This window comes from Leiobunum rupestre, chromosome 11 (genome assembly GCF_980474605.1).
Source record: "Leiobunum rupestre chromosome 11, qqLeiRupe1.1.hap1, whole genome shotgun sequence".
Taxonomy (NCBI): Eukaryota; Metazoa; Arthropoda; class Arachnida; order Opiliones; family Sclerosomatidae; genus Leiobunum; species Leiobunum rupestre.
In genome coordinates, this window is record NC_143394.1 from 16597579 (window position 1) to 16669667 (window position 72089).

Here is a 72089-nt window from a genome sequence, read left to right on the forward strand (position 1 = left end):
TTAACTATTTATAAATTATATTAATCTTATATTTAATTAAATATTTATAAATTATATTAATCTTATATTTAATTAAATATTTATAAATTATATTAATCTTATATTTAATTAAATATTTATAAATTTTATTAATCTTATATTTAATTAAATATTTATAAATTTTATTAATCTTATATTTAATTAAATATTTATAAATTTTATTAATCTTATATTTAATTAAATATTTATAAATTTAATTAATCTTATATTTAATTAAATATTTATAAATTTAATTAATCTTATATTTAATTAAATATTAATCAATTATATTAATCTTATATTTAATTAAATATTTATAAATTATATTAATCTTATATTTAATTAAATATTTATAAATTATATTAATCTTATATTTAATTGAATATTTATCAATTATATTAATCTTATATTTAATTAAATATTTATAAATTATATTAATCTTATATTTAATTAAATATTTATCAATTATATTAATCTTATATTTAATTAAATATTTATAAATTATATTAATCTTATATTTAATTAAATATTTATAAATTATTTTAATCTTATATTTAATTAAATATTTATAAATTATATTAATCTTATATTTAATTAAATATTTATAAATTATATTAATCTTATATTTAATTAAATATTTATAAATTATATTAATCTTATATTTAATTAAATATTTATAAATTATATTAATCTTATATTTAATTAAATATTTATATATTATATTAATCTTATATTTATTTAACTATTTATAAATTATATTAATCTTATATTTAATTAAATATTTATAAATTATATTAATCTTATATTTAATTAAATATTTATAAATTATATTAATCTTATATTTAATTAAATATTTATAAATTTTATTAATCTTATATTTAATTAAATATTTATAAATTTTATTAATCTTATATTTAATTAAATATTTATAAATTTTATTAATCTTATATTTAATTAAATATTTATAAATTTAATTAATCTTATATTTAATTAAATATTTATAAATTTAATTAATCTTATATTTAATTAAATATTAATCAATTATATTAATCTTATATTTAATTAAATATTTATAAATTATATTAATCTTATATTTAATTAAATATTTATAAATTATATTAATCTTATATTTAATTGAATATTTATAAATTATATTAATCTTATATTTAATTAAATATTTATAAATTATATTAATCTTATATTTAATTAAATATTTATAAATTATATTAATCTTATATTTAATTAAATATTTATAAATTATATTAATCTTATATTTAATTAAATATTTATAAATTTTATTAATCTTATATTTAATTAAATATTTATAAATTATATTAATCTTATATTTAATTAAATATTTATCAATTATATTAATCTTATATTTAATTAAATATTTATAAATTATATTAATCTTATATTTAATTAAATATTTATAAATTATATTAATCTTATATTTAATTAAATATTTATAAATTATATTAATCTTATATTTAATTAAATATTTATAAATTATATTAATCTTATATTTAATTAAATATTTATAAATTATATTAATCTTATATTTATTTAAATATTTATCAATTATATTAATCTTATATTTAATTAAATATTTATAAATTATATTAATCTTATATTTAATTAAATATTTATAAATTATATTAATCTTATATTTAATTAAATATTTATAAATTATATTAATCTTATATTTAATTAAATATTTATAAATTATATTAATCTTATATTTAATTAAATATTTATAAATTATATTAATCTTATATTTAATTAAATATTTATAAATTATTTTAATCTTATATTTAATTAAATATTTATAAATTATATTAATCTTATATTTAATTAAATATTTATAAATTATATTAATCTTATATTTAATTAAATATTTATCAATTATATTAATCTTATATTTAATTAAATATTTATCAATTATATTAATCTTATATTTAATTAAATATTTATAAATTATTTTAATCTTATATTTAATTAAATATTTATAAATTATATTAATCTTATATTTAATTAAATATTTATAAATTATATTAATCTTATATTTAATTAAATATTTATAAATTATATTAATCTTATATTTAATTAAATATTTATAAATTATATTAATCTTATATTTAATTAAATATTTATAAATTATATTAATCTTATATTTAATTAAATATTTATAAATTATATTAATCTTATATTTAATTAAATATTTATAAATTATATTAATCTTATATTTAATTAAATATTTATAAGTTATATTAAACTTATATTTAATTAAATATTTATAAATTATATTAATCTTATATTTAATTAAATATTTATCAATTATAGTAATCTTATATTTAATTAAATATTTATCAATTATATTAATCTTATATTTAATTAAATATTTATAAATTTTATTAATCTTATATTTAATTAAATATTTATAAATTATATTAATCTTATATTTAATTAAATGTTTATCAATTATATTAATCTTATATTTAATTAAATATTTATCAATTATATTAATCTTATATTTAATTAAATATTTATCAATTATATTAATCTTATATTTAATTAAATATTTATAAATTATATTAATCTTATATTTAATTAAATATTTATAAATTATATTAATCTTATATTTAATTAAATATTTATCAATTATATTAATCTTATATTTAATTAAATATTTATCAATTATATTAATCTTATATTTAATTAAATATTTATCAATTATATTAATCTTATATTTAATTAAATATTTATAAATTTTATTAATCTTATATTTATGTAAATATTTATAAATTTTATTAATCTTATATTTATGTAAATATTTATAAATTTTATTAATCTTATATTTAATTAAATATTTATAAATTTTATTAATCTTATATTTAATTAAATATTTATAAATTTTATTAATCTTATATTTAATTAAATATTTATAAATTTTATTAATCTTATATTTAATTAAATATTTATAAATTTTATTAATCTTATATTTAATTAAATATTTTTAAATTTTATTAATCTTATATTTAATTAAATATTTATAAATTTTATTAATCTTATATTTAATTAAATATTTATAAATTTTATTAATCTTATATTTAATTAAATATTTATAAATTTTATTAATCTTATATTTAATTAAATATTTATAAATTTTATTAATCTTATATTTAATTAAATATTTATAAATTTTATTAATCTTATATTTAATTAAATATTTATAAATTTTATTAATCTTATATTTAATTAAATATTTATAAATTTTATTAATCTTATATTTAATTAAATATTTATAAATTTTATTAATCTTATATTTAATTAAATATTTATAAATTTTATTAATCTTATATTTAATTAAATATTTATAAATTTTATTAATCTTATATTTAATTAAATATTTATAAATTTTATTAATCTTATATTTAATTAAATATTTATAAATTTTATTAATCTTATATTTAATTAAATATTTATAAATTTTATTAATCTTATATTTAATTAAATATTTATAAATTTTATTAATCTTATATTTAATTAAATATTTATAAATTTTATTAATCTTATATTTAATTAAATATTTATAAATTTTATTAATCTTATATTTAATTAAATATTTATAAATTTTATTAATCTTATATTTAATTAAATATTTATAAATTTTATTAATCTTATATTTAATTAAATATTTATAAATTTTATTAATCTTATATTTAATTAAATATTTATAAATTTTATTAATCTTATATTTAATTAAATATTTATAAATTTTATTAATCTTATATTTAATTAAATATTTATAAATTATATTAATCTTATATTTATTTAACTATTTATAAATTATATTAATCTTATATTTAATTAAATATTTATAAATTATATTAATCTTATATTTAATTAAATATTTATAAATTATATTAATCTTATATTTAATTAAATATTTATAAATTTTATTAATCTTATATTTAATTAAATATTTATAAATTTTATTAATCTTATATTTAATTAAATATTTATAAATTTAATTAATCTTATATTTAATTAAATATTTATAAATTTAATTAATCTTATATTTAATTAAATATTAATCAATTATATTAATCTTATATTTAATTAAATATTTATAAATTATATTAATCTTATATTTAATTAAATATTTATAAATTATATTAATCTTATATTTAATTGAATATTTATAAATTATATTAATCTTATATTTAATTAAATATTTATAAATTATATTAATCTTATATTTAATTAAATATTTATAAATTATATTAATCTTATATTTAATTAAATATTTATAAATTATATTAATCTTATATTTAATTAAATATTTATAAATTATATTAATCTTATATTTAATTAAATATTTATCAATTATATTAATCTTATATTTAATTAAATATTTATCAATTATATTAATCTTATATTTAATTAAATATTTATAAATTATATTAATCTTATATTTAATTAAATATTTATAAATTATATTAATCTTATATTTAATTAAATATTTATAAATTATATTAATCTTATATTTATTTAAATATTTATCAATTATATTAATCTTATATTTATTTAAATATTTATCAATTATATTAATGTTATATTTAATTAAATATTTATAAATTATATTAATCTTATATTTAATTAAATATTTATAAATTATATTAATCTTATATTTAATTAAATATTTTTAAATTATATTAATCTTATATTTAATTAAATATTTATAAATTATATTAATCTTATATTTAATTAAATATTTATAAATTATTTTAATCTTATATTTAATTAAATATTTATAAATTATATTAATCTTATATTTAATTAAATATTTATAAATTATATTAATCTTATATTTAATTAAATATTTATCAATTATATTAATCTTATATTTAATTAAATATTTATAAATTATATTAATCTTATATTTAATTAAATATTTATAAATTATATTAATCTTATATTTAATTAAATATTTATAAATTATATTAATCTTATATTTAATTAAATATTTATAAATTATATTAATCTTATATTTAATTAAATATTTATAAATTATATTAATCTTATATTTAATTAAATATTTATAAATTATATTAATCTTATATTTAATTAAATATTTATAAATTATATTAATCTTATATTTAATTAAATATTTATAAATTATATTAATCTTATATTTAATTAAATATTTATAAGTTATATTAATCTTATATTTAATTAAATATTTATAAATTATATTAATCTTATATTTAATTAAATATTTATCAATTATAGTAATCTTATATTTAATTAAATATTTATCAATTATATTAATCTTATATTTAATTAAATATTTATAAATTTTATTAATCTTATATTTAATTAAATATTTATAAATTATATTAATCTTATATTTAATTAAATGTTTATCAATTATATTAATCTTATATTTAATTAAATATTTATCAATTATATTAATCTTATATTTAATTAAATATTTATCAATTATATTAATCTTATATTTAATTAAATATTTATAAATTATATTAATCTTATATTTAATTAAATATTTATAAATTATATTAATCTTATATTTAATTAAATATTTATCAATTATATTAATCTTATATTTAATTAAATATTTATCAATTATATTAATCTTATATTTAATTAAATATTTATAAATTTTATTAATCTTATATTTATGTAAATATTTATAAATTTTATTAATCTTATATTTATGTAAATATTTATAAATTTTATTAATCTTATATTTAATTAAATATTTATAAATTTTATTAATCTTATATTTAATTAAATATTTATAAATTTTATTAATCTTATATTTAATTAAATATTTATAAATTTTATTAATCTTATATTTAATTAAATATTTATAAATTTTATTAATCTTATATTTAATTAAATATTTATAAATTTTATTAATCTTATATTTAATTAAATATTTATAAATTTTATTAATCTTATATTTAATTAAATATTTATAAATTTTATTAATCTTATATTTAATTAAATATTTATAAATTTTATTAATCTTATATTTAATTAAATATTTATAAATTTTATTAATCTTATATTTAATTAAATATTTATAAATTTTATTAATCTTATATTTAATTAAATATTTATAAATTTTATTAATCTTATATTTAATTAAATATTTATAAATTTTATTAATCTTATATTTAATTAAATATTTATAAATTTTATTAATCTTATATTTAATTAAATATTTATAAATTTTATTAATCTTATATTTAATTAAATATTTATAAATTTTATTAATCTTATATTTAATTAAATATTTCTAAATTTTATTAATCTTATATTTAATTAAATATTTATAAATTTTATTAATCTTATATTTAATTAAATATTTATAAATTTTATTAATCTTATATTTAATTAAATATTTATAAATTTTATTAATCTTATATTTAATTAAATATTTATAAATTTTATTAATCTTATATTTAATTAAATATTTATAAATTTTATTAATCTTATATTTAATTAAATATTTATAAATTTTATTAATCTTATATTTAATTAAATATTTATAAATTTTATTAATCTTATATTTAATTAAATATTTATAAATTTTATTAATCTTATATTTAATTAAATATTTATAAATTTTATTAATCTTATATTTAATTAAATATTTATAAATTTTATTAATCTTATATTTAATTAAATATTTATAAATTTTATTAATCTTATATTTAATAATTTAAATTAATCTGGCGTTTTTCAAGGCTGTTCAGAGTGGGCCGCGCTTTCAACGTATGACCAGAAGTAACAATTCTATCTGATCTACCTAGTCTTTGGAGTATGACCAGAAGTAATAAGTGTGACACTCAACGTAACAAATAAGTGTGACACTCAACGTAACAAATAAGTGTGACACCCAACGTAACAAATAAGTGTGATCAGAAGTAACAAATAAGTGTGATCAGAAGTAACAAATAAGTGTGATCAGAAGTAACAAATAAGTGTGATCCGAAGTAACAAATAAGTGTGATCAGAAGTAACAAATAAGTGTGATCCGAAGTAACAAATAAGTGTGATCAGAAGTAACAAATAAGTGTGATCAGAAGTAACAAATAAGTGTGATCAGAAGTAACAAATAAGTGTGATCCGAAGTAACAAATAAGTGTGATCCGAAGTAACCGTGATATATTTTGGTTGTGATACCGGCGTTGCAGGTTGCTGTGAATAGCTCAAACAAACTTAACACATTAGAAGGATTGTGTGTATTCTGACCGTCGTACGTCTTGTTTTTATCTATTGTGTATTTAGCGTATAAGTTTTCAAGGGTAATAGTTCATTTATGAAGAAAATATCGAGTTGTTTACATAGTGGTCGGGGTTTTTAACTGGGTCGTCATTACTTCGTAATTTATTTTAAACGTTTTCTCGACTGATTAAGATGTTTAATGCAGTTCATCAATTGGGTTCGTTTGTTTTATTTATAAAGAGCCGTAACTATTCCGTCTACGGTCATTTATTGATGTACGAGCTGTCGTTTAGTGTGCTTTGTGAATGGTAAGTTTTTCGCTTCTTGTTAATTGATTTTTATTGGTGTGGATATTTGGACATCTACGATTCCTAATGCAGTCATTGATTTCCTGGGTGTGCGAGTCATTATATGATATTGGAAATTGGACGGTATTGGTCTTTTTCATGCGGTATGTGTCACAACGTCAACAGGAAGTCTACGAGTCATCCACTACCAGATATCGAATATAGCTATTCTACGGTATCTTCATCAAGGGCGAGTGTTGAAATAAAATGAGCCTTAAAGATGCGGCAAGTATGCCGTAAGCGAGAAAAATACAAATACCCTCTGTAGATATTTCTTTCATTAAAATTTGCTTGGTATTATATTTAAATGATAAACTTGTTCTGTAAATAGGGTTAAATTCAATTGTGCATTGTTTTAGTACGTCTAACTCGCTGTTGTAACTACTTAATTTATATTATTATGAATAAATTATACTCGGTTGTTTCGTCTCAATTATTTTAATTAAAATTAAAATTTGATATCCTGCGGGATTGAACCGGGATTACGTTTTTAGTAAATAACTCTGAATTGCGGAGATATCTTTAACGGTCGTCTCGAGAAATTAATACCACTAGGGACAATTCTTCCGAGGAGAGGTATATTTTGGCTTGCCAACTTGTTAATATTATACAAAAAAACTCCCGTGAAAGAAAAACCAAACAAAATACATTTTTCAATAGGTGGTATCTCCATTTATATTTCAGAATAGTTAAAAGGGGTCGGGCCCCTGTGGCAAGAAGAAAGTAGCATCGAACCAGGGTCACTAAGTTTTCTTTGTTTTAAATTAAGAAGGGGAAGAGGAAATTATTTTCCCTCCGGATTTTGGATATTATTTTCAAGTGCTTTAGTAGTTGCCAATTATACATTCTGGGTATCAATGAAAAGACTGAATATTTCACTATAAATTTTTAAGTAAAAATGGCTTTGCGTTTTCTTTTTGCAAAGAAACATTCGATTACGTATTGTAATTAAAACCCTATTATCGGACACGTCTTATACTAATTTTCGGAATGTCTGTCAGACATCTATCATGCCTATTAGTTCAGGGAAATAAGGAATTAACATAAAAAAAATTATAAACAAGGGAAAATAAACGGGAATCGATTCATTAAATAAAGTTAAATAAGGGGGCGGTCATTTTCCGACGTAAGAGGGGTGAAACCCCCCAGATAACGACCGCCCTCTATAATATTTGGTCTTTGTTTAACTTTAGGACACTACCACGAGAGATATTAAAATTAACGAAAAACTATTCATGTGGCATAGCTCGCTTACGGGGTCACTGAATAACGAAAATACAATGACCTTGAACCAAGTCGTCAAGGTCATTAAAAATTATTACTAGAACGATTAGACTAGTTACAATTAGTAAAGTGTGAACCAGATCATTTTACATCGAAATATCTTTAATCCGAGGTGAATTATCGAGGCTCGATGATGTCTAGGCAAAGAATATAAAGCCCCAGGAATGGAAGGATTGATATTATTGGCCGCGTGTTTTGGTTGCGATAGAAACTTCCGGCAGAGCAAATCAGAGTAACCGGAAACGGTTAACGCAACCCGGTCTATCTTTAAAAACGAGAGGCGCAAAAACTCCACTAGACGGTGCTACACCTTCCATTCCTGGGGCTTTATATTCTTTGGTCTAGGGGCCAAAATAAAGGACCAATTCTTTTTAGAGCCCGCAATGAGGTTTGATGCTATCTGGGGCCCGTAACGAGTGTAATTGATATCTGGGGCCCGAAACGAGGTTTAATGATATCTGGGGCCCGATAACAAGGTTCGATGAAATCTGGGGCCTGTAACGATGCTCAAAGCTTTCTAGGGCCCGTAGCGAGGTTTGATGATATCAGGAGCCCATAAAAAGTTCTGATGATACCGTGGCTCGTAACGAGTTCCCATGATATCGATATGAAGAGCTAGTATTAATAGGGCCCGCATCGAAGCCCGATGATGTACAGGGCCTTAAAAAAGCTCAATTATTAATAGGGCCCGCAACACGCTCGATGAAGTCAGAACCAGTGGAAATGTAGAAAATGTCCGGTTTTAAGGTCCCTTTGTCCGGTTGAAAGGCACCGGTGTCCGAAACTTAAGTTCGTGTGTCCGGTTCTTAGCTTCTTGTGTCCGAACCAAAGGTACATCGTCCGATAAAAGGACCAGTGGTGTCCGATTCATTATCCAAATGTCCGATAATAGGTACTCGTACTAGCCAATTAATTTTTCAACTTAGCACTAATTTACATATTTTTTTAAAAACAATTTCGAAAGCATGTGGTCAATAATGTTCCATATTCCATAGTTCTGAGGTTTAAAAAAGGTTCTCTCAATTTTCTTCTTTTTTTTGCCACCGAACTTTGGAGCCCCTTTAAACATAGTGGAAACCAGTGTGAGAAATAAGGCACTATCACAGGCCAATCTCCAGTTTTAAAATTAGCTGGGCCAGTTTAAAAATTAAATTGGGGTGTTAGTGGCCCTGGTGACCACTTAATTAATTCAAAGTTTTTCCCTTCAAGATTTATATTTCTTTATTTAACACTCCAAAATTTTGAAATACCCATAATAACTAACCTACTAAGCCTACGCCCTAGCAAATATTGTCAAGAGCATAGATGTAGAAAATAAATAGAGGGAAGATTTCCGCATTAAGGCACCCCTGTTTTTGACCGGGAAAATTTATCCCCCCCCTCCCCCCGCGCATGTATGAAAGCGGAGATGGGCAGAATTTGCAACGCCATCTATCCTTTCTTTGTGTATATCAAATGACAGTTGATTTTCAAAAAGTAATAATGTATTTCATTTCTTCGCGCGTCGATGGTGCCATGTAATCTGCCCATCTCATGGCTTCCTACATTGGCGAAAAGGGGGTCGGCAATCGCGGTCAACTTCGCCAGATACAATAGTGCCTCTATTTCTTTTCTATCTCTATGGTCAAGAGTAGATAATTTGACCATAAATTATGAAAGCCTGATTTTGAAGGTTAAAAATGGTAAGTGGCCAGTGGCCAGTTTTTTAATTAAACTACCTAGGCTCTACTAGCCACAGTTTCAGTTTAAGAAAATTTCTTATTTTTCAGCCAGGTGGAAGCTTTGTTTTAACGCGACCTTCCTCTAGATCCTTGAAAAATATTCGATTATTTCCATTTATGGTTGAACGCCTGGCAGGGTGGGAAATAAGAATTTTTTAGAAAGTGGACAGGTGACCAGTGACCCCCCTGGCCTAGAATAAATTAACTGGACCACGACCAGTACCGGTCGTCTGCTACATTAGAATAGCATGTTTAACTTTTAACCGTTTTTAATAGCTTGAATTCTAGGGCTGTGCGAGTACTCGAACATCATCGACTACTCGGCATTTTCTGAAGTCGAGTACTCGAACTGGACCTCGAATAAGTAATTGGAAAGTAATCGTCGATTATCGAGTACGAAAAATTACATAGTCGGGTACCCGATAACTCGATTAAGCTGTTGTAAGTTCATAGAGGGTTTTTGCAACTTTTTGGGGTGAAAATAATAAACGGTTTTTAATACGAACTGCGCCTGCGCGGTTTTTCTTCAAACAATATTATTAAGTTTTAGTTTCGGATGTCGGCCGGCGTTAGAAATTAGGAGTCTTAACTTCCTAAGCAATATACGGACAGACGGTACATTAATAATTTAAAAAATACATATATTGTATTGTTATTTTACTATTAATTACTATAATTAGGCTAGTAGGCTAGTATACTAGTCTTCTATATCGCACTAGTCACTGTATTGTTACTAAAGTTGTGGAAACTATGGTTCATTTAAATTGAAGGAATATTTTTCAGCATTGCAAGATAGTTTATACTCATTTTAAATTTAATTTCCTAATTACTCGAATAAAACCAGCTCCTAGTCAAGCATACTCGATAACCCTACTCGTTAAAAATATTACTCGAGGTTTTTTCTGAATTACTTGACTCGAATAAGATAAAATTTCCCCTTAATCAAGTAATCGAATACTCGACTCAACTTCAATATTACTCGCCTAATTTACTCGATGAAAAAAAAATTCGTATTCGATACCCGACTCGATTGCCTAAAACCACTACTCGCACAGCCCTAGTGAATTCAAATTGGAATATACTAACACGCCGCAGCCGCCGTTACACAGATCTTCAAATCCAAAGACTCATAATATAACATTTGGACCTACCAATTATTCACCTCGAATTAATTAAGTGGTCCAGTGGACCAATAACCCCCCCTCCGATTTAATTAATAAACTGGTACAGGCAATTTTTAAACTGGTCATTTGTCCTCTGCCACCGCCTAATTTCCCACGCTGACGCCTGCCATCGGTCGATGAAACTAGTTATTTATATGTTCGAATCCTGTCTGCTTTAGGTTCTGCATATTATTTTCACAGGTTTTGAAAGTATCTCCATGGAGTTTATAGAAGCTCCATGGTATCTCGTTGAAATATATTCGATTATTTCCATTTCTAGTGGAACGCCTGCCATCTGTCGATGAAACTAGTAACTTGTGTGTTCGAGTTCTGTCTGCTTTAGGTTCTGCGATTCTGCTTATTATTTTCACAGGTTTTGAAATGTCACTCGCTAAACTATCACGTTTATTTGCATCTAATTATACTTCACGTAAGTTCTCAAACTGTCAATTTTTAATTTATGGTCTAATATTTTGAAAAATATCAGGTAGTAGCTGGTGTACCCGAGCATTAACATGTACAACACCTGTTTCGGATATTGTACAAAATAACAAGTATGCCTTGGCTTAATTTTTTACATACGTGGACTGCTAATGTGAGCATTTTTTTTATTTTTTTAGGGATAACAGTCCTGGAAAGGTTAAAACTGGCGTTTTTATGCTGAATATGGGTGGACCTAGTACTCTAAATGAAGTTGAGATGTTTCTAACTAGACTATTTACTGATAAAGATATTATTCCACTTCCGTATCAAAGGTATAATTTTTTTATTACAGCTTTTAAACCAATTTAAGTTACTTTTCAACCTTGCAGTAAATTAGGACCACTAATTGCTAAAAGAAGAACGCCAAAAGTGGCTGAAAAATATCGTGAAATTGGGGGTGGTTCTCCAATTTTGAAATGGACCAAAATACAAGGATCCCTTATGGTTGATATTTTGAATAAAATTAGTCCAGAAACAGGTTTGTAAAATAATTTCACTTATGGCACAAATTCTGATATATATAAATTTAGCTCCTCATAAATATTATGTTGGATTTCGATACGCTGATCCTTTAACGGAAGATGCTATTGAAGAAATGGAAAGGTATACAAACTGCCTTAGCGAAGTAAGGACCCTAAAAACACAACAATATAACGTTTTATTTTCATAAGGGACAAAGTTGAGAGAGTGGTGGCATTCTCACAATATCCGCAGTACAGCTGTAGCACCACTGGAAGTAGCTTAAACGCCATTTACAGATATTACAAAAAGAACCCAGATTCTAATATGAAATGGAGTTTCATTGATCGTTGGCCCACGCATCCTGGATTTGTAGATGTAAAATGATTTTTATTTTTCAACATTGAATTTCGATAATAATTTATCATCTTGACTAATAACGCTGTAGTAAATTGGTATCTTTACTATTATTGGCGTAATAAGAAGCCTAAGTTGACTAATTATAACATAATATTAACATAACACTGTTATGTGTTGTTTAATAACAGCCAAAATACATCGTACCTTTGACTGAAAACAGCAGGGTTGCCACATGTCAGAGAAATCAGGGAATTTAAAAGTGGGCCTAAAAAGTCGGAATGTTAAGAAATTGTAAAAATTCAGGGAAAGGTCAGGGAATGTTAAGAAATTGTAAAAATTCAGGGAAAGGTCAGGGAATTTTAAAAATTTGTAAAAATTCAAGAAAAGGTAAGGGAATGTTACGAAATTTTAAAAATTCAGGGAAAGGTCAGGGAATGTTAACAAATTGTAAAAATTCAGGGAAAGGTCAGGGAATTTTAAAAATTTATAAAAATTCAAGGAAAGGTAAGGGAATGTTACGAAATTTTAAAAATTCAGGGAAAGGTCAGGGAATGTTAACAAATTGTAAAAATTCAGGGAAAGGTCAGGGAATTTTAAAAATTTGTAAAAATTCAAGGAAAGGTAAGGGAATGTTACGAAATTGTAAAAATTCAGGGAAATGTCAGGAAATTTTAAGAAACTGTAAAAACTTAGGGAATTCAATTTTCCATTTAAATTCATTAACTTCTGATAAAAGTGAAGTATAGCATAAAAATTTTGGCCTTAAAAAGTCAGGGAAAACAGGGGATTTGAATCTGAAAACTTTGTGGCAACCCTGAACAGCGTTATATCTTGACATTATCATTATCTTTTAAATAAATTAAGAACTTTAAAATTGCGCGCAAAATGGTTTCATTAAAAACATTTAAAAACCGTCAATACGTACTGAAACTTTGACGGATTTTAAATGTTTTAAATAAACTAATTTTGTGCAATTTTAAAATTCTTAATTTATTCAACCATGCATGTGAAATTAAAATTTGGTGGCTATTATTATTATCATTTCAAATATTGATTAATAACAGTGTAATCATGTTTCACGTTACTAACATAGTAATAATGCTGGAATATTTGATGGTACTGAATAATAATCAGGGTTGCCACGCGTCAGCGAATTTAAAAATGGGCTTAAAAAGTCAGGGAATATTAAGAATTTGTAAAAAATAAAGGGAAAAGTCAGGGAATTCAATTTCATCTTGACACTTTTTGAAGGTAATTTTACTCTAGATTTATGACAAATTCTATGATTATCAATTATTTCCTTGAAAGTGTGACAACTTTTTCAACATTGAAATAAACTTTTTTATTGAAATATAAGTTCATTTTGACCTTAAAAAGTCAGGGAAAATCTCTTAAAATGGTCAGGTAAAACAGGGAATTGTCATGGAATTAAACCTCAAAATTTTGTGACAACTGAATAATGGTGTAATCATCATTGTACATGGTTGCCACTTATCAGGGAATTTGAAAAGAGTCCTAGAAGATCAGGGACCTTTAAGAATTTGTTAAATGCCAGGGAATTCATGTGAAAGTAATTTTACTATAGTTCTGGGACAAAAACTTATATTAATACATGAGTTGAATAAAATTTATTATCTTTATAAAAAAAAAGTACAAAATTGTATTATTTTGGCTTTAAAAAGGTCATGGAAAATTTATAAAAATTGTCAGGGGAAATAACTTGGAAGTCAGATAATTTGAATCTGAAAATATTGTGACAACCCTGCTGTATTTTAACTAACATCTGTGTAATAATATTCTAATGACTAATTCCATAATTGCATTGTTACAGTGCAGCAATATTGTATTATATTCATTAATAACAGCATAATAATTTCATCTTTCTCCAGTAAACTATTTATCTCTATACTTGGAATGTTGAAGGGTCCATTGGCACCAGGCTGCTAAATCTGTAAAATGTTCTGCGTATTTTTAAAATCATTGCCTGGCCACTATGTTGGTCAAATCCCTCACCGGGTTTGTACCTGACCGTTTTAATGTGGAAAAGTCGGGGAATTTGAAAGAGGTATCAAAAAGTCAGGGAATTTGAAAGAGGTATCAAAAAGTCAGGGAATTTTCAAATGATATCAAAAAGTCAGGGAATTTTTCAATGATATCAAAAAGTCAGGGAATTTTCTAATGGTATCAAAAGTCTAGGAATTTTTTAATGGTATCAAAAGTTGGGGAATTTTTAAATGGTATCAAAAGTCAGGGAATTTTCAAATGGAATCAAAAAGTCAGGTAATTTGAAAATGGCCCCAATAAATCGCGCAAATAACTTTTTGAAAGATGTATTAAAAATACATTAAATATTTTGCAATATTTTGCTTCAAACCTTGCATTTATTGTGTAAAAATGTTCGTAGAAAACCTGGGGAAATTCATTAAAAATATTTCGTACGAGTCGTGTCTCAGCTTTAAATTACGAACATTTCTATGAAAATCATCAGGGCCACCATAGTCTTCCTTGGACATTCCAAGTATACACATATTTAGCTTCCTGCTTTCACTAATAACGATGTAATCATGTTCTAAAATTAACTAATTATATCATAACGGAGTATTCTTGTGATAGTTTGACTAGTATCGGCGTATTCACGTGAAACATTGACTAATAAAAGCGTATTCACGTGAAATATTGACGAGTATCGGCGTAATGACGTGAAATATATACTAATAAAAGCGTATTCACGGGAAATATTGACCAGTATCGGCGTAATGACGTGAAATATTGACTAATAAAAGAGTATTCACGTGAAATATTGACTATTATCGGCGTAATGACGTGAAATATTGACTAATATCGGCGTAATGACGTGAAATATTGACTAATATCGGCGTAATCACGTGAAATATTGACAAATATTGGCATAATCACTTGAAATATTGACTAATATCGGCGTATTCACGTGAAATATTGGTAATTTTCGGCGTAATAACGTAAATTTTTTACAAATATAGGCGTAATCCGGAATTATTGGCTATTATCGGCCTAATCACGTGAAGTATTGGTTAATGTCGGCGTAAAGACGTGAAATATTGACATATTAGCGTAATCACGTTTAATATTGACATATCAGCGTATTCACGTGAAATATTGGCTATTATCGGCGTAGTCACTTGAAATATCGACAAATATCGGCGTAATCACGTGAAATATTGATTAATGTCGGCATAATCACGAAGTATTGGCTAATATCAGCGAAATCTCGTGAATTTTTGACTAGTATCGGCGTAATGTTCAAAATTAACTAATAACGTCGTAATAAAGCCATACTATTGTAGAACATTGGTGTACTCATAATACCAAAAGTGGATATCTATTTTTGATAATACCCTAATGTGCCAAGTACACCCTATCTATTCATGTTCACTGAATCACCCTGTCCAGTAATAAGCCCAATTTAAATGACGTAAAATGTTACGTAGCGCTATCTGCATCCAAACTTCGACTGTCCTTGAAAAAATATAATATCAGATTAACAATAAACACAGAAACCACCAACAGTAGTGAAATGTCATCAGAGATAAAAATACAACTTTTTACAAATGTAAGCATAAACTACGGATAAAAAGTGTTCGGAGATTCAGGATACAATAATGTACAAAAAATGTAATTTAACATTAAAAATTAACAAATTAAACTGTAAGCTAGGTCGGAATTGTCAAGGCCTAACCAAATATATAATTTTCAATGAAATTGAGATTATTTTAAGAAATGTGTGCAGATTTCTAAGTGAAATTTGATAAATCATTTAAAATTGTAAAGACCCCGTTTGCCAAAATTAATTTTTGTAGAGGGTTTGGTATTTTATATCGATTTATATGATTGAACAAAACTATTTTTCCTAGGAATTTGATATTTCCAGATCGCATAGCACGCGCAGGGGTCATTAGATGATACAAAACTCAATGACCTTGAAGCTAATAATATAAACACCAAAAACAAGAAGATCATAAATAAAAATGTTCAATGAATAATTATAAACATAAAATGTATTTCAATTAAGCTCAAATTAGGTCGGTTGAAATTATTTGGACCTCAAAAGTGGTGGCGCACACTTTTCGAGTTGGAACCGACCTTCCAAACCTAATGGTTTTCGAGATTCATTTTGAATGACCTTGAAGACATGGTTCAAGGTCAACCAATTTTTAATAGCGTAAGATATCTTACCAGAGTGAGTTTTTCCTGAAAATGTCGATGGACATCTGACCTTCTTGTTTTGGGTATTTATCTTCTTGGTTTTGTTTTGGCCAATTTACATGGGTTCAGAGCCACGTTGACATAAAATGCGATGGCGCACACATTTCCAATTGAAATGGAATCTCTGAACCCAACGGTTCTCAAGATAGTTTGTGAATGACCTTGAGGACATGGTTCAAGCTCATTGAGTTTTGTATCATCTAATGACCCCCTGCGCGTGCTTTGCGGTCTGAAAATATAAAATTCCTTGGATAATTTGCTTTTCGATTATTAGCTCTGGATCGTTTTTTAGCGGACATCCTGTATATAATTTTATATACAGGGTGTTCACGAAAATGATAAATAACTGAAAAACGTTTTTTTTAAACTCAAATTTCTATGCAGGGGGACATTTACTGGTGTAAAATTGAATGACCTTGAACCATGTCTTCAAGGTCATTCAAAAACTATCTCGAGAACCGTTGGGTTTATGGATTTGGTTCCAAATAGAAAGTTGTTGCTCGCCATATTAGTAGTTCAAATAACTTTGATTTGACGAAATTTGACCAATCAGAAGCCGAGAAATTGAAAACTATTTAGTATTAGTCTAAACTAATCAGATTATTTTATTATCGAACACTAAATTCATTAACCTTCAATTTCTCGGCTTCTGATTGGTCAAATCAAAGATATTTGGACTACTAATATGGCGAACAACATCTTTCTAGTGGGAACCAATGTTTCTCGAGATAGTTTTTGAATGACCTTGAAGATAAGGTTCAAGGTCATTCAATTTTACACTAGTAATTGAATACGTCATCAAAATAAAAAAATTGAGACACTGCAGCGCCACCAAGTGTAGCGTTTTAGAACGTATCTCTATGCGCGAGTGAAGGGAAGACAAATTAGCCCATAGACCAAACAGAAAGCTTAAAATACATTGCCATCTAGTTGGCTTTGTAGGTATTTCCAAAGGCGTTAAAAAATGGCTGTCACACTTTTGGGCGTTATGTTGCTTTTGCTAATATTGAGAGATCGAGGCCATGTAATTTCCTGTCGATTTTAAGCCTAACAGTTGAAAAGCCATGTGTAATAGGGTGGCGGAAACTGTATTAAACATAACCACTCTCTAAGTACGCTATAAAGGTATTTTCTTTATTGAAACCTTGTTCACGAGATATGACGTAATTTACGTCACTTCCAATTCCGTGATGAAAAATGCATCGTCAACTTGGCAAACGGAATCTAAGGAAGCGGAAATTGAATTTGATAAGTTAATAATCTTCTGGATTAGCAGACGAGACTCCAACCATTTAAGTGCTGCTCGTGTTGGCTCTAATTTATGATTTTTGTATAAAAACGCCTTAAAGGCCGACTACATAAATCTTCGGTTTACTCTGTCTTTCACTGGAAGTAGGCTGACTGCATGGCACACGTGTATTGCAGTAAGCCTACTTCCAGTGAAAAACAGAGTAAACCGAAGATCTATGTAGTCGGCCTTTAACCCTGTTGTAATTTAAATAATTAACGGCTTAATTATGTTCTAAATTAATTTATTTCATCCTAATAACGCCTTTAAACCAAATTGATTAATTACGTCGTTATACTGTGTTATTTTTAAATTATGGCTTTGTATTGTACCATCTTCGTTAGTGCTTAGATTTAATTAATAGTTGTTATTTCTTGAGTTAGTACGTCGTTATATATAATAATCAGCTAGGCTAATAGCCAAGGCACCACCCTAGGCCCAAGTCAGCTAGCGACCTTTAATGCCTTTAAACAGGTGGCCGGGTTACAATGCGTAGGAGGGTGGTGGCAAGCCCTTCAGGCCACGCGAGCCAACAGCTCCCTAAACTTACTATTAGCTTATGCTTGCCAATTAATATAGGTTGTATCATATGTAACATAATTCCTCATAAGTATGCCATAAAAGCATTTTCTCTAATGAAACCTTGTTCACGGGATATGACGTCAATTACGTCACTTCCAAGTTCTCCGTGACGAAAATCTATAGTTTAGCTCGTGCTTCGCGATCACGGGATTTTTTTTCATGGTAACTTTTTGAACCCTTTTCAAGACCATAAAGATAATAATAATTTTAAATTTTTAGGTCCACTTATTGTATGTTATTATGTTACATGTGGTTGTATTGATAAACTCCACACAAAACTCTTGGTTCTGAAAATTTTAAAACTCTTGCCTCTAGAGATGAACGGTATTTTCATGTTCCTATTCGCTAATTCTTCATTCTTTTGCTTAAGTTAAATTTAGATTAAAAGAGTTAAATTTCGCTAAGCCTTGGCGTCAAAGGTTATACGTACGAACGGAAGCGATTAAGTTTTCACGCATTCTCTACCGGATGACGATATTTCCTTCTTTGGCGTCACTAGAAAGAAAGGATGTAGTTAAAAACTAACCCAAGTGTTAAACTTATGTTACTTATGACCGTACATTAGGCCTTTCTATAAAATAAGCTACGCTTGCTGAACTAGAGGCTCTAGAGCTCATTCGTCTCGAAATACGTACAAGTTCAGTTCAGTTTATGCTTAAAAACAGGGTGCTTCGTCGAATTTACTCTTATGTCCAAGGATTTTCGTAGTGAAACGTCATCGATACGTCACCTGTGACGCAGCAGCAACATCAAAACAAGGTGGCCAATGTAAAATTCAAATGTTGGTTCATTTGTACGAAAAGATAGAACTACATTTTTGTTCCGTTTCTTGTTATTTTAACATTGAAACCCGTTGTATGTCAAAACATCCACGATAAATAAAAAGTTATCACTGGGCCACATGGAATTGTACCTAGTTAAATCGTGCAAACTGAAATAGTGCTACGTTGAAATACGATAAAAATACCTAACCTTTTAAAAGTTAGTTAGCCCTCTATAAAAAATATATATTAAAAAAATTGTGGTGGGGAAGCTATTTTTATCTTTGGCTCAATTTGTTTCTTGATCATTTCAAATTTATTATGGAATATTTTTATTATAGTCGATCACTGATCTCATCCAGAAAAAACTATTGGAATTTCCCGACAATATCCGTTCTAGAGTGGTCATTTTATTTTCGGCACATTCGCTACCCATCAAGGTATGAAACGTTCACCTTAAAGGGCCACACTGGTGTTGGAAAAATGTGAGTGAAAGTCGAGTAGCTCCTCCCCATTCCGTACCTCTAGAGAGCGGATCAATCCAATCATATTTTGGGATTTTTTCCAGCCCTAATCCCGTAGTTCACGCGATAATCAATTGAAATTCAGAGGGGCAAGTCTTTATACTTTAGGATGTCTTAATGATCATGATTAAATGATGACAAATTTAATACATTTAATCACGATTTAATCATTCATATGTCGATTTGATCATTTTATTTCACGATTTAATCATTTCATTTCACGATTTAATCATTCGTATGTCGATTTGATCATTTTATTTCACGATTTAATTATTCATATCTCGATTTAATCATTTCATTTCACGATTCAATCATTTATATCTCGATTTAATCATTAATATCTCGATTTGATAATTTCAATCATGATTAAATATTTTAATCACAATTTAATATTTTAATCACAATTTAATATTTTAATCACAATTTAATATTTTAATTATGATTTAATATTTTAATCGTTATTAACGGTTTAATCATTCATATCTCGATTTAATCATTTTTATCGTTATTAACGATTTAATCATTTCGTTTCATAATTTAATCATTCATATCTCGATTTAATCATTTAAATTTCGATTTAATCATTTAAATTTCGATTTAATCATTTAAATTTCGATTTAATCATTTAAATTTCGATTTAATCATTTAAATTTCGATTTAATCATTTAAATTTCGATTTAATCATTTAAATTTCGATTTAATCATTTAAATTTCGATTTAATCATTTAAATTTCGATTTAATCATTTAAATTTCGATTTAATCATTTAAATTTCGATTTAATCATTTAAATTTCGATTTAATCATTTAAATTTCGATTTAATCATTTAAATTTCGATTTAATCATTTAAATTTCGATTTAATCATTTAAATTTCGATTTAATCATTTAAATTTCGATTTAATCATTTAAATTTCGATTTAATCATTTAAATTTCGATTTAATCATTTAAATTTCGATTTAATCATTTAAATTTCGATTTAATCATTTAAATTTCGATTTAATCATTTAAATTTCGATTTAATCATTTAAATTTCGATTTAATCATTTAAATTTCGATTTAATCATTTAAATTTCGATTTAATCATTTAAATTTCGATTTAATCATTTAAATTTCGATTTAATCATTTAAATTTCGATTTAATCATTTAAATTTCGATTTAATCATTTAAATTTCGATTTAATCATTTAAATTTCGATTTAATCATTTAAATTTCGATTTAATCATTTAAATTTCGATTTAATCATTTAAATTTCGATTTAATCATTTAAATTTCGATTTAATCATTTAAATTTCGATTTAATCATTTAAATTTCGATTTAATCATTTAAATTTCGATTTAATCATTTAAATTTCGATTTAATCATTTAAATTTCGATTTAATCATTTAAATTTCGATTTAATCATTTAAATTTCGATTTAATCATTTAAATTTCGATTTAATCATTTAAATTTCGATTTAATCATTTAAATTTCGATTTAATATTTTAATCGTTATTATAAATTTAATATTTTAATCGTTATTATAAATTTAATATTTTAATCGTTATTATCAATTTAATATTTTAATCGTTATTAACGATTTAATACATTTTAATCGGTATTAACTATTTAATACATTTTAAACGGTATTAACTATTTAATACATTTTAAACGGTATTAACGATTTGATACATTTTGATCATTTTTAAAGATTTTATACACATTTTAAATTTTAATCGGTATTAATGATTTAATACATTTAAATTTTAATCGGTATTAATAATTTAATACATTTTAATTTTAATCGGTATTAATAATTTAATACATTTTAATTTTAATCGGTATTAATAATTTAATACATTTTAATTTTAATCGGTATTAATAATTTAATACATTTTAATTTTAATCGGTATTAATAATTTAATACATTTTAATTTTAATCGGTATTAATAATTTAATACATTTTAATTTTAATCGGTATTAATGATTTAATACATTTTAATTTTAATCACTATTAATGATTTAATACATTTTAATTTTAATCACTATTAATGATTTAATACATTTTAATCAGTATTAACTATTTAATCCATTTTAATTTCGATTCAATATTTAATCGTTATTAACGATTCAAGCCATTTTAATCGTTACTAACGATTCAAGCCATTTTAATCGTTATTAACGATTTCATCCATTTTAATCGTTATTAAATATTTCATCCATTTTAATCGTTATTAAATATTTCATCCATTTTAATGGTTATTAAATATTTCATCCATTTTAATCGTTATTAAATATTTCATCCATTTAATCTTCGATTAAATATTTTCATAGTTATTATCGATTTAATCCATGTAAATTTCTATTTAATATTTTAATCGTTATTAACGAATTAATCCATTTAGTCATGATTCAATCTTCGAAGGTGTCCTAATAGTTATGACAGTGACTTTCTGACTTGCCCCCTCGATTCAAACAGCGGTGTGGTTCTTGGGCTATCAAATATGTATCAAATCTTGAAGCTTTTCAAAACATATTTAGGCAGTGTACAAAGGCGATCCCTATCCAACCGAAGTAGCGGCCACGGTTTTGAAAGTCATGGAGAAACTGGGTAATACTCACTCTTATCGATTAGTTTGGCAGTCGAAGGTTGGCCCTACAGCGTGGATGGGCCCTCCTACTGATGAGGCCATGAAGGAATTGTCGAAAAAGGGTATCAAGGACATCTTACTAGTGCCAATAACGTTCGTCAACGAGCACATTGAAACTCTTCACGAGTTGGACATCGAGTATGGACAGGACGTGGTGAAAGAGGTTTGTGTTCACCTAGATACCACATTGTTCTTGTACCACGGACCAGTCGCTGAGCAGGGTTGCCAAACGTCAGGGAATTTAAAAATGGGCCTCAAACGTCAGGGAAATGGCAGGGAATTTTAAGAATTTGTAACAATTCAGGGAAAAGTCAGGGAATTCAATTTTATCTTGGCACTTTTCGAAGGTAACTTTACTCTAGATCTATGACAAATTCTATGATTATCATTCATTTCCTTGAAAGTTTGCCTAATTTTTCAACATCGCAATAACCTTTTTACTGAAATATAAGTCCATTTAAATGAATTAACTTCTGATAAAAGTGAAATATAAAATAAAATTTTGATCTTAAGAAATCAGGGAATATCCCTTAAAATAGTCAGGGAAATCAGGGCATTTTCTGGCAACCCTTTTGAGTGACGTCATTAGAGTTAAGGAATACACCCTCTAGCGGGGCACGGTCAACGAAGCCCGCTGTAGCGTCAGGGTCGCGATATGTAACAGCTAAATGATGCATACAATATTATCTTTCTGGCTTTTGTAATAAACCAGGGTACACGAAGTAGAAAAAAGTGGTTGGACGATACTACTGTAATGGTTAAAAGGAAATAGAACTCCAATCATTGCTTCAATTTCGTCGTCGTGTACCCTGCTTTATCAAAACAATTGTTCGTCCTAGTTCAATAGTTCGAAACTCGTAAAAATTATTGATGAGAATGAATTTATGGTACCAGTTTTAATTTTTTTGTTAATAATTTACAGGCTGGAATCGAAAATTTTAAGAGAGTCTCATCACCGAATGACCACCCCATATTTATACAGGTTTAATATTTTTAATTATTTTACTTTATTCGTGTATTTCATTCCAAAAATGGGCCAATCCAAAATAAGTTATAATACTATTGAAAGTATTCGATCATTGTAAATAAAATTTTCAACTAGGCATACAACTTCAAATTTATTCAGTTAATGGTAATTTTAAACTTAGTGCAACATCAATAACCGAGGGTACGCAGAGCCGTACCTAGTCCAAATGGCGCCCTGGGCCAAAAACCAAAATGGCGCCCCCAGAACCTAAAGAAGAAATTTTTCAATTTTCAATATCTAACTTAAATGAAAATCATCGATTTTGCGCCCCTAACATTTTGGCGCCCTGGGCCCCGGCCCCTCTCGTCCTACCCAAGGGACGGTTCTGAGGGTACATTAATTTTTAGGATGTGTCATTGAATTGACATTTAAATTCGAAAAAACCGTAAGCCAATCTTCAGGACGTACTTACTGTTAAAAGAAGTACAAATTGTTTTGAAAATTAACGGTAGTAATTGTAGGAGCAGTTATTTAATTTCAAAATATTCTTTGAACCAATCATCTTTCACTATATTATAGTGGGAAAGGCGTAAGCGTACGATTTTTTCCTAACGCGGTAGACTTTTCACCCTAGCGCCAAAAACTAGAATTTGTTTACTTTCTTGGATTGGTCCATTCGCAAATAACGGTTATTTTTTTACCTGGTTTTCTAAAGGGCTTAGCTGACATTGTTAAGAACCATTTGGCTTCTAACGAAGTGTGCTCCAAGCAGCTGCCTCTGCGCTGTCCACTTTGCGTAAATTCCACCTGTCAATCCGCTAAAGATTGGATATCATCTCTGCAATCGCGATTAACTTAAGACGACTTCTATGTTATCAACCAACTCAATAGCATTTATCTGGGATTTGTGATACATAAAGAATCTTGTTTATGGTGGTTGATTTTTGTAGTTTATAGAAAAATATAAATTATTTTATATTACATTATTTTCGTCTTCAAAGTTAAAAAATCACGACGGACTTCCCCTTGTTTGAGACAGTATTGTGGCGTCATCTACAGTAGTTTTTCAAAAGTGGGTACCTAATGTTTATAATTATGGTTCGATTCCCCATGAACCGCGTGTAAAAGTTTTACTGAAAGCAATTTCTAGAATAGAGTAATGGCAGTGCTACGTCACACAACGTCACCCATGCTTTTTTATATTCATAAAAAATTCGCGCCCACAATGGCGGCCATGGCCAAAGCTACGGAGTGCTACCAGACTTGTAAATAGTGTATATTTTTAAGAGAGTCCACTGGACCCGAACCCCTCCGCCGATCTATTTTTTCGACGAGTCCAGGACTCTTCCCTCATTCTTGCCCCCCCCCCCCACTCGTTTAAATTTATATGTTTTAATCTCTCTGTATTCCTCCATATTGTATTCGAAAATAAATGGCACCTAACCAGGCAAAGCCTGTAAACTTTATATGGTAATTATAAAAGAGACAGTCAGTAATCGAACTACAGCATTATTTCATTATATTACCAACATCAAAGTTTACATATTTTCATATATAATCGTGATCGGGTAAATTAAAATGCTCGTAAATATTATCCCAATTAATTTAACCATTAAAGTCTTCATTCCAAACCCATAGAGCTTAATTTTTTTTCTACCTTTATTCATTTTAATAAAGCAAAATTTTGGTCTTCAATGGCACTGTTACAATTACTGTGCCTAATGGAATACAGTGCAAGACTATTAATTATGGACTAATAATTTCCATACTTCGTTAGTCTTAGAGCCACGTAGTGGCCAAAGCGATAAATTCATAAACTGCTGGATTATCGTTAGCTAAATTGGTGGATTTTAAAATTCATTTTGCGCGTGAAAATACGCTGCCATCTAGGAGCAACAAACACAACACCCGACACAAGGAGAACGCAACCCGTCAAAAGTCGTGGATTTTTTGTGTACATTTTTCATTGGCTAGACGCTTTAGCGCCTGCTGCCGTCGGGAGGGTGAAACTTCGGAAATTTACTTCCCCCCGCCCGTAAAACGTTCAGCGTAAAGGCTCGTGACGCTCGTCCAATGAAATACGTACTCAACCCTTCGTTAGCGTGTTTAAAGGCTAGCTGCGTTCTCCTTGTGTTTGTTGCTCCTAGCTGCCATGTTAGGGTATAAAAGCAAGTAAATAAGCCTGCTATACCTCATAATGTAAAGGTATTGTCGCGTGCAAAAACGTAATTTTGAAATCGGTCAATAGACGCTTCGAGTTTTAAATAATAACAAATTATCTGTTAAGCAGACTAAATTCCAGCAGTTTTTGAACTTCTCGCGTTGGCCGCTACGTGGCAGCCGTAGCTCTATGCAAACAGCATTTCTCTTTTCTGATAGTAGATGGCGCGTTAGTCACTCCGCCCACGTAGTCCGTTTCACCCAAGCGGTGTACTTTTGACTTTTTGAGTCATAAAATAACTTCATAACCATTCCTACACCAGCTACTTGGCCATGTGTTAACAGTCATTTGGTAAAGCGTACATAACATTATGGAATGTAGATACCAAACAACGTGTGTTTGTAAGTTCCAATAGGCAAGGTCGTAATTTACGCCTGCTGATTTTGGCAAAGGCGAAGGGAGAGAATCTTTTCATCAATGACGAAGTGACGTTGGTTTTCGTTTTTGCGTCATTGCGGAAGCGACTCGCCGAAGTCGTTTAAGAAACTTACGTCTAGGGCAAATTTAGGTCTAGAAATAAAATTGATCTTTTGTCCCGGTTTTAATATAGGACTCTACGCAATTTGAACATACTTATTATCACAAAACACGTGTCCTTTAGATGCCTTCCCGTTGATGAGGAACCAATATTGGCATTGTTGAAAAACATATTCAACTAGATAGCGCATCCTCCGTTGATAAAGTTTACGTTTTACGAGGCTAGGAGAAAGTAATCTATTTGATACGATAACAAACGCGATAATAACTGAAATTGGGGTCAATTTAAATCGATGTTTATTGTAAATTTCACTAAATTTCTTGCGTTGGGGCATAGATTTATGTTTCACATAAGTATGTCAGTTATTTGTGTAAATTTTTTACCGAGAGCAATTTCTAGAATGACCATTATGTTATTTACGCTATCGGTAAATATTTCAGCTATCTGGAACCAGGCCCGTAACCAGCCGTCAACCCTCGGGGGCGCTCAAATTTTATTTTGGTGGGCGCCAATACCTGGATACTAAAAATCGTAATTTTTAACTCCCACTCCTGAAATTAGTAAATATACCGAATTTGTCTTTATTTTTATTTTTTAATTATGAATTTCGACTTCGTTGAAAACAGAATATTTTATTAAAAATAGTAGATGAAATAACAAGCATGAACTGCAGTCCAATGAACGTTTTACCGTTGTTGTAGTATAGTATAGTCCAATCACTTTTCTTTATTTCGTGTATCCTGGGTGTAGCTCAAAAGGTACCAAGGCAATGTTGCAAAACACTTTTGATTGACTAGTTCGGTATATCTTCAATTCAAATATTTAAACTTTTGGTGCAGTAAAAATCGCGAAAACAAAATTTTCCAAACAATAGTAAAAACGTTTTAAATATTTACTGAAATTAAATTGTAATGTAGCTCTCCTTTTTGATTATAGAACATATCGATATTTTTTTGGGATGCGCTAGTATTCATTTTGGGCGCTGAGCATCCCCTGCCCCCCCCCCCCGCCCCCCCCCCCCATATACGGGCCTGACCTGGCACACTTACTTTTGTAAGATAATTATAAACTCATGTTAATAGCGACGTTCTCTGAAAATTTCGCTTAATTCTTCGCTTTGGGGTGATGGGATTTCGAATGATCTAAAACAGGGGTGCAGGAACTTGAGACATTGAGTTACGACGAACTCTGGCAATCTTTCCACGTAAGATGCTGCCGAGAGATGGAGATGATTTTGCTTCGCTTCGCAGTTGAGATCTTCTCTCCGTCTTGAGAGTAATTTTTTTATATCAGCGTCGTCCTAGGGACTCCAAGCGCAAGAGGAGTGGGTTAACTTTCCGAGAGGCCATACAACTTTCAACCGGTGTGGGCAAAATACCAATTTCACGAGTTGCCAGTTGGGCGCTTTTCCCGCCCGATTTGGCTTCTTTTTTGAAAATGTTTGGGCGGCAGGTCGTTCCTTGGGTTTGTATGATTACAAAGATTACTAACTTCGATAATGAATATCTTTTTAACACTGTAACAGTACAGTAATTGTTTCTAATATTCTAAAAATAAAAGAAAGTTTCAAATCTTTGTTATTGTTAATAATCATAAACTTATTTAGTTGGTAATTAAAGGGAGTATACAAAGCATTGAAAATTTGACGGCTTACTGGTGCTATGACTTGTTTTTAACATAACTTGCGCTAATCAGCACTAACTGGTGTCTAGGAGCAACAAACACAAGGAGAACGCAGCTAGCCTTTAAACACACTAAGGCAGTGTTGTGTACAAATTTCCTTGGACGAACCTTAACGCTGAACGTTTTACGGCGGGGGGAAGACAATTTCCGATTTTTCCCCTTACGACGGCTGCTAAAGCGTCTAGTCAATGAAAAATGTACCCCATGACTTTTGACTGGTTGCTTTCTCCTTGGGTGGGGTGCTGTGTTGGTTGCTCCTAGCTGGGGTTACAAGTGGCAAAAATGCGATTCATCATTCACCACATATATGAAAACACTACTCACTTTAAAGATATGGGAGATAATTTATGCAATTCTTAGAAATACAATTTCAAACGACATTTTGGGCTATTTTCATTCCCACTTGGGCTGAGAGGGATTTCACTTTTCCCTGGCAGCTCTGCCAATTTCTTTCTGCTCTTCTGTCTCTGGCGAGGACGCGGCAAGGAGAAGAACGCCGCAATCGAATCAAAGACTCTTTCTTTAGAAAATTTCTGCCTTCAGCGTGTTATTATTTTAGAAACCCGAAAAGTTGCGTAAGCTGGGATGGAAGCTTAGTAAATATAATCTACGTTTTGTGGCGTCACTCGAAAAATATATAATTATTGTGACATTTCGGTGATAAAGCTGAATAAATTTTCGCTTGCCAAGTGATTGTCGCCTTTTTTAAAAAAAAAATAACCTTTGAAAATTCATCGGTTGTCGTCGCAAGGACACTGTGGGGGTCTTTTCACCATCGTTTCAAATCCACCATAGTTTAGCTAGTTAAAAAACATTACATCCACACACACGTGGCCTTCGTTGAGCGCGAGGATTTTCCTTTTTTTAAATGTCGTCACGTGATATCGTGACGTCACCAGTAAAGTTACTTGCCATCTCGATCTCTCGCCAGCTGGAAGAGTTCGGAAACCGTTCGTTCAGTGGAGGTGTCCGACGCCCCAACGCGCCGTTTATGTTTTTTACCCCCGCGGTTTTAATTCAGCTAGTCAAACGCGATACTGTCATTATACGGCAACTTCGTAGGCCCAAGTCCTGGCACTAGCGAAATTAAAGTCAGTCAAAGTTATTCCGTCCTGGTTTGCACGCTTCTCAAACGGTGTTTCACTTTGGTTTCTTATTCACTATTGCCGAAGAAAGGTGTAATGTGGGTGAGTAATTTTATATCCTTTAATAAATTTAACGGTTAATGTTTAGTTATTGCGTAATACGTAATGAGATATTTGGTTTAATGTAAAGAGTTATGAATCAGTGTTTTTCCTGGTAAATCTATCCTATCTTACAAACTTACGTGCGTCACTGGTATTTTATGAGATGAAGTCACTGGCGTTTCTCATCTCATTTAAAATTTTATCTAATCCCTCTTTGAATAACGCGTTATAGCACGATTGTTTAGATAGCATAGAATGGCTACGTTCAGCAGCAGTCAACGGGAAAAAACCCGATGGATTTGATATTTTCCACCGATGAGCTTTTTCGTCATAATGACGTTGTAAGTTTCTGAACGCTTTTATTCAGTCATCGGTGTTTTTTAAAATGGCGTAGCTTTTATAGTAGTTTTACGTCAGTAAGGACGTCAGTCATCGGAAAAACCGACTCTTCCAGCCGATGACTTCGGTGAGTAACCGATGAGCATCGTGACGTTAAAACCGGAAACTCGAAAAAGCGTACAGTAGGAAACCGAGGTCACCGATTAGTAATCGGTGAGTCCGATGAGCTCTGCTGAACGTACCCTAGGAGAGTTTATACGTTTATTTACGTGTTTTTTTTTAGGTTATAGAAATATGTAGAAATTTTCTAGCTCACAGCCTGACTTTGTGTTTTCGGATTTCTACGATCAACAATTATCTATTGACCATTTAAAAACTTTGGGTGATGATTTTTTTACAGCATCCTTAGTGCAACTGCAGGCGGTACTACCGAGGTCACAATCCTTTCTATCAGTGTGCTTCTATGAAATCGTTCGCTTTTCCAATCAGCGATTGCGTTAAAGTCACGTGACAGTAACTGAGTGACGTGAGTGAGTGACGACGTTAATCATCATTTCGAGTCGGATCGGGGCAGAGGATCCTTAGGAGGTGCTTTGTTCTTCGGGCCATTTGAGGTTAGATTTTTAAATTACTGTTTAAGTATTTCGGGAATCTAAACTGCGTATAATTAATCGCGTATTATTTGTGGAATCGGATTGTGAAATTAGGAAATAGTTCGTAAGTTGTTAAAGGTGGGGGAAAGACGCCATCTTGTCTTGTTCGCAAGCTGGCCACAGAATTCAGCCCTAAGGAGTATGCTTTTGTAAATTACTTACCATAATCAAGGTCATTAAATTCACCTTTGTTAAATTCAAGTTAAACTTTTGAAAGTGGAATAGTGCTAGGATAGGCCTAAATCTCCACTTTGTATTGGGATTAAGCCTAGGCGTATCTTTGGCTTCTAGTTTGTATGAATTTTTGGACCTTCAAGCCCTGGCAGGCGTACAAGTTAGGCCTACAAATTGTTGTAAAATTCCTTCCGTCTTCGCCAAGGCTAGTTTTGTAATCTTGATTTCTAGTTACTAAGAGTATATTATGTGTGAAATTATTGTAGAAATTAATATAATGTACCCTTATTTATTCATTCTTCTGGCTATTAACGAAAAATATTAATGTAAATTAACCCTATTTTCCACAAAGATGTTATATAGCTTGTTTGTTGGCTTATCTATCAACTATAAAATTGTATGTATATTGCTATGCAATTTTATTGAAATCAGGTTTCCTTCTGCAGCCAAGCTTTGATCTAAATTTTTTCATGCATGCTTCTTTCATTTGTAAACGTATAGGCCTAAGCCATTTTCCTTGAAATGTTTTGCTTAAATTTAAAAACTTTAATTGGTTTGATTCACAATATCATTTGTAGATCTAAGCCTAATTATAGTCTCTTTTGTTTAGCAAAGCCTTTTTTGGTAAAATTTAGTTGGCTTTGTAAATGCTGACTCTTATCTCTAGGGATTTTTATTAAATTTTAAAAATAGTTTTTTTTATGGAATGTGTCTTGTCTTTTTTACTTTCAGGCCTTTAAATTTTAAGACACAAGCTTCGTAATTGAAATATTTAAATGGAGCGAGACACTAATCAGATGTCACAGAGTGCTGGTGCCTTGTGTCGCTCTGGCTGTGGGTTTTACGGTAGTCCTGCCACCGATGGCTTATGCTCAAAATGCTACAAAGATGCTCTGAAACGAAAACAATCTGCACCCAACGCATCATTAGCTGGCAGAAGTAGCAGTCCCAGTAGTAAGATTTTCACTACACTTCCTGCCCCCTCCTCCAAATTTGCTTGCAATAAATCTTTAACGCTCAAGCCGCATTTTATATTTTGAGCCAAGATAAAAATGGATGAGGTTTTAAACTTATTCATACGAATCCATGTTTGAAGGACCTAAAGAGGAGCCGGCATCCGCTACTAGCCATCCTGCTGAAAGTTTTGGATGGAATGAAAAACTCGCCGATATTGGATCCTTTCGGGTAGCTACAACCTCCAGTGGATCAATGAGTGAAACATCCTTGGCAGCCTCAACGGGTACCTCTGCCGCTGTAGCCTCTTCGTCATCCAGCCTAGCGTCTTCACCTGCCGAGAGCGCCTTAACTACAGCCTCACCTACAGTCCCTGCCGCTGTAGCTATTCAGAGTCCAGAAACAGCAAAAGTGGAGGTAAATATTGAAGCTATTTAGTTGAGGTGTTAAATAAAGACCTTCAAATTGGAGGTAATACTTCGATAATGAATTGAAATTGCCTTGTTATCCTCACTAGCAAAAAATAACTGTAAATCAATGCTAATATTCTAAAAAGCCCAACATTTAAAGGGATAAAATTTAGAAGAACTAGAACTATTATAGACCTTATTGAACTAAGCCCTCCTTTATTTTATCCCTTTCGGAAGTTGAGTTTTCCCTCATTTTATCTGTTATAACTTAAATAACCCCAATTTTTCCCTTGCTGAATTTACAGTACCTAGTAAAACGTATTCCTGGAATAGTCATGGAAATTGAATGTTGGGGAATTTTAAAAAATAGTCTAAAAATCTGGTAATTTTAAAAAATAGTCTAAAAATCTGGTAATTTTAAAAAATAGTCTAAAAATCTGGGAATTTTAAAAAATAGTCTAAAAATCTGGGAATTTTAAAAAATAGTCTAAAAATCTGGGAATTTTAAAAAAGTCTAAAATCAGGGAAATGTCAGGGAATTTAATTTCGGTAGCAAATAGGAAACTTTTACTAAAATATGGGTTAAAAAATATAAAATCTTGACACAATAAGTCTGGGAAAATCTCCAGAGATGGTCAGGGAAAACCTAGAAAAGTCAGTGAACTTGATTGTGAAAAGACTGTGGCAACCCTTGTCTCTTTCTCGATCTATAAACAATTAAATTCCTCTCACTTTTGACGTTATTGAACTGATCGCCTCTCTCATTTAACCCTTATTCATATCTACCTCCCCCCACTCCTCTCTTCTGATCGTCATTGTCATAATCCCCACTAATATTTAACTCATTGCCCTTAGTAAATATCTTTCTGAATTAATGTAAATGATCCAATTATTCATTTCTTTTAAAAGGGTTGCACTAGCCAAGACAGTACAAACGAAGGAGTTTCTGGGAACTCTGCGAATGATAATGCGGCCACTTCACCGAATCCTAATGATCAGACGGATGATACGCAACAGAAAGACCAGAAGCAAAAGAAAAAGAATCGGTGTTTAGTCTGTCGCAAAAAGGTTGGATTAACAGGTTAGTATTTGTATTTTTTATCAAGCAGTCTTTCTTAATTAATCTTTGTTCTTCAGATTTTCAGCCATTCACTGTTGTTTTTTTTTTCGTACGCACTTAGTTAGGCCTACCACAATGTCACAAACATGTTTTAATAATATTACACTATTTATACAGGTTTCGAGTGTCGCTGCGGGGGTTTGTTTTGCAGCATTCACAGATACTCTAATGAACATAACTGCACGTTTGATTACAAAGAACTGGGTGCTCAAGAAATCCGAAAAAATAATCCTCTCGTGGTTGGTGAAAAGATTCAGAAAATATGAGATGGTTTAGCCTCCTTAATTGTAGTTTATATATAAAAAATAAGAGAAAATGAAAAAAAAAAATCCACCAGAGACAGTGCTAAAAATTTTAGGGGAAAAAACTGTTCAAGAAATTCCTTTTTGTCTGCTCTGGTTGTTTATTTGGTAAGGGCGTCGATTTATCAAAATTTGTTTTTGGTGTTTGAGGGAAAAAACTATTTCACCTAAATTTAAAAAAATTCCCTCCCATTTTAAATCCTTTAATCCCAGTATGCCCATTCGTTTCAAAAACTACCCATATATATCTTGGAAAACAAAGACGCTAAAACTACGTTTGAAAGTGAAAAAAAATTTAATGGAAAATAAATTTGCAATACCTAATTCATGAACTATATTCTCGGCAAGTAGCCTTGCGAGAGTTTTTATTTACAGATTGTACTTCCATTTTTTTCGTTCATATCATTAGAATTTAGCTCTAAAATATACAGGATATAGGCTTATAATTAAATTTATGCGGAAGATAGTGTCTTCAGGTTAATGTATTTTTTTTTGTCTTATTAATTTGACGTAACTATGCACATCTGCAAAATTTAGGCGTTTAATAAAGATTTAAAGATAAAAATGTTTTGCCTCAGTTCAATTTCCAAGCCTTTAAAAAAACCACTTCCCACTTTGTTCTCAATCACTTGTGGAAAAATTTTGGGTGAATTTGAAGAAAACTGACCTCTTAAAAAAATAAATTTTATATTTGACATTTCTAATGATAATACTACATGAAAGAACATTGCAATACTTTATTATATTATAGCTATTGATTTAACGTTATTTCAAAAGTTTTTTTAAAGAAAATCTGCCTATCTTCTGTGGATAGAAAGACTAATGCATGACTGTACATTTCTTGTTGTAAAATAAAAAGGTTTGCATTGACATAAAGTAATATTGTTTGTTTTACTAATAAGTAGAATGGCTTTTCGTTCAAAGGTGTTTTACATAATCTAGTTCGCATTGGAAGAGAGTATCTAGCTTTGGCCTGCCCCTGGCATCAAGCAATTTATAGCCAATATCGAGCGACATTTTTGGTGGAATTGCATGTTGGTAGTGGGCTTCGCAAGGTTCCTAGAATTTTGACTAAATAGTGTGGGTTTCGGGCTAGTTTATTTATTTGTTTGCTAATGGGCTCGTAGCGCCATCTATTCATTTCACTAAATCAATTTAAAAATGGCGGAAGCTGCTGTGAGTGCAGACCTTTGACAACTGTGTCATTTCAAATGCCGTATTTTTTTAAATAAAATATCATGAAGATGCATTAATTTCTATCGATAGCAAGATTAATATATTAGTGATTTTCTTGGTATGTTGGGAAAATATTATAACTTACCAATAATACTATAAATTCTACATGTACGTTCTACATAAGCCTTGGCCTATGGGACTTGGTTCACAATATGATACAGTTCTAGATCTGAAAGGCCTAGTTTTTGCAAAAATGCTTGACTGTGGTGACCTAATTTAACAATTTTCACATAATGCGGTATGTTTGATCATTTGAATTATTAAATTACTACAAATTGTTATTATTTTGTCCACTAAGTTTTATTTTCTGTCTACAAAATATACTGGATTTGTATTTTTTTCTTAATTTTGCTTTCACTATATTATAGATGGAAACGTGTTTACCTCCCAGAAGACGGCCTTTATTTCCTGGACCTCCTAATGGACTACCTCCCCATCAATCAAGTGTACCTCAAATGCCTCTTGGCTTAGGATTACTTGGTGGACAGCGGGGCCATGGTCCACCCAGGAGTGGTGGTGGTCTTCAAAGTGGTAAGTTTGAGAATGAAAATGATTGGCTAGCATCAAACCTTACAAAGTTATGTCATTATGCTTGCTGTAGATGCTTGAACTATGTATTTTATTGGTCTCCATTCTACTTATTACATCAATTTTACAGTGAGAGTGTCGGTGTTAGTTAGTTTTTGAGTTGAAATTTCTGATTTCTAACTTTAGACATCAATTGTTAACACAAGCCACAAATTCCCCTTGAATGTAACAAAATCAAATTTATCATTCCTTATTTAAATTTTTCTTACTTTATAGAGTCACGGCTCCCATGGTGGAAAGCGTGGATGAGGAAATATGTTATTTTGTGCTTCCTTTGTGGAGGGTTATCGGTTTTGCTTGGAATAATTTTTATAATAATATATTTCATTTTACGATCCTACACAACTTCGCTTCAATTCTTTGAAACCATTCCCACATACATCCCAGCTGTGGTGGTAAGAATATTTTTTTTTATGTTGTTAAACCCTCAACTTGAAACCTAAAATGTTAACTAATCGAACTTTCCCTTGAAACTAATTTTAACCCTTTTTGAATTAATATTTTGTGTTTTTTCAATGCAGCTAATCATAACGGGTCTCACTGTAATGTGTTTTGCCAAACGAAGAAATCGTTACACGTATCTTGTAAGATTTTACATTTTTATTTGTGTTTAGACATTTTTAATTACAGCATTCCAAGAAATTGGGTTAAGGGTCTATCTTTTCAGCGAACGAAATTCCGTTTAATTATTATTTATCTATGTTCAATTGCTTTACAGATAAAACTAGCCGGTGGTTTCTGTTTGATAAGCGCACTGTTATGCGTTGTCATTACTGTAACTACGACAGTTGTTCATATGAACCGTCTTCAGATGCTCCATGAATGCATTTATACACCAAAAGTTAAGACATGCGTTTGTGTATCAGCCATTGCTGATCCTAATGCTCAAGATGGTATGTTTGAATGAAATATAATTTGTCTGAAATAAAATGAAACCCCCAATACTGACATTTACTTGTTTTACTAGGTACTCATCGATTTATTTTTAATAATACGCCAAACTGTGAAGTTGTTCATGGTAGTCTATTCGCATGCCTGCGAACACTTTTTGGGTTGTCCGTCATTGGTATTCTTGCCTGTATATTTTCCTCAATGTTGGTTTACCAACTTTTAACTCATGAAAAGAAGAAAACATATTGGGAACAAGTACGTTCCTTTGTTTCTGAGAGTTTAATTTCATTCTTAACTCAAAAATCTTTTTTGCACACTAGTTGGAACTTAGGAGAAGATTTTTATACCGTCGCTATCCAAATCATGGGTATTGTAGCTGTTGCGAAGAATTCTACCCTTGGCAGTTTTGGGATATGTTAGACTACCGTTTATTAAATCTGCAAAGACCACTGTCTCCAAATATGGATAATGAAGATTTATCACCTACATCAACCATGGAATTTTCTTCGTCGATTGCGGAAAGACCAGACACTGGACCACCACAAGGAATCGCAGCGGGCGTTCAACGTTCTTCTGGGTGGAACTGGTTGCCTTGGCCCTGGCACAGTGGTAATAACTCCAACCACAGAGTTCCGAGTGGACCGAGACAACCAACACCTAATTCTTCCTCAAGACGAGAAAGTATCATCAATCGAATTATGGGTCGTGAGGGCTGGAACCACCTAATTGCAAACTCTACCCTCCCAATGTCTCCCAGAGAACCAAATGGACCTTTAACTGACCCTGAATCATCAACATCCTCACCTTTCCAAAACGAATGCCTACATGTATTCAGAAATCCAAGAAATAATGGTGGTGGAGGGCCAATTAGATTTGGCATGAGGTCCCGAGGAGGAGGTGGCCCTGGGGGATACCGAAGGCATCCTCAACATTGGCATAGGCGTACTAGGTCTAATGATGGAGTGTTTCACCATTTACATCTTAACGCTGGTCCTTCAAGCAGATGCATGGGTCAACAAATGGGATCGAATGAGGCTTCGAATTTCTTTTTGGGATACGAGCTACCTCGTTACATGTGGGGACCCCCTCCACCTTATTCTCATCCTCCATCTGTAGAAAGTTTGGCAGTTGAAAACCATCGTTCAAGTAACAATGTAGGAATTGAGCCTTGCATGAACCTGCGTCTTGGCGACTCTGGGTCTTTACCCCCTCCTGTTCCTCCAAGGGATACTGATATCTATTCATCGGGATCGGCTCATTCTGAGAAAAGCACTCCAATATCCCAGCGGAGGCTTATGTGTCATGATTTTACTGCTGAAAGCATCAGATTAACAATCAGTGGACACTATCCTAACCTCCAAAACAATTACGGGGAAGTTCACCATGGTACCAACACCATTTTAGTTGGAGAAGAAAATGGTAATGAAGAAAGGTGTGTTGTGGAAGTTCATGTCCCATATTTATTCAATAAACAAGAAGTCATCTTTAACACTCTACCAGCAAGGAGCTCCAAGAAAAGGGAGCCTAATCCATTCAAGTCATTGTCTAACATTCCCCTTTCTCTTTCACGAAGATTGAGCACTTTGAAGCAAGATAGAAGAGGTCATAACAGACTTTCCGTTATTGACGCTTGTTTTGAACTGAAAGAAATTTTGGACTGCTCTATTGAAAATCTTCCTTGCGTTAACAATACAAAAATGGTTTTAACACAAGACTCTCCTACCAGAACCCTCTCTGATATCAAAAGTGAATCTCAAGGTGAATACAGCAAGGTTAATTCAGGTGAAGCTACCGATTTTCAACAAAGTTCTTTAGGGTTTCCAGCCACTATTTTGGAGTTGCCCTCAGATTTCAGATCAAGTGTGGTTATTGCTACCAGTCCATCAACACCCGTGACAGAAAATTTGACCCTTTCCGATATGATGTATGCGCAATCTATGCCGAATCTAAGCGTTCCAAACTCACCAGCTATTAGAAGAATAAGAAGAATTCCCAGTAGTGGAAACACATCGACCTCGCAAGATTTTGCAGACTTTGAACTTGAAGAAGACAGTGCACCCATACTCGTTGCCAGTCCTGAGTGTGACATTTTATCCGTTAAATCATTACCCGATGATAATGAACCTGAAACGTACGTAAATAAAATAGCTAGTCCTAAAAAGGAAGATAATGTTAGAGACAATGATAATTCACTGGAGTACCCGGAAACTCCAGTTGCACCAACTCCACCTTTAAGACGACAGAGTTGCGTCTGTCAGAACTGTATTGACAGGGCAGAATTTGCAAGAAGAAATCGAGGAAATATTCATGGTGATCGCCGTTATTTTAGGAAGTTTAATCGCAGACGAGAAAGTTCCACGCGAGACGGTGGATCTTCGTCGACAGCTTCGGAGTCTTTATCGGACTCATTGCCTTCTGGAGCCAAAAATGACTTTGTGATTACTATCAAAAGTATAAATGTGTGAATTTTTACTTGAACAGGTTTTTTTACAATTTTGGATGTGCAGTAGATAGATTAAAATAGGTATGTATTTTTTTACATATTATTTTTACCCATTATCTCGCGTACTTAAAGTTTGCTTTTAGAGTAGATCCCATATTATTTAACACTTGAACGCAAAGCTTAATTCCAACCTTGAGTTAAACATTTTTTTATTTCAAATAATTTTTAATTAATGTTTAAGAATTTTTTTGCAATATACTAAAAAGATCTAAATTTTTTTGGCGAATCTAAAACGTTTTTGTGATCCCTATCACCGAGTAATGTAAATTGGTGGTTATGTGTGTGATGAAATGTTAATAATATATAAGAATAACCTCCGATAATTTCTTTTGATTGAATGTTAAACTTGTCTGGTGGTGTTTTGCGTTTTATAGCTTACATTAAGTGTAAAAGAAACTTGTACATAAGAATAAAAATAAATAGAATGTTTACAATACAAAAAGTAAATAGAAAAGAAATGTCAGCATTTTTATTGCGATTTTTCTTTGGGCGTTTCACGCGATAGCCACAATACAATTACTGCTAAAATTATGACAAATATTCCAGCTGCTGCTGATAATTCTTTATTTTCCTATAAAATTGTATTAAAATTATTCATTTTCTATCATTAACCCACACAAATTTAAATGTATCAATTACTTTTATATAGATTGCTGCCGTTTCAACTAATTTATCACTGTAAAATTAGAATTGTATTTAAATTAATAATCTGCTTAGGCATTCTAATTGCAACCACTCTCTTCTACCAGTTTCTAATTTACCAACCACACTCCCATTTGCATTGACACTGTACTATTGCATTCACGCTCTGGCTCTGCTACTGCGTTCCAATTTGCATTCACGCTCTACTACATTATAATTTTAAACTACGCTTAAGGTTGTTTGCTACTACTTTATAAATGTAACTACCTTCTGCTACCAAAATTATAATTCTCATAACTTACAAAGGAGTTATAATTTTTGGAACTACCAGCCCTTTTGAGTTTTTGTAAAAACCATCCATAAATGATGTTAATGATGAAATTGTAAATGTTGGCAAATCATATTTGAACATTTTACCCGACCTGAAACTATATGAAGTATTAATTTTTAAGTAGGTTAATAACAGTTAGTGTTACTTACTAATATATTGACGGACAAGATTGTATGTTAAATCGTTCTTTTAAACCCTTAGATTCCTCTACATTTACTATGGCTATATTCTTTTTGCCTTTTGCCCTTAAAATTAAATCTTTTAATTATTTGAATTATTTAAATTTAAAATTTACAACACATACTTTAAAGCTATTGTGTCTAAAATGGCAAACATAGTTGTATTTGGAATTGCACATGAATTATCGTAACTGTTGAAATGTGAAATGTTTAGATTGAAGTAGTTATAAGCTTGAAAAATAAAATAGAATTTACAATGAAACAAGCCAGTCCCCAGTTGTAGCTCCGGTAGAAGCTTGGGTTAAATGTTCGAAAGTATCATCATTTAGTTTTTGCAATGCCAAATCTCGGCTTCTGATTAGCCAATCTATTACTTCCTCTTTCTCTATTCTGCCTAAAAATGAAGAAGGTAGTTTCATTCTTTGAAGGAACACTTTAAGAAGAATTAAAAATTCATATTACCATCAAAAATAATTGGCATTTGTTCTCTAATGAAAACTAGAGTTGGATAATCTTTTACACCATATTCTTTAGCAACTTTATCCTGATTTGCTAGCCTCGCAATTGCTGTATTTGAGCGCTCTAACACTTCGAGGTGGATAGCGCCAAGTAAAGCTTCTGCTTCCACACAGTCAAGGCAGTCGCAGCACTTTTTCGCTGTAAAAGTTTTAAATTTTTAATTGCAGGCTCACGTGTTCTAATGACAACATATTGTTATTGTGTTATGTTCCCCTTCTTACTAAACAATACAGCAAAGTATTTTTCTGTTGTAAGCAACTCTTTAAATTGTTTAATGTCATCTTTCTCAACTTCGGCACAATATGTAAATATATTTAAAGAGCTTATGCAAAATATGCCAAAAAGTAAGGAAAATTTCGTTAACTTTTCTAATTTCATGGTGAACGACCTATAGCAACTCAGACTAAACGTCATCACGTCAGAAGTCATGGGAACCGTAAAGTCCAGAGCAGATTTCATTTCCACGTTTGTAGAAAACATATTCGCCATCTGTAGGTACAAAATTGAACAACTAAAGGTTTACCGTGTAGCTAAATAGATGGCGGGTCTGTACCAGTTATCGAAAATAAATTATTAGTGAGCTGAACCATGGATTGGCTGAACGATCGTAATTTCAGGTATACAATGGGAGTGACAAAATACCAGAATAATCGGAACATACCTAAACAGCGTTAACTAAGCCAGAGTAAACCAAACGCCCCTTTATGTAAATTATATGGTTCTAGGTTAGATCGAGTAAGATCGTTGACGTTTAGCAACGAGTGAATAAATCGTGGAGTTAAACCGACCTAACATGAAGCCATGTTATTGTTAAAATATACACCATAAGTAACATAAGTTAAATAAGTTTGACACTGTCTTGTAGATTTTCACATGTATTTTTTACTACCACCATTCTCAGCCACGTGGACTTATTAGTAGAAGCATAAGTATATATTAACTTACTTAAGTTAAACATTTTCTATTCTTCACTTGCAAAAGTTTTACTGAGAGCTATTCAGAAGACAGACTGCATTACGGGCTTCGGCGCAGATTTGCGTCCGCTCGCTAACGCGTCACACGTAGCCTTTGACTGCGCCTCGCTAGGGGGAGATGTTCTTCTTGTGATGACGTCACTTCGTTATTAGCTCTCAGTAAAATTTTCCCCAAAGTGACAAACTTATGGAACAATATTATAGACTTTTGTAAGAAGGATTAGCAAATCCACAATCCTGAAATTTAATTTATTTTTCCTATCAAATCAAATTAAAATAATCCATTCATAATTGTAAAATTTAGGATGATGTCATGGACTAATTAAAGGGGAACGGTCAAGCTTTAGCCAGTTATATAGCCCTATAGCCCGTTAAAAACTAAAGTTTATGGCGAAAACCGAATAAAAAATATTAAGTTGTTAATTTTTAATAAAATAAAGAAATTTCGGGAAATTGAAAAGCGCGCGTCCGCTGCGACACCTAGTGAGAAATCGGTGAGATAGTAAAACAACATAAAAGCGCGCGCTGCTGAAGACGCGAAAGATTTGTTTTGCACGCGCGACGCGTTCCATTTTTACGAGACCTAAGCCTAAGTTGCGCGATTTTAAAAGTTGGGATAGTTCGCAAATCGCTCACTAAGGTGCTGCTGTCGCTGGCGATTCACCTTAAGATGGCGACGAAAATTCAAACCCATACTGGGCGTTATTTTGCGTTTCAACTTTTTAAGCCAAAAACTATTTTTCAAGACAAAATAAGGTACGTGTAAGTATATTGAACGTCTTGTTGATCTTTTAACATGCAAATAAGGAAATATATATATTTGGAAAAGCTTGTCCGTTCCCCTTTAATGTATACACATTAATTAGTCCATGGTGATGTTGATAAACTCCAAAATGATTCCACATTGTGTGTGTCATTTCGCTATCTTCCGCGTGTTAAAGTAAAACTAAGAACTATTTCTAGAATAACTACACGGGTTGTGTCGATTTTACAGCAAGATATTAGGTATAACCAAGTATATATTTATTTATTCTTAGGTATAATGAATTTTTTGAGACGACCTTCGGGCATTTTGGTCATATTTTTCTCCGGCACGAGTGGGGGAAGCAAAAACATCACCGGCTCGTCGCTAGTAGGATCCTCATCGTTATTCGTGAATTTGACTTTATAACTAATGATACTAGCATTTTAATATAGTGTTTGCATCATTTACTTATATTTTATAAGTTTATTTAAGAAAAAACGTTCTTATGACTTTAACTGGTTTTTATGTAGCACATTCGTCACAAAATACGTAGAAGTTCAGTTCAGTTTATGCTTATAAACAGGGTCTCTCGTCAAATTTACTCTTTAGTCCAGGGCTTTTCGTAGTAAAACGTCATCAGCAACATCAAAACAAGAAGACCAATGTTATTTTATAGAAAGACCTATTATAGTTAACCGATTTCAAAAAGACGTTTTCGCGCACGACACTACCCTTACAATGAGGTCTAGCAGGCTTATTCTTTTGCTTTTATACCCTAACATTTAATCTTATTTTTATGAGCAAAATGAAAGGCTTGGGGAAAACTACGTGGCAGAACCTGCTCAAACTGCGTACGGCAAACTTTCTTTGAACTAGATTGCACCGAATTTCCCTTCCACCTTGTTACAAAAAGTGTGCACTTTGTACAATAAAATAAAAACCCTCTCCATTGTCACTATGAAAACTTGAGCCGTTTAGTTTTACCCAAACCACTTTTGTTCTCTTGAATTTTGAGATCCATCGATAGCCAATTATTAATGTTTTATTCAAAAGTCCATGTCCGAAGTTATATTGCCTTTTGATTTTATTACATTAGAATCATTGTCATCATTTCAACAGAACAGAAGCAGAGTACTTATAGTTTATTTATTTGATTTATTTATGAAATCTGAAGTTTCAGAATCTGCTCAAACTGCCCCGTGACATTGGAGAAATTGGAAAACTACTCTACAAAATCTGTTCAAACTGCACCATCACACTTGAGAGAGGGAAACTATCTGGCAGAGTCTGTTCAAATTGCACAGTGACACTGGAGAAATGAAACACTACGTTGCAGAATCTGCACAAATTGCACCATGACATTGAATATAGTGGAAAACTGGTGTTGTCGTGCATCGCTAGAGGAGTAGAGCACGTTTCTACAATCTGTAGTTTAGCTCGTACCTAGCCTTCACGAGATTTGGTTTCCATGGTAATCTTTTCCATAGCACAAGGATTATAAGAATGTTTCATCAAAAACCTTTTCGGTTGCCATGGGAAAACTATAGCCCATTGCAATTTTTCCCTTTGGCAATTTTCATGCTATTATAAGTTCTACCTAACCCCCGAGTTTCAACAAAATCAGTGATAACCTCCTCGGGTAGTCTCCTTGTCAGACTAGGCCACGAAAAGGTTCTGAGATTTTTGAAGTGAACCGGCGAAATTATGGTAGGATCATACTTAATGCAATCCGCTAAACGACTCCTAGGTTTTAATACTTTTTCGATAACGTAGGACTTATGACGAAAAAGAAAAAAGGTTGAATCAAATTCTTAGCAGGTATATCCGCACTCATAACGGAATCCAAGGAAACAGCACATCATGTAGTAAACTAAGTTTGGGCACCCGTACTAAAAAGCTATGGGCCATCTATAACGCAACCTAGAGGACAGCACCAAGCCTTACGCATCAAGTATCGTCAACCCGATATTAACCCTGCACTCCAGCGCAGTTCAAACATTTTATTCCGTTCGTCGTTGGTGAAACTACACCAATCTTTCAAAATATGGCCAAATTCGACGGAGCGGTTTTCGCAGCGTTAGAAAACCAAATAAATGGAACAAATTTCTAAAATATTCTCAAAAGGGGTGGCTTATTCAAAAGGTAACTAAGTTTTCTATCTTTTAATATCTAAATAACACTTTTATTAATTATTATAAAACTACCTCTACTACAACAAAATATGTCAATTTAAATTAATAAAGGTATTTAATATTCATATTATCATTTAGATTTCTTCAATCAAAAGGATGTACATGATAATCATTACATTTAAATTTAAAGTCTATAAGCCTTGGCCCACAATGTTTTTCAAAAATGTTGGCTGGTGTGAATAGGAATTAATAGTATCAAAGACTATACAGCTTTCGAAGGCCAATTTTCAGTGAATTATGTTGTGTGAAGTTGTGAACCGCAAACGTTGGCACAATATTTTGAGGACAAAACTCAACATTGTGACACATCGAGTGCCCCCTATCTTGATTGGATAGAACGCTAATCTAGTCGTTCAAATACCAAGAAGAAGTATCAGGTGTAATTTTATAATGACATAATTACCAAAAGTGTGACAATCCCTGTACTTTCGTATGCTAAAGGTGTGCCAGATTTCCCGCACGGTACTGATGAGTTCCAAATAGAACGAAACCGGTCTACCGTTGGAATTTCTGGCTATTTTATTTAGTTTTTATGTAGTTTATTACTCGAAGATCTATTTGATCCGAGATTCGCTCGAAGACCTATCGGTACGAGTTATTAGTAAGTTTTTTAATTTCTTCAAATTTGTTTAGGATTTAGATATATTATCCCTTTTAATTATGGACTAATCTACTTTTTCGCGTATTTTATCATCCTAATGAATGCTCGACTCGAGATCGACCACATAAAAGACTATGTCGCCTTTTTGGTAAATATGTCACTTTTGGTGGTAGGTAGTTTCCTTTTATCTCGTTTATATCCAATTTATATAAAGTCTGCTTTCGATAAACTGCCGTAGATGGCGCCAGCATTATATCATAATTACTGAAGGGGGATTATTAGAAAGAATTACTGTGTAGAATTGACGTCATACCGATAACCATAATACAAAAGATAATATAAACATCGTACCATAGTTTCCAAATCTGAGAACTTTCTGATGAACAGTTTTCTAACGAAGCGTTTACCACTTCCGGTACGTAACCTCCAAATGTCGACCTCCATCGGTCGCTGTATTATCCTCATGACGGCCAACTTTGATGACGCGCTGCTGTTTCAGCAACGGCTCGTAAGGAAAGTTGGCCGTTATAAAACTATGACAACGACCGATGGAGGTAGACATTTTGGGAGGTCACGTGCTTTAAGTGGGTTAACGCTTTGTTACCAAACCGTCAAGCAGAATCAGAATCTAGAGAACGGGGTTTAAATAATCTTTGATAATGGTGACGAGGCCTAATAATTTCACCAAAAATGTGTGGCTCCGAGTAAAAAATTAACAAGTGGAATAAACTAACACTCTTACGTGAGATATAATTATACTCTTATGGGATAAGGGGATAAATCTTTAAAAAAATGGCGTTCCAAAGCTACTTTAATAACGTGGTCTGTCCACGTTAGTTTATATTTCTTTTGACCTTTGGGTGGGTTACGGTCGATTCGTCATATAGCTAACCCTAGGTATAACCCCGCGCGAACTTTGCCGTAACTTTTCGCCCCTGTGGCCCGTGAGTAAGCCCCCCAAAACTGATCCCTCTAAGTGTTCCCTTTGTTTTCGCCGGCTCACGTTCGTAGCTAGGCCTTTGTCATTATTTTTCGTATCATGTTTCTCACCGGCGGTGGAGCCTTCTAAGACTAATACACTAATGCGTGTTTGAGATAACTATCTTTTTTTTCACCCGGGGAAAAAGATACCATGTACGCAACACTTTTATATAACCAAGGCTTAGCGATTTTGGGCTCCTTAAAACGGCGCCAAAAACTTAGTTTTACGTCTCTCCTTCGAAGTCCCTTCTTTCCCATTACAATCTCCCGGTACGCGGCGCAAAAAAACAGCGAAGCCAACGAAGTTGTTTCGTAAGCGGACCCAGAAAAATTATAATTGAATTAAGGGACACTAATCCGAACTCTTCGCTAAAGGTGAGCTCACGAATCGCCCATAATCCTCGGCCCTTAGCTAATAATAATAATAAAACTTCCGCGCCGGGTTTACCGCCGGTAATTAGGTTTTCGGTCGGATTTTCTTTATGGACACCCCTCATTGGTTAATCCCCTTTGCCATTCTCGATTCTGATTGGCCGAGTGCTTCTAAGACCCCGTGACCACGCTAGTAAAAAGAGTACAAGGTTCGTAGGTCAAGCCAAGGGTACATCTCCGAAAGGGGGTTAGGGCTAACGCAACAATTGGACTCCCGCTAAGCCTTGGATGTAATAAAAGCGTGTACGGGGAAAGATGAACCTCCCAGGGGCTCTCCCCGTTACGAGCGAAGCCTTAATTTTTAGCTTTTTTTTCTCTCTCGCCTCTCGCGATGGCAAAAGTCGTAGCCACCAGTCACGTTGGTCGAACGTGCCTCAGATGTTTAATTACACTTCGGATGAAAAATACGCCCCATTCGAGTCTTGGTTTTGCAGCTTTTGCTAAGAGATAAACCTCGTCGCGATACCCGCTGTACTTAGTAAAGTGGCCGCCGTACCAAATATTTAGGTCTTGAGCCTCGGCGAAATAAAGCAAAAAGTGTTCTAGCTTTTACCCTCCCAAAATATAATAACGCTCGTCTGGGATCATAAACTTGTACCTAACCCTGTCGATCAGGCATAGCCGGAGTCAAAGTTGGTCCGCTCACCTCCAAAAAGTTTAATGGTAAAAAATACATTAAGAAACTCACGAACGCGCTGGGAAATAAATTATTGGTAGACTGTTCGTGGACTGTAACCCCGAGCATTGGTAGGATCAGTGGGAAAACCATTTCCAGGCAGGCCTGGGCCGTGAAATGACCTTGGAGATGACCAAAGTTCACTTAAAGGACCTGTGGAAGACCAGTTAAACATTTAAGGGTCAAGATTTTTGTTCTATACGGTGCTGGTTACTCTTAAAGGAACACAATATTGTTTGAGAAATTCGTGACGAATTTCATTTAGCTCCTCCCTTTCCATCACGTGACTCTGACATACCTACGCGCTTCGGAAAACACGTGATTCTGCGGCCCTACCCTCCAAATTCAAACGATTCCGTGGGCCTTTAAAGCATTTTAATTTTCAATTGGCCTTGGCATTAAGTGCAACTAAGCTGGCGACGTGAATTTCTTGCAATCATTACTCGATAGCTACACAGCGCCAAGTTTGTGTGCGGTATATGTAGGAACTAGTAGACATTTGTTAATTATTCATATTATCACGTGGAAAATCACAAATAATTTTCCGTATTTTTTCGAAAAAAATAAAAAAGTTTTCATTCCATGATTAGTCTAATATTTTGTTTGCAAATTTAAATAAAGCGGAATTTTCGCCTCATTTTTTCGAATTTGAAAGAAAAACTAAACCTCTAGACTAGTTTAAACTGATTAACAATGTAACACTATTAAAGTTTTGTAGTATGTTTACTGGTATTAGCCATTTTATATCGATAAAAAGTTAAAAACATTAAAAACCCATAAAAAGTAATTTATGTTTAAATTTTATATTTTTCCGACTTGCGGAAAATTTTCTGGAAATTTTTCCGCATTTCATTTTTTCGGAAAATTAACAACAATACAAATAAGTATGTCATTGTGTGACGTAATTTTGTTTATTTTCTAAAGCGTGGCAAAATACGGGTATTGAACGTTATTGATAATTATAAAAAGTGCGTACCATTTGTCGTGCCGGTGGCTTTGACAAGCGAAGTTTTTTTAACGCCTTCCCAGTGGCGGCCTAAGGGGGGGTGGGTGGGGGCGGTCCGCCCCGGGTACCAGGGCAGCAGGGGGTGCTATCGGAGAAGCTCGAGGGGGGGGGGGTGCAAATCAAAACGATTAAACTTGAAGAAGACGGACCCGCGAAAACTTCGGCACGGTCCTGGGGGGTGTCACAAAACACTGCCGCCGCTCCGGGAACACAGCCTTCTTAAACCGCCACTGCGCCTTCCGCTCGCGATATTCCGTTAACCTTTAACCATTCTATTTGGTTTTCAGATTGGTGTAACATACTACTATACATTTTGAGAAGTACATGGTGTTTTAGCCTTTCAAGTCCTAACGGTTCTGAAATCTGTTAAATTCTGTAACTATCTGGTTTGTATTTGGACCAATATCAACTGATCTGATAATATCTGATCGTAAATGTGGATAATTTGATATCTGAACTACCTTAATTATTTCGTCGGTTCAGTTTTTTTAATGTCAAGATAAAGAGATAACTTATCAAAATGGTATAAAATTATTAAAGTAAATTATAGTTAATTTATACATCTAACTTTGAAAAAAAAACAGCTCGTAACTTTATTACGTGAGAAAACATAGTTTAGAACCTTCCAAAGTTCGCGCGTATTGCTAGAAGTCTTAACAGTTAAGATTTAATAAGGAAGTCGCTACGAGTTATACTTAAGAGAAGTTCATCGTAAATCGGCATATTTAATTTTAATTCAACGACCTGGATAAGGAGAGCCAGCTCACACTAAAGCGAGCTTCTGATTCGATCTATCCGTTGAAGTCCTTATTTCGCTTAAATTGAATCAAAGGATATAGGAGAAGAAGGAGTTTGCCTCCGAAGGCAAAGGATCCCGGAGTTGGAAGCGCGCTATTTTGATGTACGACCGCTTCCTGCCGGGGGGATTGAAGGGGGGAAGGGGGGTCGCATTTACAGATTCGGGCAGGCCTTCCACTTCGATAGAAATCGTATTTATCCAAGATCTTAGTCGAAGATTCGCCCCTTTGATTTCCTCCGAAACCCGACAGAGGGAGCCACCAGAGAGCGAGCGGCGAAGAGGGTCGCCGCCAATCTTAACAGAACTGTCGACTTATTATATTTGGTCGTTTCCTTTCTACTGTTTCGCGGAGCTGGGAATCAGTCGGCCGAATGGAGCCATTAATGTATAGGGAACTCGTCGCCGGATTTTGCTATGAAGGGTATTAAGTTTCCCTCGCTCGGAATCCGCCAATGCGCTCGTGGCCGGATCTGCAAAGTGCTTCCTCTACTTAGGGGACCCGAGCTCGCACCTGAGGGGGTGGCGACGCCCCTCTTACCTTGGTACCCCCCCTCCACCTATTTACCTCTTCCTCGGAACTATGAGATTTGCGGTTGAAAAATTTGAGATACTAGCCAAATATTTCGACATCTTTATATGGGCTTTTTCAATTTCGCGTCAGTAGATAGATATTTTTTTTATTTAAAATACTGCTATTGCAAAATGATTTCTCGATGTTAGTTTATTCAGCGTAATTTACAAGATCCTTTGAAACGATCAGACGATAGTTAAAGCCCAATGACTAACTAGTTATGTACCGATTACAGCCTTAGTGTGATCAAAACGAGTCGCGAAGATACTTGTTGTAAACCCAGTTCTGTTGCGATGGATTGGACAGCAATGCCGAGAGGATTCTGCGGTAAACTTTGGAAGATTCAGCAATTACTTGCTATTTTTGCGGTAGATCAAGGTACACGAAGAAGAAAAAGGGATTGGAAGTTAATAGAATAATAATAAAAACTCATATGACTGCAGTCCACGCTAACTACTTCGTCGTCGTGTACCCTTATTTATTAATACAAATACAAAAGTACCATTTAGATGTTTTCTAAGGCTCCATTGAACTACTCTGTATAAATACGCATTGAAACTGTTTTCGAAAGTTAGTTCTAAACGCATCATTGAACCGATTCAGTCGTTAGTGTGACCGTCTATTTTATCTAGCGTTTGAAAATGGTTTCAATATAGTTGATATAATGCTATTCACAGGTAATAGCTTGGATGGCCTGCCTGTATTTTATGATAAAGTAGAGTACACGACGACGAAGAAGTGAGCATGGACTGCAGTCCTATTTTTCTTTTACCATTGATGTAGTATCGTCTAGTCACTTCCATACCCGTACGTCATGTACCCAGGCTTATCGCAGAACTCGCGGCTGATCCCCTTCGTGTCGCTCGGTGCTGCTTCCCAAACCAGCGCAGTCGAACCAAGTCTTACACCAAGTACGTTCGCATCTCGCTTAGATCATACGATGACTGAAATCGGTAAATAATTATTTACTTAGTGGCTTAATATTCGTCAGGATGGACTGCTTTTGTCTTTGGATACACTATGACAAAATTGTAAGAATAGACTGGAGTCTATTGCTGTTGTATCGTCGAATTCCTTTTTCGTGTATCCTGGTATATCACAAATGCTAGCAAGTGAGTGCTTTAGTCATCATCAAACCGAATCAGGCGCAAGCCAAGTATAATTTCGCAACTTTCGATGACAGAAATCGGCTAAAAACTTGTCCATTAGTCGTAAATTTTAAAAATAATAATAGTTATTCTAAGTTGTCCATTAGCGTTGTATGGCTGTAGCTTTTACTTTTTAAATTGGTCCATATGTCTTAAATGCTATCCCGTACGTAATTTAGCTCCATGTTGTTTTGTAAGTCTAATATTGTTTCATAACTCTAACAGTATTCCATTAGTCTATAATATTGTTTCATAAGTTTTAAGCTAAACGTTTCTAGCTCCGTAATACCGTTCTGTAAATATGATACTTAATCAAATATTTTAAGTTAATGAAGTGTCTTACTTATGAACCGAGGTGGTAGTCACTTAAGTAATCAGGTGTACAAATCATAGGTAATCACTTAAAATAATCACCGAAAATTGTTGAGAAAATCACTGGAAATCATCGAAAACTTATAAGCTTGTTGAGGTTAACGGTAATAGTTAGTATAGGGAGCTCTTGGCTCACGTGGCTTGCAGGGCTTGCACCCCCTCCGCATTTCAACCTAGTCACCTGAATTAAATGCTTTAAAAATCGCTTGATGACTTAGGCCTTAGGTAGGGAAAATCCGCTAACTATTTCTTAACCAATTTCTGTAATCGTGAGATGCGTACAGGTTGCCATGTTCAGGGTTGTGTTTAGGGCCATTACTTTAAAACGTTTTAAAGAATTTTTTTATGTCGTTCTAAATATACACCGCCCAATCCGGCTAATCTAAAATGATCTAGGTGTCATTTTATTGGATACATATTTACCCTGAGTAATATATTGAGATTTATCTCTATATTTCTATCATATTCGTAATTTATACGTATAGTATAATATAGTATGTATGTATGTATCTGAACTATCTATAATTTCATCTAGCTATCATTTATTTACTTAGTGTGTTCTACTTTACTTGAATATGATTAAGGCCGTTATACATTCAATATTTTTAAACTAAAAATCGTATACAAATCATTTTCGCTCAAGTATGCTGAAACGGAGCAAACAGTGTCCAACGGCTAGTTATAGCTGATAAAGTACTCACTGCTAGTTTTAGTAAGAAACTAGGATACACGAAGAAGAGGAAAGAAACTAGTCGTATTACAGCAATGATAAAAAGCCTAAAGGATTGCAGACCAGGTTTACTAATTCATCGTCGTGCACCCGGCTGTACTAAAAGGCATTAGAAGGCCATCTGAAATTCAGTGTTTGATAATAAAATAATCTGATTAGTTTTAATGTTTGACTAAATCAAAGAAATACTGAATAGTTTTCAACGGTTCATTTATGCCACCGTCGCGTCGGCTACGATACATGGTTGAGCTCGTTTAACGACGGAGTTGCATTATTCAAAAACTGGTTGTCATGACAACCAATCTAACAGAAATCAGGTTCAATTCATTAACCTTCAATTTATCGGCTTCTGATTAGTCAAGTTTGGCCAAATCAAAGTTATTTGAACTAATAATATGGCGAGCAACAACTTTCGAATTTGAACCAAATCCGTAAACCAAATGGTTATCGAGATAGTTTTTAAATGACCTTGAAGACATTGTTCAAGGTCATTAAATTTTACACTAGTAAATGTCCCCCTGGACGAGGAATGTTCCATAGAAATTTGAAATAAAATAAAAAATGTTTTTTAGTTATTTATTATTTTTGGTTTTTTAGCGGACACCCTGTATAACCACGCTCACAAGACAGAAGCGACTAGCAAGGGTTCCCAATTTCCACTATATGTATCTTTTGCGGAGTCTATGAAAATCGCGAATTTATCGCTAAACTAATTTTTTGTGCTGTTTTGATTAATTTAGGTAAGATTAAAACCAGGATACACGAAGAAGAATAAAAGACTGAACGATACTATAGTAGAAATAAGAACCCAATTTACTCTCACTATCTCGTAACACAACAAATAATAGTTGTTTTCTAATACAGTCAGGAGACAAAGGAAACTGGCTAACTCTATAACGATTTATTTAACGATTTGAGTTTTCAAAACTTGTTGCAAACCAGGTTCGGCTGTGCTGGTTTGGGAGGCCACACGAAAGGTATTTGGCGGGTAGCTATAACCATTGAATTGGGAATAATACTGCTAGAATTACAATTACGATTTCGGTTGCCATGGTTACGCGGGACCTGTTCTGATAAAACTGTACGAAATCCATCTTTATAATTAGGCGGTATAGCGCCATCTATATTTTGTAAAGTTATATGGCTAAAAATAAATAGTTATTAGCTAACTCACCGTAACTTGAGTTAAAAAGGATCGTGTTGACAGAATAAAATTATTTTTAAACAACTTCAAAGGTTTGTTTGTTACGAGTAATCATACATTTCAATTTCGCATTAGATTCGCGAAAAAATTCAATTGCAATATAGTTGCCACCACTAGAGACAGATACCGCCACGGTAGAACGATAAAGTTGATAAAGTCTCCTTATTGAAAGAAATTGGTCCCGCGCCAGCCAGATTTAGTTGTACCTCTATTTATTCCCAACTCAATGGCTATAACGGTCAAAACATTATCTTGCTAATTTGCGGTAAGCCACGGTACGCGAAGAAGATTTCAGTGGTTGGACGTTACTACACCACTGGTAACAGCCCATATGAAATTCTAGCGCTATCAAAAAATACAATATTATTAATAATATAACTTGTGTACTAATATTATACTTGTATAAACTTTCATTGAAAAGTTGTGACCGTATCTACGTCATTGTAGTCTTTTTATCCCAAACGCAAAGTTATTGTAATCCTCTGGATTAGTGGAGTGGGTTTTCGCTGGAAAGCTTCCCTATTCGCATTTCTCTGTAGAGCTGATCAGTAGGTAGCGAATGAACTTTCGACCTTTATGGTGGGAGGGGTCATTGCCCCGCCTACGGGCGACCTGCCCTCTGACCTCTACCGACCAACCGGAAACTTTTGCTAGACTGCTTTTTCCCCCCCAATCCCCTCCCGACTTTTTATATAGAAGCACTACAGGTCTAACCCCTCCCCCTCTTGTATTGATCCTAGGACTCTAGCCTGGTTTTCTGCACAATTATTATCTAGACTATAAGACGTATTTACCGCCTTTATTATTGATATGTAGTTAGCTAGTAATTTGTCTACGATTTGCAATTACATTGTAAACTAAATAGCACACGACTATTTCCTAACATAGTAGATAACATAAGAACGACAGTCATAGCATTATAAGTAACATAAAGGGAGTACGACACTTATAGCATTATAAGTAACATAAAAGGAGTACGACACTTATAACATTATAAGTAACATAAAAGGAGTACGAGACTTATAGCATTATAAGTAACATAAAAATAGTACGGCACGTATAGCATCATAAGTAAATTAAAATTAAGTACGACACTTATAGCATCATAAGTAAATTAAAATTAAGTACGACACTTATAGCATCATAAATTTAAATACGACACTTATAGCACCGTAAATTTAAATACGACACTTATAGCATCATAAATAACATAAAATTAAGTACGACACTTATAGGTGGTATTCACGAGAAGATGGCGGCCATTGCTCTAAGGTAGATAGTTATGGGGGAAAGGGGGATGACACTTGCCTTCCACTACAGCGATGATGACGTCACGAGAATACACCCTATATCATCAAAAGTAAGATAAAAATAAGTACGACATTTTTAGCATTATAAGTAACATAAAAATAACTACGACACTTATCGGACTATAAGTAACAAAATAATTTTACACTGATGGCAACATAAACATAAAAAAAATTTAAACGGTAGGTTGGTGTTAATAACCATTTAATAATTGATTCATTAATTGCCACTGTAAGTAACGCTAAATTTTACGATACTTTTACTTTCTTTAGATATGTAACTTCGTTGGTTCCCGCTACTTTTTCAAAATACATTTAAGAGGAAAAAATAAAGAAATAAATATATATATATATATATATATATATATATATATATCTTTGAATTTCACATAAAAATATCTTCAGCCAAATTTAAAGTGGTCAAGCTTTAACCAGATAGATAGCCCTATAGCCCATTAAAAAGTAAAATTTATGGCGAAAACCGCATCAAAACATATATAGTGGTTAATTTATAATAAAATAAAGAAATTTCGGGAAATCGAAATGCGCGCGTCCGCCCCGACACCTGGTGAGAAACCGGTGAGACACTCCCGGCTCAATTAAAATTGATAAAAAAAAAGCTCGCGCTGCTGTAGATACGAAAGATTTTAGTTTTTTTTTAATTTGCACGCGCGGCGCTTTCCAGTTATAAGAGACCGAAGCCTAAATTGAGCAATTTCAAAAGTTACGCTAGTTCGCAAATCGCTCATACGGGGTTAGGGGCGCTAGCGGCAGCCCTAAGATGGCGGCGAAAATTCAAACCCAAACACTTAGCGTTATTTTTCGTTTCAACTTTTTCGGCCGAAAGCTATTTTTTTCAAGACAAAAAAAGGTACGTGTAAGTATATTGAACGTCTTGTTAACCTTTTGATACGGAAATAAGGCCATATTTGGAAAAGCTTGGTCGTTCCCCTTTAAGGTAAATATTTCAGGTAAAAAGGTAAAATTTAACGCCAATTTTTAAGCGTACGATAATTTGTTTTCTGTAATTTTTTATGCCTTTGCACTAAAATTTTATTTATTGGTATTTTATTATTATTTTTATAATTCGACCCAAGTGTACGCCAAAATTAGAAGAAAAAAATTACCGACAACTTTTAAGCGTACGATATCTGTTTTTGAAATCGATATTTCATATTTGATAGCCTTGTGCTATAGTTTGATTTTTACGAACTGGCAAACGCTGGTTCTGTATTTATAATTATTAGTTGATTAACGTTATTTAAATACTTAAAAAAATTACCGACAATTATTAAGCGTACGATATCTGTTTTTGAAATCGATATTTCATATTTGATAGCTTTGTGCTATATTTTGTTTTTTACGAACTGGCAAACGCTGATTCTAATTTATAATTATTAGTTGATTAACGTTATTTAAATACTTAAAAAAATTACCGACAATTATTAAGCGTACGATATCGGTTTTTGAAATCGATATTTCAAATTTGATAGCTTTGTGTTATAATTTGATTTTTACGAACTGGCAAACGCTGGTTCTGTATTTATAATTATTAGTCGATTAACGTTATTTAAATACTTAAAAAAATTACCGACAATTATTAAGCGTACGATATCTGTTTTTGAAATCGATATTTCATATTTGATAGCTAAATTTGTGCTATAATTTGTTTTTTTACGAACTGGCAAACGCTGGTTCTGTATTTTTATTATTGACGCGAAGATCAAATCGGGCGTAGGTATAAGTAATTGCGACAAGCTCGTATTTTCTTGAGGAACGTCTCGAAAAAAAGCCCACCAAAAACGTATTCTTTTCATCCGCAGCGCGTCCTATATTTGTCCATTGTTGTCAGAAGGCGAGCTAGTTCTATAAATTTTATAGCAGTTCTCGCTGCATAATAGAAATGGCGGGAAATAGACTAGAGCGCCGGTGTACGAGGGAAGCCTCGCTTATATTTGGGTGGCACTCCGCTGGTCGTCGTCGTAGGCTCGCAGCGACATCTATTTGAATGCGTATTATCTCGATTCTCCCGTAAGCTTTTCAGGAGAGGTGTTAGAGAAGTTGTCTACTATAACGCGTCATGCCCTTATATTTTAGCGCCCTAACCCTGGACAATAGAACGATCGTTGTCGAGAGGTCCGGCGCGAGGGGGCGCGCAAACTCGTAAGCCTCTATAACATTCATGAATAAAATGTCGACGAATATTGCGTTTTGCCGAGGAAAGTTACGTCTCTCGCGCGCCTTGCGGATTATATTACGAAGTTCGTGTCATCCCGACCGCAGCCCCCTCTTTTGAGTGGGAGAAATAAAAAGTAAATACGGAAAAATGGCGCGATTGTGCGCGCGCGATGACTCACTTTTTTTGCGCGGGCGCCCGTTTGCGCGCTTTGGTTTTCTTTTTTACAGTTTTCGCGTCGAGCGACTTGTTCCTCTCGCGACCGCTAGGGGGAGTCCAAATTCTCATTGTGCACCCCCCTCTCTCCGGTAATGTGAAAAAGTAGGGGCGCTTTTTGCGGTCACCATTGCTGGAAGCGGTCACGATTTGAACCCCCTCTTTCGGTTTTATATTGTCTACTAAACGCTCGTAGAAACCTTATAGGGTCCTTTTTTTTTCCCCAATCGCGAGACTACTGTATAGATTTATGTGGGATTTGACTGTGTTCCGGTTTTTTGAAGAGTCCTTTTTACCAGATTATCGATGTAAACGATATCACTAACCGCGCGACAAGGCCTATAAAGGCAAATTTTTGAAACGCGTCCTTCAAAATTTCTGGTTAAACCTGTTGTTTTTTCGTCAGTTTAACAGTCGTATTGTGAGCTTGTCAAACTAGTTTCGAAATTCAATTTACGATTTCGATTGAGACGATATTTATTAGTTTAAAAAAATGTTTACGGAAATGGCTTTGAAGGTTTCCCATTCAATTGACGCGATGGCACCTTGTTAAGCCTTTTCACTCCCTGGGAACGTTAGCGAATACGTTTTGGTGAAGTACCCTATTTTGCCTGGGCCATTTTCCGATTATAGCTATTAAATATTAAATTTCGTTCAATTCTTTAGCAGTATAAGAGCACAATTGAGATTTAACCGGCTGGTAGTCCTGTTAAATTGTAGCTTCTTTTAAACTAAGATTTTTTTTAAATCAGATAAGAGTGATTTCTTACAAAAGAAAAAGATCACTATTTTAGTTCACTTTGTACATACGCGGCGGCGCTGTAGTTTTATATTTAAACCACGACTACCGTGCCAATAAAATTTTAATCGTTAGTCCCTCTATTGATGTTTTAGTCCATTGTTAGAACGTCAAATGGAATATTTGACTATAGGTTGTTTTAGCAGACGACTTCCAGTTTTTCGAAATTAAACTGCCTATTCCGTTCTCATAAAGAGCTGTATCATAGCTTCAAAACACCCCCGTTAGATGTCGCTTGATAATTTCGCTAACTTTACAATAAAGGACAAAATGAAATTGCGCATACAGTGCGGAGTTCGGCCAACTCTGTACTTTGTAGTATTTGGGTTTTGGTCCGGTATTAGCGCATTGTCTCTGGAAAGTCCCTAGTTTGAGCCCTTTATCCGGGGATAAAAGCCCTTCGTCGGTTCTACCACACCGTTGAAATCCGCGCGTTGCTTTGAAGTGGCGCTGGACTCGCGGCGGCCCGTCTGGAGGCCTACGCGGGGGTAGGTGGAGAGCGGGCCCGGGCCGGCCTCTCGCTCTTACGGCCGCGGATCCCGCTTGTTGACGTACGCGCTTATAGTAGCGCCCTCTCTGGGGAGATTTAGTCGGATTTTCCGTTTATCCCCACTCTTAGTCCATTTTCAATGGGACTGTTTGGCGAGACGCAATAATAAGCCCATCACTAGTCCCTCCGCGACGCGCTCCGCGGCCGAGTAGATCTTGGAGGGCCTACAGGGGCCACCGCGAGAGGGACCGGGTTCGCGTCGCTCCGGAAAGAAACGCCTCAAGATTCTTCTCTCTCCTAGTTGGCATCCTTATCCCGTATTAGCGCTCTTTGTGACAATGGCCGCCCTGTTATATACCGACGCATTGTTGAGAGCGAGACCTTTCCATGGCCATTATGTCTATTTTATAATCTACGACCCATGTCGATTTCTTTCGCTGTACGGTGTGTCAAAATTTGTTCCTGACTTACTGCCTATATTTATTATTGCAATTTTTAACTCACTTTGTGAGTTTAGCTGCATTTAGTGATCGGTTATAATTTATCTAATGCCCACCGTTTTTAGTTAACTTCGCCGGTGTAGCTGCATTTTTTGATCGGCAGATGAATTCTCCACGGGCTATTTTTATTACGATTTAAGTTAATTTCACGAGTGTAGCTGCATTTTTCTATCGGTAGATGAATTCTCCACGGGCTATTTTTATTACGATTTAAGATCATTTCACGAGTGTAGCTGCATTTTTCGATCGGCAGATGAATTCTCCACGGGCTATTTTTATTACGATTTAAGTTAATTTCACGAGTGTAGCTGCATTTTTCGATCGGCAGATGAATTCTCCACGGGCTATTTTTATTACGATTTAAGATCATTTCACGAGTGTAGCTGCATTTTTTGATCGGCAGATGAATTCTCCACGGGCTATTTTTATTACGATTTAAGATCATTTCACGAGTGTAGCTGCATTTTTCGATCGGTAGATGAATTCTCCACGGGCTATTTTTATTACGATTTAAGATAATTTCACGAGTCTAGCCACATTTTCGGACCGTTGGATAAATTATATTTTTATTATATTTTTACTACTTTTTATTTTACTTCGCGACCGTAGCTTTATTTCGCGATCGGTAGGTAAATTTCGTATAATAGATCATATATTTACCGATTGAAAATGCACATGTACACTTGAAGTGAGATATAAATTTAAATAATAAATGTGGGTAATTTACGACTCGCGATATCATCCCACAGTCATTTCAGCTTATATCTGCAATTCAGTCAGATTCAGAAACATTGTAAGGAACAAATCTAAGGGGTATAAAAATAGTTATTGAAGTTAGCATATGACTGTAGTTAAAATGGTCTTTTTTGGCTAACGCTATGCCTTGGCTATCGTGACGATATTACACTAGGAAGATATCTAAAAGCCCCCAATTTTTTATCTAGGGCTTGCAAAAACCTCCGGCGTCCTTTTTTTTTATCAATGTACACATTAAGTTATTTATGATTTAAGGTGATTTAATTGTTTAAGTAGAAGCCTACTCGGCTTGGACCCAAGGGCTGTAATAATTGTACACGTTTTCGGTAATGAGTACGTAATCTCACCGTAACCCGCGTACTCTGAGTAATCTTACGTACTCAGCCTAATCTTTATTTATTTCGTGTTATTTTGGTGTACTCCGTGGAATATCTTTGTATTCTCAACATACTCTAGTGTACTCTCAATGTACTACGTCTAATCTCTTGGTACTCCGTGTGTACTCTGTGTACTCTCAATGTACTCCGTCTAATCTCTTGGTACTCCGTGTGTACTCTCAATGTACTCCGTCTAATCTCTTGGTACTCCGTGTGTACTCTGTGTACTCTCAATGTACTCCGTCTAATCTCTTGGTATACTCCGTGTGTACTCTGTGTACTCTCAATGTACTCCGTCTAATCCCTTGGTACTCCGTGTGTACTCTCAATGTAATCCGTCTAATCTCTTGGTATACTCCGTGTGTACTCTGTGTACTCTCAATGTACTCCATCAAATCTCTTGGTACTCCGTGTGTACTCTGTGTACTCTCAATGTACTCCATCAAATCTCTTGGTACTCCGTGTGTACTCTGTGTACTCTCAATGTACTCCGTCTAATCTCTTGGTATACTCCGTGTGTACTCTGTGTTCTCTCAATGTACTCCGTCTAATCCCTTGGTACTCCGTGTGTACTCTCAATGTAATCCGTCGTATCTCTTGGTACTCCGTGTGTACTCTGTGTACTCTCAATGTACTCCGTCTAATCTCTTGGTATACTCCGTGTGTACTCTGTGTACTCTCAATGTACTCTATCTAATCTCTTGGTACTCCGTGTGTACTCTGTGTACTCTCAATGTACTCCATCAAATCTCTTGGTACTCCGTGTGTACTCTGTGTACTCTCAATGTACTCCGTCTAATCTCTTGGTATACTCCGTGTGTACTCTGTGTACTCTCAATGTACTCCGTCTAATCGCTTGGTACTCCGTGTGTACTCTCAATGTAATCCGTCGTATCTCTTGGTACTCCACGTATACTCTGTGTAATCCCAAAAATCTTTGAATTATTTCGACGTATTCATCGTAATTTTGATGTACTCCTAGTATGCATTCTTTGCATTCTCCCACAATCTGAACCGACCAAAACGAAACCTAAGCTCCTTTAGTCACTCATAGATGGCTTCATAATCAGCGGGTACCGTCTTGGAAATAAAACGGTGCCCTTACCAACCTCAGGGTAAATTCCCTAAAAGATCGAAATGAGGCTGGTTTATGTTTATTTAATTTTTTTTGATTAATATATAAAGTATTTTTTTGAAGTTATCCTATTCTCAGATCACGGTGCTTTTAGATATATTAGACTCGCTTTGCATTTTTATTCGGGGTAAAATAAGCACCGCTGGGTGGAGCTGTGATACGGAAAAGGCTTTCCGAGTAAAAATGCAAAAATGGCGGAGCGGTTTTAATGGCATAAAATACTCGGGAGTTTCTTTTCTATACGTATTTAGAGAGTCACCAGTGGGGCCTACTTTTGGCAGGGGTTCGGAACCCCTTTTTCCCCGTCATATTGTATGTTAATAAGCTTTTACGAATCCCTTTTTAGCCTACCCTAAATATCTTCTTGAGTCTCCCCTAATTCGTCTAACACTCCCAGTCTCCATTTTTTTCTCTACTTAAAAAATTACTCCTCATTTTTTCTCTATAAGCCTAGTCTTATCTTAAGGAACAAGGCGCGCTCCAAAACAAGGTGGTAACGACATCATTAGGCCGTTTCACAAGCTCCTTACCTAAATTCTTTACTTAAAGGGAATATGAACTTTATCAACGAATTTTTCATTTATGTCATAAGATTGAACTGATGCTGGAGATGATTAGCGCTACTTACTTCAAAAGCACGTGTAGGCAGACGTTTTTTTATTTATTTCACACTCCTTTTAAGGGGGAAGACTACAGTGGCCATTGTATACTTTCGCGCTATTTCAAGCTGAACTTTTTTAATTTTGTATTTTAACTTATAAAAATAATATTTAAGTGTAGAACAGCCTCTTGTTTATTGACTAAAATAATTTTGACAGCTTTAAATTTAAAAGTAATTAAGTTATTACGTTTGAATTAGAACCCCCGGAGCTAAACAAGTCGGGCAAGCGCCCAAACTACCCTTTAGTTAGGACCTTAGATCTCGTTAACTATTAATATTAGAATTATCAAAATTATTTTAAGCATTAGAGGAAGGTTCAGCCTAATAAGAAAAATATAATTCAATTTTGTAATTGTTAAAACAGAAACGTTCAGCTTGAACGAAAAAAAGGCTTTTAATGTATTCTTCCAGCTTAAGTAAATGTTTTCATATTTCCATACCCTGTTGGGTAAACTACGCATAGATGTCGGTACTGTTGATGGTAGCCTTAAAGTAGATCGTGCTTAATGGAAGTATAAATGTTTGGTGGATCACTTAATTTAACATCTCTGCCACCAGGCTTATTGGCGCTAGATACGTAAAAACCACTACTAGTAGCAGTGTTATACGACGATTATTCAAAGTCCAATATAATCCGTTTAAGCTTCCGGATAAATATGGTCGTAAAATAACTTTAAGAGTAAGTTAATCTAGTTTCGAAAATGGGCTTTAAATCAAGTGATGCCATCTGTTAAGTAACGGACGAATTATAAAATTTAATAATTGAATAATTCCTTCAAATTTATTTAGCAGTTCTTAGCAGTCCGTGGTTGAAAATTTCTATTCCCTGACTGGTGAAGACTCACTTCCGCTACGTCATAACGTCGTATCCCCTTAAGTTTGAAAGAGTGAGATACCAGACGATAGACAACGTTATTAAATTTTAACAAATTTAAAAAATATTTTCTAAACCAGGGTACACGATGCGCCATTGTAAAAACGCTCATTTTGTCTTCGAGTACCCTGATTTACCGAAACAAAATCCTCTTATTTAAGTTCGTGCCGATTTGGATTTATGTCCGATACTTACCATTTCGTACGCTTTTATCAGACAAAGCGCTAAAACAGAACAACATACATATAATTATCTCTCGATTTGTTCAGTCTTGAAAATGGTAATATTCAGTATTATGATTTAAACGAAATGGGATGTCATCTTTCCTACTCGACCCCGAAAAATAAACATAAAGATAATCGACGTTAATGTTAAAACAGTCTTTAGGTGTACTCTAGTGTAGACTTAGATCAGTGCAGGGTGACGTCTCGGAATCTAAAACGATTTTAGTAGTTTCCTTTGTACTCAAAGTGGGCGATTGATATGCAAAATTGAAGGGTTATAGTCTTCGTATTCGGTAGCGTAAAATAAGCGCCCTCGCTTTTAGGAATGCAGTAGAACCAACGAAGAAGTAAAGGCAATTTGAGGCCCAGTTCCGATCGTAAAGCGTTATTTTTTTTTTATCCACTTCTATTATGCACGCGTTTTAAGAGGTTTTACAATCCCCAAAAACCTTTTTTTATCCCGTTCGGAGCCTTTTAGTCAAAATTTAAGATAGGCTTTTCAGCCAATTTCGTCTACTAATAGAACAGACAAGAACTGATTTATTCTACTGAGAACGCGTGAGTATCTTTAGTTCATTTTTCAGTTTACTTTACCTCTGATTTTGGTACACAGGTCACCTTAGAGCAAGAGTGAAGCAAGTCTGAAAACCCCTATTTGAGAAAAACCAGTTTTAAGTTCGAAATAATAACAATGATAATCTAATAATGAAAATTGTTAAAATAGAGTGAAAATATATATTGAAAATTTTGTACTGACAAGGAGAGTACCCGAGGTGTTTATTGCCGATTTTGTTCAAAGTCGGGCGTAATGTAGACCTATATGAAATATGAAATTTCCCAAAAGGAGACGTTGCACTACCCATTCAATTTGCTATGGCAACCGAAAATGTTTTTGATCACTTAAAACAATAAAATCACCATTTAAAAAAGCATGGGATTTTCTCGGTTTCACAGCTACGAAAATTTTGAAAAATTTTGAAAATCACGAAATGTGTAATTTGGACCACATTTAGGTAAATTTCATCAAGTTTGGGTAAATTGAAACATTTTTTGGGTAAATTTGTAACAAATTTTGGGTAAAATAAGGAAAAAATCTTATTTTGGTTGTAAGTGGTCAAAAACATTTTCGGTTGCCATGGGAAATCGAATGGGTAGTGCAACGTCTCCTTTTGGGAAATTTCATATCTCATATAGGTCTACATTACGGCCGACTTTGAACTCAATCGGAAATAAACACCTCGGGTACTCTCTTTGTGAGTCACCTTAATTTAAAAACACTCAAGGATTCTCATTTTGAATTTCTTTCAATAGTCACGTAACTCGACTTACTTGATTTTTGCTTTCATGTACCGCACAGTCCTGCTCTCAGTTCAGTCCTCAGTGCTCAGTTCACTTCACAGTGCAGCTCATAATGTTAGTTTAATTAAAACAATTTCCCCACATTTTATCAATCTATAATTACTTTATTTATATTGTAAGTAAATAAATATTTCACAAAAAACGAGTTCCATTTGTATTTGCTAAACAGATTTCTGAAAATTTATAAATTTATCAAATTCGAGTGGAAAAAAATCCGGTGTTGTCGGCCGGTTTTAGAGTCGGTGTTAAAGATAATTGGGATTTGCAGATGACATTAAAGATAATTGGGATTTGCAGATGACATTCCACACCCAAATAATTATTATTATTGGACCCAAAACTGCGAATTTTTCTTTGTAAATAAATCTATTGATTTTTGGTCACGAGCTTGAATTGAGAGGTCTTTGTAATACAGACTTTTTGTTTAGTGGCGGCGCTAGGGGGTAGGCCAAGTAGGCCACTGCCTACCTTAAAATTTTGAGGGGCCCGAAAATCACCTTATAAGGGGCCACAAATTGATCTAGAAAGGGTCTCAAAATTGTCCCCAGAGATAAAATTATTTATAAATAACAATGAAACAATTGTCGATAATGTATTTAGAAATTCTTTAGTTATCTCCTAGTAAATAAAACCAGTTCTGTTATATTTGGACTCGTTTTACTGTTGTTAGAACTTTTTTGTTCGTCATGCACATCACTACTTTATTTTATTGAAGCATTTCGTTGAGAAAAGGGGGTCCCGAGTCGGGGGCCCATTTATTTGGTTTGCCTACCCTCTCGAAAATTCCTGGCGCCGCCACTGTATTTTGTTAAGCGTAACGTAAGTTACTAAAGTGGCTCAAATTAGCAGACAACAAAATACATATCTGGCAATTATTTTACTAATGGTAGCGTTCACACTTAAAACAATAACTAAAACTTTAAAAAATAAATAATCGCTAAAATGAAAATAAGATAGTCATGACGTGTTCTCTATAAACAATTTCTTGATAAAGCAAGTTCCTTTTGAACGAAAATGTACGTTTTTAAGATCGAGAATCCGACCACTGGGTGGCGCCAATTTATTAACGCCCTTGTCTTCAATTGTGGATTGGGAGTTTGTCATTCTTCGAATTACGGTTGACCCTTTCTCGTTATCGGGCATATCTAGGAATTACTCTTTTCAGTAAAGTTCCAAACTTGTTAGAAGGTGTCTTGGCGAAGAAAGAAGTTTTGGCCGAAGATGAATTCCTTCCAACATCGTCGAATTGAGAATGCTGAACCGCGGAGCTGCATTCAGTTTTAAACTTAACAAGTTGGGCGACACAAAATTATCTTCCTTCCCTCAAAATACTCGTTTTCAATTTGAAAATCCAGTGCTACCACCTAGTGGCTGAAATTAGAAAACTCTGCTACCATATCGAAAGTTTCTATCGACTGCTTCAAAATTAAGTGTTTTTCCATTTAGCAGACGACAGTCTAAAATTTTATTCTGAATTTATTTTAGCTCAAACGCCTTTTCACAGATGACGCTACATCGTTCGACTCGGGATTTAAACATTACCCGATCCCACACAGTTTTACTGCCAATTTCTGTCAACAGTCTAAATTTTCTAAACTTACCACCGTTTTAGCAGACGACAAGAAATAGCCATGAAGTAAAGATTGGTTAGTTTTTGCTTTATACCCTTGAGTGTTTTTGTATTTGGCAAAATATGTTTTGACCGTTTAATGACATTATTCGTAGTGAACGGTTTATGCCAGCCTTTCATGCCACGTGAGCTAACAGCACTTACTACCTACCTTAATCTCAATAGGTTGTTACGGGTAGCGAAAAACACCTCTAACCAGTGGGGGAACACTTTCAAAGTCAAAGCAATTTTTTTCAGACAGTGCCACGAGCTAAGATCGAACACACGAGCAGTGGCGTAGCAAGGGCACTTTTTTGGGGCGGCATTTTACATGTGAGCTATCCCTGGAAATAGGTAGAAGAGAGGTAGACTGAAACCCTAGTCACGAGGCAAAAGTGCAAAACACTCCACCTTCATTGTCTTTGCAATCAAAAAGTTAAAGGTGCTAGCTAAATTTAGAATGCATATTTTTGACTTTTTTGTTTCTATCTTTAAGTGTGATGTTAAACAAAAAAATTATACAATATATTATTTATCTTTGTCCGGGTTAGTAAAATAAACTAAAATCTGGAATCTTGGTTCGATCTGTATTGACTCTTTCCTGCCACATACCAGGTAATGACGAGTTTAACGCTACGTCCAAATCGCCCAAAAGACTTTACGAACCACGGACGTAGTAAAAATAGCATACTGGGGGAGATTTGTAAATGAAAATGGCGTGCCCCCGTCTGTGGTGTTGCGGGTGGTGGTTGGTGGCGTGGGTGGCGGTAACTCTCCCCGCGTCTGGCCTTCAATGATCTATCAAGTTCATCAACGGGGACATTGGCGAAAACACAGCGAGATACCACGAAGAAAGAAATGTTCCCGATTGGGCGTGTTACCGTTTGAGCGCATAGTGTTCTAAACTTGTTTTGGGTGGGATGACGGGGAACTCGCGAAGAAACCTACTCTTCTCGCTGGGCTATAGCAATTCCTTTTTTTCGCTTGGCATTCCTTTTGCCTTGACAAGCAGCGCGTCTTAGCAAACCGGATGCCAAAGAAACAACCACCTTTGTGTCCACTTCAGGTATAAAACAATTATGGCCAAACATAATAAATACCTCGGTATGGAAGGTATTTCTGACAAACGCCCACCGGATTTAATTTTTATTATATGGTTTTGTTGTGGTTATGCAATTTATTTAATCCTTGAGGAAAGGACAATTGATCTACAGAATTAAAGAGCTTGAATTATGTTTGTATATTGGCAGGGTATATAGATAATTCGTTTCTGGCAGATAATATTTACATAAGTCTATGTTTTATTTCGTTCTTCGTTAAACCTGTTGTATTTTTAATTTATTCGCAATTTTAGTTCGATATTCTGTACCTAGGTGGCAGCAGGTTGTCTGTAAACATCGATTTTTAGCCGCCGTTGTCTTTTTAAAACACAATGGCAGTAACTGACGGTTTATATGCCGTTCGAGTAATACATTTGACTATACTATTGAAGATTTTTTTATTAGTATGCGTGCTTTAATGTTCTATGGGATTAACTATAGCCACGGTCACACGACTGACTAAATTGGATAGATTATCGGTTTCTATGATAGTTAAAACAAACCAGTTCACATGAAACTTAGAAAACAACTGGTATTAACTGGAATGGCCTGCTTATATTTTTTGATAAAGCAGGATACACGACAACGAAGCAGTACGCATGCACTACGGGTCTATGGGCTTTTTTACCATTGGTGTAGTATTGTCTAGCCACTTTTTTTGGTTGTCGTGGACCCTGGGTTACCAAAAAATAAAACTAAATGCGAAACCCTCTTGGCGTTGCTTCTCTAACCAACGTAGCCGAACTGAATTTACAAGCATCTTTGCAAACGCGATGTCTCAAATCAGAGTTGGCTGTTTAAATCACCATTTAAATCGCGATTTAAATCAATGATTTAAAAAATCATTGATTTAAATCAATTTTTATAACGTATTTTTGAAAAGGAAAAACCTTGCCAATTGCTATAATTTATGTTTAAATATAATCTTTCTTGTACTTCCCCCTAATGCTGCATTGGATTCTACCTGTGGGTGGAGATTCCGCTGATTTCTTTTGTAAAGTACCAAAGTAGGTTTTAAAAAATAAAACTTCTATATGATTGTTAGATTAAATTTAATAAATTCCTTATACATAGATTAAGTCTTTAAAAATTAAAACATATTTGTTTTAGGTAAAATTATGATACTAAATTATATAACTCTTTGAAATTTTAATTAAAATAAAAATGTCAATAAAAATCCGATTTAAATAAAACAAATCGATTTATTTAATTTTTTTTATTAAAATCAAAAAATTGCCAACCCTGACTCAAATCGATATATAACAAGTTATTGGGTTTTAACTGTCGCGTGACCGTGGATTATGAGTATTATAATATTGACTAAAATTTTGTTTTTCCTTTTATAAGAAACATTTTACTTAATCTTTTTAATGGCTCTAAGTCGTCGTTTGCTACTATTTCTGCAACTTTTTAAACAAAGAATATCCATGGCTCGATTTTTTTAGAAATAGCTACTGCTTTCCGTAGAGCAGGGTAAATGAAGAATATGAAATGTTGCATGACATTTGCTGACATTAAGTTAAACCTCTCGAAAGTGTAGGTCTTAAAGCTGCTCAGGAGCATACAAAATGTAGTCACTTGATCAGGCCTTAGACAACAATCACGAAGACTGTTCGGCGGGTAGTTATGAAGGATGAAAAATTTTGTGACTATATTTTTGTGATAAACCAGGGTACATGAAGTGATTGGACGATACTACAATCATGGTAAAGGGCCCGTTGGACTGCAATCTATGCTTTAATACTTCGTCGTCGTGTATCCTGCTTTATTAAAAAATACAAGCATGCAATAAAGATTAATACTAGTCGCTATGCAAGGCCCGTGTGAACTTCTTCGAATAAACTAGCATCGAAACCATTTTCAATAGTTAGTTTTAAACTCGGTATTGACCCGATTTAGTCCGTCGTGCGACCGTGGCTTCTGAAACCTTTTGAACGACATATGCTATATTTACTAAAATTTGTATTTGAAAATTAAGAGAGACACGCGTGGATCTAACTTGTTGTTATAGTAAATAATTTGAAATTTTGTGCATGCTCTCGGATTATATTTACAGTGTATGATTAATGTATTTATATAGTTTGTGGCAGTTTTTAATGTTTAGTTGCTCTTACAAAGACCTTCGGGTTGAAAGCTCAGTGTGTAAAGTATTGGGTTCTATGCACCCCAATACATTTCATTAGATAAATGCGTGTCTCTCTTAATTTTCAAATACAAATTTTTGTTAGTTATTTATTCCATGGATATTTTAAAAATTTCTCAATATATGTTATTTCATTCAGTGGGTTGTATTTCGACTAAAAATACATTTACTCTAGTCACTAAGAATACTTTTGGATCCTACCGGAAAATTTAGGATAACAGGTAATAATGAATGTGAGGGTGGTTTAAACCCCTTTCCCAAACAGTGCAGCGCTCACCCCGAACTGAAACATAAATTTGGGGTAGACCCTAGTAAGAGGCTTAATGTATTTAGTGAGGCTTCGTATTGATAAGTCATCCACCCGCACAGATTGTACGACGCCTAAATTTTTCCCAGAGCCCCGAAAAACAAGATAGCCAAGCATAAATAAGGTTTTCGCGAAGTTTTCTATAAAACCAATATTTAAAGGAATTAAATATAATCAAGAATCTATTTATTTATACTCAGGGATAATGAATATCTCGAGACTATCGACGAACATGTTGAGGCCCTAACCCCGTCACGTTAAGGGGGCGGGGAAAGGAGGCGGTCTTATTTTTTGCGTCCTCGCAGCAGCGTTAATCGCGTCGAATAACGTAATTTTTAAGAACCAAGGAGATTGCAGTATTATTTGATTTTATTAAAGCGGAGGAGCATACCGGGGGCCCCAACGGGTGGAATTGGAGAAACGCTAAAAATAATCTCGACATATTCATTCTCCCTGAGTATAAATAAATACATTCTTGGTATAATTATAATTGAAATAACTGTGGTCACAGGAATTTCGAGGTCTCCGCCGGCAATATAGACTTGTTTTGCGGCAAAAAGTTGGCCAATAAATCATGATCGCGTGGTTGTTTCATTGGTTCGTTATACTCTTTAAACCCGGGTTTAGATCCCGTTTTTGAAACGAGAGCTTATTAGCTATACTGAACTGTGCTATAAAAATTTAACTTTGGTTTACTGAACCCAGTTTTATCTAGGAGCAACAAACACAAGGAGAACGCAGCTAGCCTTTAAACACGCTAACGAAGGGTTGTGTACGAATTTCATTGGATGAGCGTCACGAGCCTTTACGCTGAACGTTTTACGGGCGGGGGAGAAGACAATTTCCGAATTTTCCCCTTCCGACTGCAGCAGGCGCTAAAGCGTCTAGCCAATGAAAAACGTACACAAGAAAATCCACGACTTTTGACGGGTTGCGTTCTCCTTGTGTGGGGTGTTGTGTTTGTTGCTCCTAAGTTTTATTAGCCTCGTCTGAATAGAGTATAAATGTGTTACATGCACCTATTTACAACGAAAATAATAGCTCGCTGACTTAGGCCTAAGATGGTGCCTTGGTTATTAGCCTAGCTGATTATTATTATTATTCTTTAGTTTGCTGTCGTTATATTTAATGATGTTCAAAAGATTAAATTAGTAGAGACACCTAGTGGCCAGCGCTAGAAGCTTATCAGCTACTGGATTATCGACTGCTAACAGTGCTAAGAAACACTGTTTTAGAGGAAAATCGTCCGCTTAGCAGACGAAAATTTAGTAGCTAATGATAATTTAGCTTTCTGTATAAATAGAACTACCACTCTTGCATAGTAACTTGTTTACTTGTAAATATTTTTTTATTTAAAACATGTTCAAATTTAAAAATTGTTTCATTAACATTCGGTAAAATTTACCGAATGGTAATGAAACTAGTAGTATTTAAATTTGAAAATGTTTTAAATAAATAAATATTTTTAAAAACAAGTTACTATGCAAGAGTGGTATATCTATCTATATAGTTAGTTTAATGCATAAGATTGGACCACCCACAATAATAATTTAGCTTTGGCTCAAATGGGCTCAATGTTAACTGAAAAGGGTAATTCAAAATTAATGCCCGATTTTAAAGGCCGACTACATAAATCTTCGGTTTACTCTGTCTTTCACTGGAAGTAGGCTGACTACATGGCACACGTGTATTGCAGGAAGCCTACTTCCAGTGAAAGACAGAGTAAACCGAAGATTTATGTAGTCGGCCTTTAAGCGGTTTTCGTGTGAAGCGTATACGAAATTTTTCATTATCTCAAACAGCAACACGACAACAGCGACATAGGGTCTAAATTAGTAGCTTCATTTTGAAAATATAACTCGGGTGAATCTCATAAAAAATCGTCGTGAGACGGAGCGACTGGTTATTACGTTCTCTAACGAAACGTAGGGAAAAAGTCATTTTCAGCTGTAACGATTTCGCCTAAAAATCAAAAGCCCCCCCAGAAAAGACAATAGACAAGGTTTTAAGCCTTGGCCCCTGCACGCCTCTGTCACGCACTGCCGAAGCCACCGAACATCGCGTGATTCGAGCGCGATGTTACGAACTGACTGTTGTTTTCGGGTTCGACGGGTGGAAAGGTTAGGCGAAGGTTTTTTACGCCATCTTACGGTGGGCGAATGTCAATTTACATATAAATAATGTGACCTAACATTCTAGGTTGGTTTCGGCCGACCACCGAGGCGCTGCGGGTTGTTCGCTTCGATTTTAATGGATAACAGATGGCGTGCCTATCCGCATTCCCCCTTCTATTATGATCACTGATTCGTATCCGTTTCCGGTTAACTAGAATCATCCGCGATATGTTGAACAGACTGGCTCTAGTAATTAACCGTGATTTTTCGGGGCTTTTATATTAGCCATGGGAAAATTTTAAGCAAATAAATGCCTTGTGCTTTTGACATTTTTTGTCCAGTAATTTATGACGCTTTTCGATTGTAAACCCTAGCTTGGTTCCATTGTTTTCAACTTTAACCTTCAAAAGACACTATTTTGTTAACTATTTCTGCGTTTAATAACGGTGTATGGATTGGGAAATGACAGTAGTTGTATGTGAACTTTATTTGGCGAATTGACAACAGTAGGCAACAAATGTGGACATGTCAAAACAATTAACCTTTCAGTTTAAATAGTTTTTAAAGTTAAAAATTAGGTATTTTTCTCGCTTGAGGCACTTATTTTTCTGTATGACGTCAATTTAATTATTTTGATTAACTGAACACTTACGTTGCTATATGTAATTTAAAATTATGATGGCCAAACGTTTTTAAATTGGAAATGTTGTTCAATTTGAGTGTTCAGTACTTAAATTAGTACCAAGGTTGATTAGTGATTATCTGTGACGTACACAAACGGAAGTAGATTTTGTTTAATGGCAACGCCCTGAAATAATTGTTTACAAACAATATAAATAAACTCAAAATGGCCATTGAGCATTTTATGAAACGGATTTCTATCTTTCTAAGGTTACATCTAAATGTGGGGCAGAACTCTATACGTAGTTCGTAACGTTTTTCCAACCCAAAGCCAGACACACCAAAATCCACAGATTATTTTTGCCATTGTATGGAACTAAAGAATATTTT

At 33.0% G+C, this 72089-nt stretch overlaps 4 protein-coding genes across 7 annotated transcripts; 3 read left to right on the forward strand and 1 right to left on the reverse strand.

Moving 5' to 3' along the window:
• Positions 1 to 11934: 11934 nt before the first annotated feature.
• Positions 11935 to 25592, forward strand: FeCH (ferrochelatase, mitochondrial). The gene is made up of 11 exons (XM_090164064.1): positions 11935 to 11994; positions 12167 to 12223; positions 12281 to 12347; positions 12414 to 12548; positions 12606 to 12754; positions 12807 to 12879; positions 12948 to 13113; positions 20310 to 20408; positions 23014 to 23286; positions 24046 to 24105; positions 24806 to 25592. Exons 2-11 carry the CDS (start codon positions 12175 to 12177, stop codon positions 24947 to 24949), a joined length of 1215 nt encoding a protein of 404 aa, XP_090020190.1. The 5' UTR covers positions 11935 to 11994; positions 12167 to 12174; the 3' UTR covers positions 24950 to 25592.
• Positions 25593 to 29268: 3676 nt separating this feature from the next.
• Positions 29269 to 34176, forward strand: drn (zinc finger AN1-type doctor no). Of its 3 annotated transcripts, XM_090162513.1 has the most exons (6): positions 29269 to 29659; positions 30399 to 30612; positions 31558 to 31779; positions 31922 to 32196; positions 33099 to 33270; positions 33427 to 34176. In XM_090162513.1, exons 3-6 carry the CDS (start codon positions 31602 to 31604, stop codon positions 33573 to 33575), a joined length of 774 nt encoding a protein of 257 aa, XP_090018639.1. In that variant the 5' UTR covers positions 29269 to 29659; positions 30399 to 30612; positions 31558 to 31601; the 3' UTR covers positions 33576 to 34176. The 3 variants fall into 3 exon arrangements, with proteins under 3 accessions (XP_090018639.1, XP_090018641.1, XP_090018640.1); XM_090162515.1 differs by lacking the exons at positions 29269 to 29659; positions 30399 to 30612 and adding an exon at positions 30652 to 30790; XM_090162514.1 differs by lacking the exons at positions 29269 to 29659; positions 30399 to 30612 and adding an exon at positions 30804 to 30823.
• A 596-nt stretch (positions 34177 to 34772) lies between these two features.
• On the forward strand, positions 34773 to 39275 carry LOC149921855 (uncharacterized). The gene is made up of 7 exons (XM_090162653.1): positions 34773 to 35085; positions 35216 to 35378; positions 35652 to 35830; positions 35957 to 36019; positions 36154 to 36328; positions 36403 to 36581; positions 36647 to 39275. The coding sequence occupies exons 2-7, from the start codon at positions 35216 to 35218 to the stop codon at positions 38789 to 38791; spliced, it is 2904 nt and encodes a 967-aa protein (XP_090018779.1). The 5' UTR covers positions 34773 to 35085; the 3' UTR covers positions 38792 to 39275.
• Positions 39273 to 40970, reverse strand: LOC149921856 (thioredoxin domain-containing protein). 2 transcript variants are annotated; one of them, XM_090162655.1, is made up of 8 exons: positions 40865 to 40970; positions 40444 to 40638; positions 40237 to 40375; positions 40107 to 40172; positions 39952 to 40047; positions 39774 to 39899; positions 39469 to 39505; positions 39273 to 39400 (listed from the first exon to the last, which is right to left on the reverse strand). In XM_090162655.1, the coding sequence occupies exons 2-8, from the start codon at positions 40460 to 40462 to the stop codon at positions 39299 to 39301; spliced, it is 585 nt and encodes a 194-aa protein (XP_090018781.1). In that variant the 5' UTR covers positions 40463 to 40638; positions 40865 to 40970; the 3' UTR covers positions 39273 to 39298. The 2 variants fall into 2 exon arrangements, with proteins under 2 accessions (XP_090018781.1, XP_090018780.1); XM_090162654.1 differs by having other exon boundaries at positions 40722 to 40946.
• Between the last annotated feature and the right edge of the window lie 31119 nt (positions 40971 to 72089).

Excerpts from the sequence above, each read along its gene's own strand:
- FeCH (XM_090164064.1), top strand. The coding sequence starts at position 12,175 with ATGTCACTCGCTAAACTATCACGTTTATTTGCATCTAATTATACTTCA. Across the intron at positions 12,348-12,413 it reads GATATTGTACAAAATAACAA|GGATAACAGTCCTGGAAAGG; the intron begins GTATGCCTTGGC and ends TTATTTTTTTAG. Across the intron at positions 12,549-12,605 it reads ATTCCACTTCCGTATCAAAG|TAAATTAGGACCACTAATTG; the intron begins GTATAATTTTTT and ends TCAACCTTGCAG.
- drn (XM_090162513.1), top strand. The coding sequence starts at position 31,602 with ATGGAGCGAGACACTAATCAGATGTCACAGAGTGCTGGTGCCTTGTGT. Across the intron at positions 32,197-33,098 it reads CAGAAACAGCAAAAGTGGAG|GGTTGCACTAGCCAAGACAG; the intron begins GTAAATATTGAA and ends TTCTTTTAAAAG. Across the intron at positions 33,271-33,426 it reads CAAAAAGGTTGGATTAACAG|GTTTCGAGTGTCGCTGCGGG; the intron begins GTTAGTATTTGT and ends CTATTTATACAG.
- LOC149921855 (XM_090162653.1), top strand. The coding sequence starts at position 35,216 with ATGGAAACGTGTTTACCTCCCAGAAGACGGCCTTTATTTCCTGGACCT. Across the intron at positions 36,020-36,153 it reads GAAATCGTTACACGTATCTT|ATAAAACTAGCCGGTGGTTT; the intron begins GTAAGATTTTAC and ends ATTGCTTTACAG. Across the intron at positions 36,582-36,646 it reads AGAAAACATATTGGGAACAA|TTGGAACTTAGGAGAAGATT; the intron begins GTACGTTCCTTT and ends TTTGCACACTAG.
- LOC149921856 (XM_090162654.1), bottom strand. The coding sequence starts at position 40,929 with ATGACTTCTGACGTGATGACGTTTAGTCTGAGTTGCTATAGGTCGTTC. Across the intron at positions 40,173-40,236 it reads GGGGACTGGCTTGTTTCATT|TTACGATAATTCATGTGCAA; the intron begins GTAAATTCTATT and ends ACATTTCAACAG. Across the intron at positions 39,401-39,468 it reads CGGCAGCAATCTATATAAAA|GAAAATAAAGAATTATCAGC; the intron begins GTAATTGATACA and ends ACAATTTTATAG.